The sequence below is a fragment of the Pleurodeles waltl genome, chromosome 5, assembly GCF_031143425.1.
Source record: "Pleurodeles waltl isolate 20211129_DDA chromosome 5, aPleWal1.hap1.20221129, whole genome shotgun sequence".
Classification (NCBI taxonomy): domain Eukaryota; kingdom Metazoa; phylum Chordata; class Amphibia; order Caudata; family Salamandridae; genus Pleurodeles; species Pleurodeles waltl.
This window is the reverse complement of record NC_090444.1, coordinates 9,069,799-9,141,887: the sequence shown is the minus strand read 5'-3', so window position 1 is coordinate 9,141,887 and position 72,089 is coordinate 9,069,799. Positions and strand designations below refer to the sequence as shown.

The window sequence follows — 72,089 nt, the reverse complement described above, 5'->3', positions numbered from 1 at the left end:
TACCATATACTAGGGAATTATAAGGGTGTTCCAGTATGCCAATGTAAATTGGTAAAATTGGTCACTAGCCTGTTAGTGACAATTTGGAAAGAAATGAGAGAGCATAACCACTGAGGTTCTGGATAGCAGAGCCTCAGTGAGACAGTTAGTCATAACACAGGTAACACATACAGGGCACACTTATGAGCACTGGGGCCCTGCCTGGCAGGGTCCCAGTGACACATACAATGAAAACAACATATGTACAGTGAAATACGGGGGTAACATGCCAGGCAAGATGGTACTTTCCTACAGTGACCATCTGCTGCTAGCAGCAGGCCTGGGGGTCGAATTTCAAAGGCAGTTAGCCCTTTGACGCCCGCTGCCAGGGCAGGTCACATTCCTGAGGGAGGGGGTGTTGGAACCTCCACCCAGGAAGGGCTTTGTTCCACAAACCAGAGAGATGGATCCTTCCCTCAAGCTTTGTAGATTGGGTGTCTGGAGGTGGCAGGCTGGAGTGAACCAGTCAGCAACCATGCCAGGGTAGTTAGCTTTTGCAGGGGCATCTCTAATGTGACCCCTGGCTACATATAGGGATACATCCAATACGTGCACCAGTTTGGATGTATCATTCTGAGTTGTTTGATACTAAACAACCCAAGGTTCAGAGTAGCCATTATGTAGCTGGGAAACTCAGATTGACCAGTGTCCAGCACATGTATTAAAATGGCTGCTCTGTGCCAGGTTTGTCAAGGACACAGTGGGGGTATATTGCTCATACAGCTATGCCCACACAGGCAGTGTGCCATGTCGAGTTTGTGTTTTAGGTTTGCACCAGGACAGCCAGCCTGCAATGGTAGTGCTGGGTGCATCTGGATGCATGGCCATAGAGGGTGGCACAATGAGTGCTGCTGCCCTTAAGGGCCAACCCCTAGTACCATATGACCGGGGTACCTAAGTACCTTTTACTAGGGACCTATAGTGGTAGCTAAAGGTGTAACCAATTGTGGTAATGCATCACAACAATTTTAGAGAAAGAGCTCTGGCCCAGGGATCCTGGTTAGCCGGGGCCCTGGGCAGTACAATTTCTAAGCTACATCATACATCAAACAAAAAGTGGCAGCTAACCATGTTGAAAAGAGGCCTTTTCTCACACATACATACACTGCCATACGAAACGTACACATATACACTGCCATATGAGAACTACAGACATACACTGCCATGCAAAAAGTACATATATACACTGCCATAAAAAAAGGTACACCCATACACTGCCATATGAAAAATGACACACAGGCATTCCCATACAACAAGTACACACATTCACTGCCATACGAAAAGTACACACATACACTGCCATATGAAAAAGTACACACATTCACTGCCATACGAAAAGTACACACATACACTGCCATACGAAAAAGTACACACATTCACTGACATACGAAAAGTACACACATTCACTGCCATACGAAAAAGTACACACAATCACTGTCATACGAAAAGTACACACATCCACTGCCATACGAAACATACACACGTATACTGCCATATGAAAAGTGCAGACCTACACTGCCATACGGAACATAAACACATATACTGCCATACAAAAAGTATAGACATACACTGCCATACGAAAAGTGCACATATCCACTGCCATAAGAAACATACACACATATACTGCCATATGAAAAGTACAGACATACACTGCCATAAGAAAAGTACACACATACACTGCCATACGAAAAAGTACACACTTCACTGACATACGAAAAGTACACACATTCACTGCCATACGAAAAGTACACACATCCACTGCCATACGAAACATACACACATATACTGCCATATGAAAAGTACAGACATACACTGCCATACGAAAAGTACAGACATACACTGCCATACGAAACATAAACACATATACTGCCATACGAAAAGTACAGACATACACTGCCATACGAAAAGTGCACATATCCACTGCCATACGAAACATAAACACATATACTGCCATACGAAAAGTACAGACATACACTGCCATACAAAAAGTACACACATACACTGCCATACGAAAAGTACACCCATACACTGCCATACGAAACATACACACATATACTGCCATACGAAAAGTACACACATACACTGCCATACGAAACGTATACACATATACTGCCATACGAAAAGTACAGACATACACTGCCATACGAAAAGTACACACATACACTGCCATACGAAACATATACACATATACTGCCATATGAAAAGTTCAGACATACACTGCCATATGAAAAGTACACACATACTCTGCCTGCCATACGAAAAAGTACACACATTCACTGACATATGAAAAGTACACACATTCACTGCCATACGAAAAAGTACACACAATCACTGACATACGAAAAGTACACACATTCACTGCCATACGAAAAGCACACATATCCACTGCCATACGAAACATACACACATATACTGCCATGTGAAAAGTGCAGACATACACTGCCATACGAAAAGTACAGACATACACTGCCATATGAAAAGTACAGACATACACTGCCATACGAAAAGTAAACACATCCACTGCCATACGAAACATAAACACATATACTGCCATATGAAAAGTACAGACATACACTGCTGTATGAAATATACACACATACACTGCCATACGAAAAGTAAATACATCCATTGCCATGCGAAACATAAACACATATACTGCCATATGAAAAGTACAGACATGCACTGCCATATGAAAAGTACACACACACACACACTGCCAAACGAAAAGCACACATTAGATCTTCGTCCCCTTCCCTGTCCCGATCATTACGAGATGAGGCATTCATGCCTCCACAGACACTTTCCGAAGCCCAAATTCCTGTAAAAAATGTACTTAACACAACCCCACCTCTCCCTCCTGGTACATATAGCTTTGGCTTACCTAGAAACAGCCTGTTCATTTTTGTCTTCAGAGGCCACTTGAGTGTGGGGCACAGGCTGCTGGGATTTATTCCTTGGTCCAGTAATCTCTGCAGTGCTTGGATTACTGTTGCAGGCGGAATATTTACTGCGAGGCCGAGGGAGCTGCCTGCATGTGAGGTGAGAAAGTGTTTTTAGGGTCGAGCCTGCGTTGCATGCGCTCGCGCATGCGTATCGCAGCGAGACGCTTTAGTGTTTAGAAAAGGGCTCGGAGCCCTGTCGACGTCACGTCAGTGTTTTTCATTGGTTCGTGGGCTTGCCTAATAAAATCTGCTTGCTTTCATTAGTCGAAGCCATGCATACGTCATGCCTTTTCCGGTGGCTAGCCCTCCTCGAGCGCATCGACCATGTACAGAAAACATGTGAGGCTCGCTGTTTTCTGTCCGGCTTGTGGACTACTTTTTCTCTATTTTACTAGCGCGATTTCGCTTGGCAGAAGTCGACCGCTTTACACAGTTAATTGCACTTTTTCGGGTTACGTACATAAATGCACTTTTGCCGATAGGTGAAAAGTCGGGTTAGGAGTTTACAACGCGATCAGCTCTAACATGAGTAAACGCGAGACCCGTTGGATTGCAAATGCTTATTTCTTTCAGTCCTCGGTCCTCTCACTGGGTATTTGCCTAAAAAGCTGTTTGTTTATGTTAGCAGCTGTTCATGGCTTCCCTGACAGTGCTCTGTGAATGACTGATGCCTCCTGCAGTCAGGAGGTCACTGCCGAGTCTGCAGCCGGGGGAGTCACTGTGAGTAAAACTGGCTCATGAAGTTTGTGTTTTACCTTTGTTTGCAGGATAAGTTTCCTTACTGTTTCACGCTTACTTTCTTTTTTGAGCTGCCTTTGGTGCCTTTCCGAAGAGAGTCTTCCGAGGCAGGCCTGGCTCTCGGGTCACTTGGTTCACTCAGCGAGTCTATTCTCTGGTGCAGGCGGTCCTTCTCTCATCCTCTTTTGCATGATGGAAAAAGGGGGCGGATGAGATGAGTCTGTTTTCAGGTTAAGCCACAGCAGCATTTTGTGCCCTTTCTTGTTGCTGCAGGGTGTGAGCCTCTTGAAGGGCAGCCATAAAAAATGTTAAAAAAAAGAGGGAAGAAATAAAAGAAGGGAAAATAAAAGTAGGACTTCAAGTGCTACAAGTGTTCTGATTGGGGTTCATCTGAAGCGTGTGTGCACCCCAAGTTTTTATTGGTCAATTACAGGGAGCACTGTGGGTATTTATATAGGTTTCATTTTTTCTGTTTCATTGGTTGTTTGTTCAACATGAATGGAAAGTGTGCATCAAAGAGAAGGCCTTGTTCTTCAGATTCCTCTTCTGCTGAGGAGGAGAGACGCCAATCCAGAAGTGGTTGCAGCCACCATGGCAAGAAGGCTCGCCAGGAGGAGTATTTGTCTCCAGCAGATGTCCAGTCCCTGATGAAAGAGGCAGTTTCTGCACCATGGAAAGAAGAAAGAGCCAAACATAAAGAGGGGTTAAGGACACTGGTTCTTGTACTGATTCTGATGCTGGTACTAGCACTGCAGCAAGTGGCAACTTTATCAGGAGAGAAGAGGTCTACCAAGTTCTGGAGCACGTTAGAAAAAACTTGGGTTTTCCTGAAGCTTCTCAGCCTGAAGTTGATGATGATCTGTTCCCGCAGTGCTCACAACGATCTTCACTGAGCATGCCGTTTCATCAGAAAATCAAATATCTGGTACTTCATGAATAGAAGGGTTGGAACATATTAATTTACCCAGATGTTTGCAGAAGATGTATGTTTTGGAGAATGCAGAGCAGGAACTTCCACTTAATATTAATATTGATGCCATGCTGGCGACTCTAATAGACCATGCATCTATCAATCCTGAGGACTGTTCACCAAAAGACCAGGTGGTCAAAAGGATTGAGAAAGCTCTAAATAGGTCATGTAAAGTGTGAGACCTGGCAGCCTTAAGGTGGTCATCACCCAACTTTTTGCCTGCCTCCCTGCACTTTTCTGATAGTGTTTTTGTTGGTTTTAGGACTCTGCGCCTACCTTACTGGGGACTTATATTTAGAAAAAGGGGAGTTTAAGGCTTGCCAAGAACTTTTAAATGCCGGTCAAAGTGGCAGGGAAACTGCAAACACAGGCCTTGCAATGGCAGGCCTGGGACATGGTTAAGGGGCTACTTCTGTGTGCGGCACAATCAGTGCTGCAGGCCACTAGTAGCATTTAATCTACAGGCCCTGGGCACATGTAGTGCGCTTCACTAGGGACTTACAAGTAAATCAGATAGGCCAATTGGGAAGGAACCAATGTTACCATGTTTATGGGAGAGGAAATATGCACTTTGTAGTGAATCCTAGTTCGTTTTAATGGGATAGCAGGAGTTAGCTTAGCCTCTGGCTTGTAGACTTGTGCCCCCGTCACCTAGTGACTTTTAACTTACTTAGCTTGCTCTGTCTTAGCCCATTTAATTATTTATTTCTTCTAAGATGGCTGCCTTGTTTATAGTTAGGCCACTTGTTATGAGTTACATCATCAGTGTCACCGCGGCAAGGCATCAAGATCAAGCACCAAAGACAAACAAGCAGTAGGTGTTCACACTTAGGGATTTTCCCTCTCTATACTTTCTAGGGATTGTTGATATTAATTGCTGTCCCAAGCATGCCTGTTATCTATTGTTTAGGAATACACTTACGTCAGGGGACCTTGTAGATCTGTATAAATACATCACACTTTAGACAGATAATCAGAGGGATTCCGACCAGAGGGCATCGCCACCATCGCTGATACCGATGCTGTAGTCGTCTTGACGCTGACCCAGTCTTCGTGTCCCTGCGGAGTCTGAGATAGAGACCTCATTCCAAGGTAACGAGGGTTGGGGGCTCCTCTCATGGACATGCCATTGGCAGATTAGGTTTAACAAACCCAGCTCTCCTTTAGGTAGGAGGTTAAGGCCTTCTTTATTAGGGTATTAGGACATCTTACATCTCATATATCTTTCCTATGTATTGCAAAATGGTGGGGGTCTTCGTAACAATGACTCTTGTCTTCACAATACTGTTACTTGCTATATTCATTATCCTAATCATTGCAGTCCATGCAACTTATCGCAAATTGCAGTTATGTTAAATAAAAAGCTATTATAACTTTACTGCATTTGTGTCATTGCCTGTGTTTGTATGAGACATAATATATCTGTGAGAAAAGGGTAATCTCCGTTAAACCACGGCACTCCCTGAGATATCTCATTTTCGATTCCATGCGTAAACAGCTGCCATAAATCACCTTTTACTATTGCATTTCTGGTGAGGTGCTACTAGTGAGCCGGTAAGGTTGGGACAACACTTGCGACTTGTTGTAGGAAAGACTCAGTCGCCTACAAACAGAAGTACTGTCATCCTTAAACCAGCAGTCTTGCCCAGAGCAAGAGTCCATACTACGACATGGCGCCACCAACGATGGTGTTTAAGCACTAATTTACGGATACCCTGACTATCACTGTCTCACAGACAACAGGTACCCTAAGTACCGTTATACGGAGACGTCCGTGGTCTTTGGGAGATTCCTCCTCAGCTGAACAGGTAACACCTAATTAGGCTGTAGGTTGTTCGAGCTCGAACTCATAAAAAGGAAACTACTTCCCCCATCTGGTGTTCCGTTTCTCTAAATAACTATGGCTAATACTATAGACATTCCTGCAAATGCTAGACATGCACTAACACAACATTTATTAGCGCATGGCCTTACAGACGAGGGCGGGGATGTTACTCTGATAATAGAAGCAACTGAAGCATACCAAACAGAAACGTTTTACTGTTGGGTCACCTTACCTGAGGTTGACCAAAGAACGCACACATTTCACACATATGAAGTCGCGAACGTTCCTGTACGGTACGAAGCATACCAGTATCATGAAATATCGCTCACATATCAAGAGCATCAGAACTGGTTTGAAGGCGCCCTACCACATGTACTACGAAGAGTGAGGTTAGGTCCCTTAAGTAATGAGGAACCTACCTGGCCTATGTTCGCCACATATACACCTCACCCAGGCATGCAGAATATGCCGATAGTGGATTTACGAGTTTTATATAATTAATTAGTGGCATTATACAGACGATTGGTTATGTTCGTAATGCGGACATTGAACACAACAGCAGCACGTCTAGCACCGCCAGTAGCTGGTGGTTATCAATTGGCTACTGGGATTCATCCACAAACAGTGCATACTATTATGGGTAAAGTGCCCACGGAACGGGAAAAAATACCGTTCTGGATAGCCCAGAAAACTAATCAGCTGGAAGCTGTGATTCCCCATACGGGACCACAGGAAAAACATAGATTGCTCACTATGTGCTTGCCGTTTGGGATGGTTCCCTCGGTGGATGACTGTGCCACATGGGGTACAGTCTTCGCTGCCGTTTATACTACCACACATGGTACCCCGACACTTGCCAATTTACCGGAAGTGTTAAAACAAATACAAAATGAGCATGCGGCTGCACCAGCCCTGGATCTGGGGATTAAATTAATGCGTAACTTTGACGCCGTCTCCTCAATAATACTGAGTAATATTAAAGGGGAAGCGGTAGCACTGGCAATTTGCCAGCATCTCCGGGAAACTCCAAATCAGGAACAGGAGAGACAGCTACCGAAAATAATTTCCGATACCTATACTAGTATAGGACGGGATAGTTTGGGAGCCAAACCTAAGAAATTGGAGTTACAAAGTACCACCCATAAGGAGGGTACGAAGCAGGCACAAGAGGGCTCTAAGAAGCGCTGGGACAAACAAAAAGATTTCAAAGAAAGAAGAAATAAGAGAGCTGATTCTCCACACCCGGAGAACTCCGAAAGGAGGTATAATCTCAGAAATAGGGAGCACAATAGAACTCCAGACAGATATACTGATTCATGTCCCTCTCGTTCCTTTCAGGATGCACCGGATAGACGTAGCAAGAGAGGGGGCCGTCAAGATCGACATCCGGAATACGTGAAAGAAAAGAAAGACTCACCACAGTCTTCCATTAAAAAAGAAGAAAAGACTCCTCAACAAAAGCCACAGTTTAAAAAGAAGAAGGTGGCAGCACTGACAGTTAAAAATGCCGGTAGTATTGAGAACTCTGTTGAGGAACAAGAGGTGGGCGGTGACTCTGTTGGACAGCGCAGCAGAGGTCACGATATGTCGCCGGAGTCTGAAAGATCATCTGGATGCGACAGCAACTAGCGATTACATCGCGGTTGAAACAGCGGTTGGCCGCGTTCTTCCCCCCGATAGGGTTTATGATTTATCAATTCAGATAGAGGGAGACGTGAAACGCACTATTAGCGTAATATTTTGGGATGAACTTACTAGTGATATCCTATTGGCCGAGAGAGACTGGCCACCTGAACACGTCCGCAAGCTCCCGCATGGGGAAGATGTCATTTTGCCTTCTTTCTCCGATCTTGTTCCGGAAGCAGCAAAAGAAGCCTATGCTGCTGAATGGGCTTTAGCGCAGGCACGTGCACTATACCGTAATCATGTAGGTTGGGACAAGGAGTCCCCTTGTCATATTATTCCCGTTAGGTCTATACCCCAACCGCAGCCACAATACCCTGTTAAACATGAAGCAAAAGCTCCGGTGAAGGAGATACTATCACAACTTGAGTACCAGGGAGTAATTGAGCCCTGTACGTCTGCGATGAATAATCCATTATTCCCCGTTGCAAAGCCAGATCATTCATATAGAATAGTAGTTGATTATAGACACTTAAAAAGTCATACACGCACATATGCTATACAAAACTCACACAGCACAGCACTGATAAACAATATAGTGCGTAAAAAATATAAAACTACAATGGATATATCTAATGGATTTTTCTGCCAGAATTTAGCACATGAAAGTAGGGGCCTAAGTGCATTTTCATTTTGCTCTCAGAAACGCTTTTGTCGTTTACCTCAAGGCTATAAAAATAGCCCAGGCCTGTTTTCGGCCCGTGTAGCATCAGTTTTGCACGAGATTGATTCCGATGCATTGTCCTATGTGGATGATACCTATCTCACTGACGACGCCCTTGACATTCATCTTGCGAGGGTCGATCGGATCATTTTGGGATTTGCAGACCTCGGTTATAAATTTAATTTTAAGAAAAGCAAGATAGCCTTTCTCAGTGTATTGTTCCTGGGATATGAGCTATCAAATGAAGGAAAGAGCCTGGCCCCGCACTTTCTAGAGAAGTGTGCTCAACTACAGCCTCCAAATACACTTAAGAAATTACAGTCATTACTGGGTTTCTTCAATTTTGGCAGAACATACATTCCAGATTATGCAGAACGCATCAAGCCACTTTATGACTTAGTTCAGCCCAATTTTTCTAGCAGACGATGGACGATTGAACACACACACATCCTTAGGGACATGCAACGGGACATGTTAGAAGCTAAACACTTACACACACGTGATAATAAAACAAATTTGGTCATCAGAATAATTGCTGGTGCCCTTGGATTTACATATGTCATCTTTAATGAGGATGACACAGTGCCAATAGCGTATAAATCACATTTATATTCAAATGCTGAACAACGTTTTGCACCTACAGAAAAGATTCTGACAGCAGTTCAGATGGCGGTCATAAAAGAGAGGCCACTTGCCCAGGGGAAACACATTATTGTTGTCTCCCCGGTGCCGGCCTTAGAGGCTGTAACTAAAGCGAGCGTTCCGAACGCTAAGGCATTACATCCACGCTGGATTCAATGGGCAACGTCTCTGACCGCCACTGATGTCGATTATGTATTCGATCCAAGACTTCAAACACAAGAATTTCTCCAGTATGAACAGGAGTACCCCGCTCCTCTAAATATCTTGCCACTAGACAGTTATAATACTATCATTTATACTGAAGGATCAGCACAACCGGCTGTAGGTACTAAACATCATTACTCAGCAGCTTGCGCAGCTGTGTGCGGAGTGATGGAAGATGGAGTTTTCCACCCTCACAATACCTACACGCAGACCTTAGGGGACCGAACAGCCCTGTTAGATGAGCTTAAAGCTCTTATTCTAGTGCTCGAACATACTGAGACAGGAAGCCAGACTTTGATAGTCTGTGATTCAAATTACTGCGTCCAGTCGTACAATGAATATCTCAATCATTGGAAGCTGAACGGGTTTAGGGATTCTAAAGGGAACACCATTAAACACAAAATATTGTGGGGAAGGGTGGCTGATCTTAAGGATAAGCTACCATGTATCCATGTAGTTCATACATTAGGACACCAACGTGTAGGAATACACGTTGCCGGTAATATATTGGCTGATGAAGCGGCCAAAGCATCAGTAGCTACGGCTTCTGTGGCTGCAGTGACTCGTTCTTGGACAAGATTGGATAATGAAATACTGATTGCCGTTAAAGCTTCGCCTGTAGGCAAGACCCTTCCGAAAGGATACCCTACAAACTATTCTTACCATATCAGTGCACAAAATGTTGCTCATACAACGATTCCTGGGGTTGGAGATCGAGTGATCCCCAATGAAGACCAGAGATTAGAGCTGATTACAGCCGCACATGAGGGTGTCGCTGCTGCACATGCTGGTATACAGGCCACAATAACAATTCTACAGCAACGATACTGGTGGCCTGGTCTATGCAGACGAACTAAGCAGTATGTCCTTTGCTGTGACATTTGCCAGCAGATTAAAGGCTCTAATATCAAACGCCGTCCGCAGACACCCCTCTTAGTGTCAGACAAGCCACTTCAGTGTGTGTACCTAGACCATTGTGGTCCTTAACAGCCTGATGGTGCATACAAATACATTTTAGTGGCTGTGGATTCCTGTTCTAGATTCCTGTGGGTATGGCCACAGCGGTCGGCTGACGCCCGGACTGTTATAAAAGATTTGCTGATCTTTATCGGTACATATGTGGTTGCAGCATTCCATTGGGACCAGGGCCCTGCATTTGCCTCTAAGGCATTCAGGGACACCATGGGGACGATGGGTGTTGAACTCCATTACTCCTCACCATACCATCCCGAGGGAAATTCGGTCATGGAGAGGTGGAATCGTGATCTAAAGCAGTCCTTAACAGCTTGAGTATTAGGTTCAGGCCGCAGTTGGTTACACCACCTATATGGGGTCCAGAGATCACTGAATAATCTGCCATGACGGTCCTTGGGGGGACGCTCTCCATATGAGGTTCTCTTTGGGATACCTATGTATGTCCCAGATCTTGATGCCCCTGGTATGGCGGCAGCAGAAACACCATTTGACATAAAAGAACGTCTCACTGTTTTACAGGAGCTTCAACAATTTTGTGATGATAAATCATCTGCAAGTGCTGCCACTTTAGGAATAAGGGAATTGTCGAAAACTTCGACTGGCTGGATTCTGGTTTGTGAGAAGATCGCTGTGAAAAAAGAGTTCGGTCCATCATACAGAACACCTGTACCAGTCTTGGGAATAAAAGGCACCAGGACTGTCATCTTACCACCACTGTCTGGTTCTAAATCAAACAGGTTTATCTCCATTGATGTCATCAAATTACACCATGTGGCCGATCCTTCACAGTAGACCAGGAGGTCCCTTGGGTGGTTCCCGATCCCCTCTCACTACCCAACAGGACATCCATCTACATAGTAGGATGAACATCACTACTACTGACTATGCAACTATGTCGACTGCTGTTCCAGACACTTCCTCGACCATGGGGAGGGCGGAAAATGAACTTTTGTTGGTTCCAGTCACATCTTCAGTGACCACCCCGCCTCAAGATTTGGCTGTATTTTACACAAACACTTCCACGACTAATGACGTTGTCTATCAAGAGCCTCCACGTGCGGTGGATCAGAATATACCGGCTCCTGTGTTTGCAGAGACTACCTCTGGCTATTTCGTTGACATTGATGATTTCTCTTCGGATTCATCCTCTATAGTGATTGAAAACATCTCAAAAAGTAGTAAGCTGTATCGATGGCTTAAAAAGAACTATTTGATATACCCATGGAACTATCTATGGTTCTGTTTGGCATTTATTGCATTATTTTTATGGATTGGTTTTGTGACTGTTTTCTTTTTGCTTATAAATGGTCACTATATTCCTGATCGCTCCTCAGTGGAGCCTGTTGATGAAATTTTGACACCACATCATTCTTCACATAAGGTCCGAAGAGATTTGTCCCCTGTCAATATTATAGCAATACCAATTACTGATGGGATTGTGTGGGACAAAGTTCCATTCGATATATACGGGCCTACAGAGATTATTCAAATACCATACGTGTTCAAAATTTCAATGTCTGATGTTATTACACCTAATGTTGTCTCTGATGATTGGGATGTCCAAACAGTTGATTCCATGCTAACTGAAATGAAGGACTATTCCGCTTTTGAAAGTGATGATGTATGGGGGTGTGGCCGGGCCACGAAACAAGATGGCCGCTTAGAGCGAGAGCTCCGTGCCGAGGCGGTCCCGGAGGGGCGACGGGGGCGAGAAGACAGCCAGACAACACACCGGGTTCGGTGCCCCTCCACCCTTACAACAGCGGCGACACGGAATCATGTCCGGGGACCCCGTAGGAGCGGGATGCAAGGCAGGAAACTCGCGACTCGCCCAAGGCCGATAAGGCCTGACAAAAGGGGCGGAGTCGCGTCTTCGGAAGACCGGGGACGGCGTGCCCGCAGCGGCAAGGAGCAAGCTGAACAGGCCGCAGGGACTGCGGGAGCCGTGACGACCCGCATCCATCCCCCTACAACGCCCGTGGACCTTCGACCCCCCACAGGGAGGCGGGGAGACGCAGCAAAGGGGTGCGGCCCTTTCGACAGCCGGGAGAGAAACCCGGTCAGAGAGGTAGGATCGAATCTCTCCAAACTAAGAACGGCATCGCTGGAGGCAGAGGCACGACTTCTCCCCTCTTTTCCATCACAGAGGGACAACAAACACCCTCCTGCTGGGATAATAAACTTTCGCCCCCCTCCCTCCAGACAACTAATACTGAGGAGGGCAGAGGGGCACGACGGGAGGCACGTGGAGGCGAGGAGACGAGAGGGGTGAGCGATTGGAGGGACATCGGAGATGAAGAGAGCCAGAGGGAGCCAAGAGAACAGAGATACAGGAGAAGGGAGAGGACTGGCACCAGCGTAAGCCACCGAACATCTATATCCTTATCGGAATCCACGGAGGGAATCTCGGGCCCCACGTGGCCAGACTCTGTGGACAATTGAGGCGATGCCCGGCAACAAACCGAACCATAAACCTGTCAGCAAGCCTGCACGACAACTATTATTCTCAGAAGCGCTACAACACAAACGCCTAACCCCCACAAAGATAAACCCTCAAACATCTCCACCTTTAAACGAGTCCACCACGATGTCTGATAAAGATCAATCCACAACTATGGACAGGATACTACAAGAGATCACCACCGTCAGCCGCCGCATAGAGGGGATGGACGCCTCTATAACTTCATTGACACTAGAAACCAAATCCATGCGATCTGACATTGCAGGCTTTCAATCTAGAGTGACAGGGCTAGAGCAACGCATGGGATCACTAGAGACGCAGATCAACACGTCTCAGGAGCGAGAACAAGACTTCATCTACCTCAGGAGCAAACTAACGGACATGGAGGACAGGAGCCGGAGAGACAATATCCGCGTACTTGGGATCCCGGAAAACGAAGAAGGCTCGGATATGCAGGCTTTTCTGACCTCCACTCTTCCAAAAATGATTTCATTGGACTTTGACCCGCCGTTGGAATTCCAACGGGCACACAGGATAGGCCCAAAACGCTCTGACAACTCCTCAAGGCCCCGCCCAATCATCGCATTCTTGCTGCGGCATAATCAAACCCGACAAATACTCCAAGTAGCACGCAACCATGGCCCTTTCCGAATAGACCAGCACGAGATCCGAATAACCGCAGATTACTCCAAGGAAACCAACGAACGTAGAAAGGCTTTCCTAGCCCTACGACCCCGGCTTCGCAAACTAGAGATGAAATACGGTCTCTTTGACCCTGCAAGAATGTGGGTTACTAAAAATGGAGTATCCAAGGACTTTTATAACCCCGACGAATTGAGACTCTTCCTTGACTCTTTCCAATTCCAGCCTATGGACTCTCTCAACACAGACAGTGAGCATGACATTGTAGGAGGCAGTGATAGGGCCGAAACCCACTCGGGAATAGAAAAGGTGAAGACGGCTCTACACGACACCGGAGCCAGTCATAGGGGTAGAGACATGGAGAGACTAACCAGATCATATGATGACAGGGGTCAGATTTTACACGCAGTAGTAACCCACACCCAACTATCGGAAAGAGACAAATCCCGCTCCCCTTTAAAACCTACAACTGGGTCTTCTTGAGAAGGTAACGCGACAAGACGACTTGTGGGACTATCGCTAGAGAGTCGAAAAAAACAACTATAGACTCTGCGGAAGGATGAGTACCTTTCCAGATCATATGTGTTTTACTATTGTAATTGTCTAAGACTGCTAGTATCAATGTTAAAACCAGATACATGAAAAACCTATGCTCTTTATGACTAGAGCCGAGGCCCTATAATGGAAAACTACCAGTAAATCATTATTTGCCCTCAGTACACAACAGATGATGATTATTAGAACAGGGATCAGACCCCACCAACTCCCTGTATGTTGAATAAGAGCCCGGTCCCGACCCTATAACCCTATAACAAGGTAACAAGGTAACAGGGGCATTAAACAGATAACAAAAATAAACACTAATTAACTATCATGGAACTTACCTTATATTCCACACACTACAAAATTCCTCATGGTAGTAAATAACAAAGTATGTGAAACCTCCCTAATACACACCACACTCGACCAGCGCTGACATTAGAACCGTTTAGCCCCCATTATCACCCCAACGGATGGGACTAGACCACGTAAAGATAAATTAATTCCAATACAGGGACACACAATATGATATAACCTGAGACATATCAAAGCTCCCATCACTTGACTTTACTTTATTCTACAATAAGAAACTAGGGGAAAAAAAAAAAAAAAATAGAACACGAGGACATAATACAACATAATACCGCATAACGAAGCGAAATAATATGACATTCTACACTGCCACTCCGCACCACATTATAACATCACAATGTAAATTATAAACTATTAGCTATTCCTTTCCCCAGAAGTTCGTATCTACCTCCATCCTAATCATTATTACTATCTTAACCTACCATCTACAATAGAACGACTATGATGGTGGCACATACCAAGTAAGACCTTAGTAGGTCAGTATTATGATGTAATAATACACGGCAAGGAGTTAGTAATAGGACGAGATATGCATTATCCTCGCGTAATCCGGGGCTCAGCTACACTCATTACCTATCCTACGATTAATAGAGAGACGCTTGGCATAATGGCTCATAACATGATAATGTGATAAGATACCAGGATATGCTATGTTGATCAACCTAATATGTCATTGAAAAGTTGTAAGGCGAGACGAGACGAGGCAGTGTTATAGTTGAATAGAAATGCTCAGGAAGTATTATATTATACTGTATATTGGTTTCTTTATGTACCCATGCATACGCGAGAACTGTAATACTCTGTTTGAGCTCTTTCCCCCCCCTCCTTCGCCCTGCTCCCCCCCCTCGCCAGCCAGTCTCGGTCTTTCTGTCTGCCCAGTCCCTACTTTAATTCACGACCCTATCTTATGAACTCTTAAACACCCTATGATACCATACAGCATCAAGTACTAGGCACAACATCCTAAACACCATACCCCATCAACACCCGACACCCCCCCCTCCTCTCCAGCGCCGCCCAGGTACTATAGTTATTAACCGACCATTACTTCTGCCAATATACACTTTAGTTATATAACTAATACACTAGCCACTAACCACTGATGAACAGACCCACTTCCCGATACATAAACATAAACATAAGCACTGATGTGTACCCCCCCACCCCTCCTTATCACCGACATATCGATAACTGGCTGTCTGTTATTTCCCCCCTCGCCCCCCCGATCGAGATCACCCAACGGCACGAGAGCTCCGAGAGAAATCGGTCCCGCCGTTTACAGACCTAACGAACGAAGGAGGTTGGACTCCTAACCTCCCTCATCCCTATCCTTCTCCACTTCTTCCCCCAAATTGTACGCTCTCTTGCTATACTCTTAATCTCAACTTTAGCACACACATCCATCCCTTCCCCCTCCTTCTCCCTCTTTTCTTCTCCCTCTTATTTCTCCTTGTCTTCTTTTCCCCTCATATTTCCCATCCATCTGGCTCTCATCCTACTTATATTGCCTCTCTCCCTTCACCCTCTCCTCTCTCTTCTCTTTCTTCTCCAGAGGACTCCCTTGGCCTCCACCAGCCGCTAACCCCCGTATAAAATAAAACTCCGTATCATATCGAAACACAACTCCCACTCTACTAACTAAGTCAATATCTCCCACCCTCCCTCCCCCCCCACCAACACCAACCCCGGAACGAGGGTGCTTACTCACAATTATCCAATATGTCGAAGTCCCACCCTCAAGCGACACGACCATTACGCATACTCTCTTGGAATGTACACGGCATGACGAGCTATGTTAAGCGGAAAAAGATACTGTCCTATCTTCAATCTAAAAAAACAGATATAGCTCTGATTCAAGAGACTCACCTTGACACTCTGGAATCCAGTAAACTTAAACGGGATTGGGTAGGGAGGGTTGCCTTCAGTTGCCGTCCGACGAGTCAGGAATCTGGAAGTAACGGACCCCGCAAATGTGGAGTGGCGATACTAGTACGTAAATCCCTCCCGGCCACTATCATTAAAACCTGGAATGATACGGAAGGAAGGTATATATTTGCTAAACTAAAACTAGGGGACACTGTTTTATGCGTGGGATCCATTTACGCACCAACCGGCCCAAAACGCCCATTCCTTCTACAGCTAAATCGCCTCCTGACAGAAATCGGAACTACTCGATACATAATCGGGGGAGACTGGAATCTCGTCCAAGACGCCATAATGGATAGGACAGGCCCTGTTGATATATGTAACAATCACGACAGAGCGCTTCTGACAGACCTGACCACCGACGTCGGTCTGGTGGACTGCTGGAGAATACAACACCCGAAAGATAAGGAATATACTTTCCTATCCACCGTCCACGGCACCCAATCGCGTCTGGATTATTTCTTAGTATCACACACTGTAATCCCTCATATACAAGACACCTGCATCCTAGATAGCGGGCTCTCAGATCACTCCCCAATACTAATCTGGATCCAGGTGGGACTCTCCTTCTCTGGTCGTAAACCATGGCGATTGGCTGTACACAGATATCGCTCTCCCCAAGGGAAGGAACAATTAAAAGCTCATGTAGCTACATACATGGCCGAGAATACAGGCACTGTATCCTCAAAAAGGATCCTATGGGCGGCAGCAAAAGCAACCCTAAGAGGGAATATGATGCGAGATGCAGCACTGGCCAACAAAGACAGAATAGCCCGCCAAACCACCTTAGAGACCACGATACAGGACCTCACTAAACAATATACCGCCCAACCATCCCCTAGGCTGCGACACGCCTTAGAACAGGCCCGCATGGCACACAATGAACTCTATACATCTCAGGCGGAATACGCACTGCAAAAATTGCGAGGCCCCCATTACGAACAAGGGGAAAAAGCAGGTCGCCTCCTAGCGGCGCAGCTCCGACAAAGAGAGGCAACCTCTGCCATTGCGGCCATAACATCTTCTTCAGGAGCAGTACTAACTCGCCCACAAGACATTGTAAACGAGTTCGCCAAGTACTACCGACATTTGTACACTCCTGAAACAACGACAGATCAAACACAAATGGAGACATTCCTTACCGCGGCCAATCTGCCCCGTCTGTCTGAGGCAGGCAGGGCCCTCTTGGACGGTAACATAAGCAAAGAAGAGATAACCCAAGTTATAAAAAGCCTCCCCTACCATAAATCACCAGGAGAGGACGGATTCCCTGCGGAATTCTATAAATGGGCTGGGGAAGAGGCAATAACCGCAGTACATGAAGCACTGACGGAAGCATGTCAAGAAGGCTCCCTGGGCGCTCTATCCAATAAAGCCACGATTGTCATCTTGCCTAAGCCAGGGAGAGACCCCCTTCTTTGCGGCAGTTACCGTCCTATCTCCCTTTTGAATGGGGATGTCAAACTCCTAGCCAGTGTTCTAGCAGCGCGGCTACGCAAGGTGATACCATCATTGATTCACAATACCCAAGTAGGATTTGTACCAGGCCGTACCTCCAGAAATCATATGCGAACTCTTTGCCATACACTGTTAGAATCCATACAATTACCTGACGAAGCCCTAGCCCTGTCCCTAGACGCGGAGAAAGCATTCGACCGCATTGAGTGGTCCTACCTATTCACAACCATGAAGCATTTTGGCCTGGGGGAACAATTTATCTCTAAAGTGCGTTTATTATATGACCATCCCACAGCACAGGTTAACTGTGGGGGCATCATGTCAGACCCATTCCCTATCGGAAGGGGCACACGCCAGGGATGCCCCTTGTCGCCACTTCTATTTTTATTGGCCATGGAACCCCTAGCTGCCACCATACGAAATTCTCACCAAATAAAAGGGATCCATATCACCGGGGGCGTATCCAAAATATATCTCTACGCAGACGACATTCTGTTAACAATGTCCGATCTAGAAACCTCGCTCCCAGCACTACTTTCCACTATAGAAGACTTCGCATCCCTATCCGGATATCGGGTAAACTGGGATAAAAGTGAGGCACTACCATTATCCCGCATAACGACGAGGGCAGCGATACATGGCCTCCAATTCAAATGGACCCCGACCCGCCTTAAATATTTAGGAACGTTCATTAACAGAGGTCTAGAACACATGGTCAGAGACAACATAGACCCCCTTATATCTAAAATGAAACAAGACTTTGCCAAATGGTCCCTACTAGGCCTGTCCATGTGGGGCAGGACACAGGCGGTCAGAATGGTCACCTTACCACGCTTCACATACGTGCTAGGCATGCTCCCCCTACAGATACCTCTTTCCTCACTCCGATTAATAGACGCATCCATAAGGGCCTTCGTCTGGGGCTCCTCACGCCCAAGACTGAAACCTGCAATAATACTGGCACGACGGCTCTACGGAGGATTAGGACTACCCTCGGTAGAACAATACTCTCTAGCCCTACAACTCTCACAGCTAATATATATACTTCCGGATATAGCCGATCCACCGCAATGGGTGATCACAGAGAAACTCCTATATGGACAGTATACGGAGATGGGAGGAACATACGCCAACCATGTTCCCTTAGCTAACCCCATCCTCAAGGCTACAAACACAGCGTGGTGCAGAGCCCATCGACTACTAGGAGTACACCCCTCCCTGCATACTCAGGCTCCCATAGCAGGGAATAAAAGCATTAAAATAGGAGGGAATATTCTCAGATGGCCCCAATGGTCCGAGGCAGGTATCCACAATATATCTCACATAATAGATGGAGATAGCTTCCGCACATTCGCCTCCCTCCAGGAAGAATTCGGCATCCAAAGTAACCAGGAGTGGCGATATCTACAGCTCAAACACTGTATGCGGAGAACATTAGGAACCCCCCGTGGATGCTCAAAACCTCACCCATCGTCACCTATATTCAGAAATGGGGCCGACAAAAAGGCGTTATGGCTGGCCTCTATGCCGAATTAACTAACCACCTTTATTCTCAGCCTTTACTTGAACGACTACGCTTAAAGTGGCAGGATATACTAGAGATAACCTACACGGACGAAGAATGGCCAGACATTCTAGAAGCCCTCGACAGGGGCGTACGTGAAGCACGCCTGAAATTTTGCCTATTTAAAATCCTTCAGGGGTGATACTGGACCCCCGTTAAACTCTTCAGGGCAGGGCTGATACCTCACGCGAACTGTTGGAGATGCACAGAGCCATATTGTGACCAACTTCATATTCTATGCCACTGTCCAACGGTACAGTCACTATGGGACCCGGTACGCCTCGCCTTATCGGACTTCATACAGATACCAAAACCGACCCCACCAGCATTTATCATTCTACATGACATTCGTCCGTATCCCTCTCTATCGTGGACACATAAACGATTAATCCACACGGCACTTGCCACGGCCAAAATATGCATACTCCGGCACTGGAGATCTAGCATTGCCCCCACACCCACAGAATGGATGACGGCCATGTATCAAACGGCTACCCATGAACGAGTGATTTATAACCTACAGGACCAAGCAGAACAATTTGAGGAGGTCTGGCGCCCATTCTTGAAGAGACCATGAAGCGGCTGGTGGATGACCAACGGATGATCAATGTTCAATGATCAATGATTAGGGAATATCAATTACCAATCACCCTCTGAGAATCCTAGACTCCGGAAACACATTTAGGCCCTGATTCTAAGCTTGGCGGGCGGCGGTAGCCGCCCGCCAAGCGGGAACCGCCAGAAGACCGTACCGCGGTCAAAAGACCGCGGCGGTCATTCTGGGTTTCCCACTGGGCTGGCGGGCGACCGCCGAAAGTCCGCCCGCCAGCCCAGCGGGAAACACCCTTCCCACGAGGACGCCGGCTCAGAATGGAGCCGGCGGAGTGGGAAGGTGCGACGGGTGCAGTTGCACCAGGGCAGACACTGAAATTCTTTGTGGGGCCCTCTTACGGGGGCCCCTGAAGTGCCCATGCCATTGGCATGGGCACTGCAGGGGCCCCCAGGGGCCCCACGGCACCCCATACCGCCATCCTGTTCCTGGCGGGCGAACCGCCAGTAACAGGATGGCGGTATGGGGTGTCAGAATCCCCATGGCGGCGCAGCAAGCTGCGCCGCCATGGCGGATTCCCATGGGCAGCGGAAAGTCGGCGGTACACCGCCGGCTTTTCGCTTCTGGCCGCGGCTGTACCGCCGCGGTCAGAATTCCCGACGGAGCACCGCCAGCCTGTTGGCGGTGCTACCGCCAACCTCCACCCTGGCGCTATTTACCGCCAGGGTCAGAATGACCCCCTTAATCTCCTACTGTCCCTTCTCTCTCTCCCTAGCTACGCTATCCTCTCCCCTTTCTCTCTTTTTTCTCTCTCTCTATCAATCCAAAGGCCTCTAATTTTGTCATATGCACGAGACCCTGAACTACCCAACATAGTAATACAAGTCGCTTCCTAACACAAACAAGGACTGAGAAATCAACTCATATAAGACGTAGACACTCTCTAACCGACCTTACCATATCTAACATACATACTATCTACCCCTAGATAATACCTTGCTACAGACGGAGCAGTACAGAACGATCTACTCTTAGGCCTGAACAAGCTAGTCTCAGGATACAAAGACCCCCTGCCTACCTCGAGTCTCTTCATTCTACATTCCCCCGCGATTACCCTTCCTCTTTCTTCCTCTTTCTTCCCCTTCTCTCCCCCTCCTCATTTCATATGACTATTTCGTCTCTCCCCTATACCAAGATCAACCCCTCCCACACAACCCTTTCCTCGCTCCCCCTCCCTTTACCACCCCCCCCCCCCCACATGTTCTCCACTTTTCTTCAAAATAAGGGTACAAAACTCAACTATGCAACTGGGAATTTTTACTTACCTGACAGTATATGCATATATGCTCACAATGGAAATAATTGTGGTAAAAGAACAAAAACAATGTTTTGAAAGCTAAACAGTTTGTTTATATGCTGTATGTATCGCCTTATATATTCTTAATAAAACTTTTGAAACTTAAAAAAAAAAAAAAAAGAAAGTGATGATGTATATGATTATACAATGAATTATGGGGATATGTTCTGCTATAACAATTGGGGACATCACTACCTACACCGTGCCACTAGATATAGGCCTCTCTTGAACTACACACAGTGGGAACACTGTTCGACACCACAGGTGGGGAGTCCAAAGTATTATAGCGATAAATGTACATACTTTTCTGGGCATGATACAAGAAAATCAGAGTCGTATTATTTTAAAATACCTCCGGCACAAATTAGGAAAATTTTGCTAACAGATACAAAACTGATTTATTCAGATCCCTTTGTTTCCCGGCTCTCGATTGAGGGTTACGAATATTGGAAGAGCACTATTGACTTGAAAAGTGTCTGGGGAACACAAGATTGGCAGATACAGGGTAGGGAGGCTTTGTTTCGAGCATGCCTGATTCCTGTGCAAATGATTTTCTTAAATGACACTATTGAGCAGACATCCTGTCTGGGGTTAGCAAAAATTAAAGATCTAAATACGCCCAGTATCCCTACTCCGGCAAAATTTAAAGATTGGCAACACTTCCTTAATATCACAGAGGACAGGCTAGATGCAATGGTTAAGGCTGGTACCTATAATTCTTCACTTTCCAGTCCCGGCGGGTGGTTGGTAAGGCCCACCGACACTAATGAGTGTCAAAGGCGTTTCTTGAACTCTTCAGGGTTTTTTTCAATTAACAGACCTGACCCTCGCTTTATATCAGGTCAACATACAGGTATAGTTACAACATACAGTGTGGGTAAGCTGTGCCAGCAATGGGTGCAAACGAACACGTTAACAGCAGTTAAGAAACACCTGAACACTCTTTCTGACAGTATAGACTTGCAGGATTTTCTGCTGGGTCCTAGAAAACAGCGCTCGAAAAGGTTTTTATATGCTATGTACAATGAAATTTGGAAACTTTCCCAGATTGGGGCTTCTGCGCATTTGAGGCAACTAGATAAAGAAAATTTGGAAAAAACATTAGCTGTTGTCGACAATGGCATGAATACACTGTCCAACAGGATTTATTCACTATCAAATATAGTGTCGTCTGCTATTGATATCACTCAGACAGACTTGTTCCAGTTATATCATGGGCAAACACAGCTACGTTCCATCATGCAGATAGGTTGGACATTACAGACACTGAAAAGTGGCTGCATTCCATGGAAGTATATTAATGGGAGTGAATTCTTCACTGCTTTTAATTTTTCCAGGGAACAAGAGACAATGGCTAAAAGGGAGGCTAGTTTCACCCTGCTTCAAGTAGAGAAATTAGATAAGTTGCCCTTCACGGTAGCAGAAAGTCCTTCAACTATCTGGCTCTTACACAGCATTATTAATTTACCGATTTCGACCTTTCATTTCTGGAGCTTCCTGAAACATCTTGCAGTGGGACGATATGAGCAGCTAGGAGATAGCTTTATTAAGGAAGAGTGGGAGTTGCACTTTGACTATAGATGTCTGAACGGTGAAAGGGAGGTCTTTCTTAGCGGAAGCGACTGTGAGACTGCTGTTCGTCATTCTATGATATGCAAACAGGTGTCTCTTCACGGTCTTTGCAATGCGGGGGTCGCGAATTTGGCCTGTTTTCTGAAGGGTACTCCCATCCCCTTGATTCGTCCAGTGTTTCATGTACTTTCCAATGGAAGTTATGTGGTACTGAACGATCAAAGCTGTTGCGGCTTGCGACCTGGAATTGCCTACGCAATCTCGGTCACGAAGGTCGTTACGTGTTGTGGACATGTTTTGTTTCCCCCCACACGAGAGATAAAGGTATCTGACATGTGGCCCCACATAGATACTATTAATGTGAACTATGACAAGCTGAGTAGGCTAAAGGCGCTATTGTTTCAGAGACAGGTCGCCTTGACATCCGCAAAAGAGACGTATGCTCTCCAGATTGCGAGATCATCAGCCGAGATACAATCCCTTTTAAATACCAATTTCCCCAAACACTTTGGAGAGCTGGTATCCAGAATATTCAATGCTTCAAGCACCACTGGGATTGTTCATTTCTTTAAGGCTGTCGGGTCTGGTTTCATGTCCATCTTCCAGACTGTCTTCGGAGTCATCCCATCAGCCATCCATTCTCTCTTTTCAAGTGTGTTTGGTGGCTTTCCAATTATTTTGGCTTTAATTGGCGGACTACTACTGCTATTTCTTCTGATTTGCAGTGGTTGTTTCTTTCCAGCAACACAGAGCAATGGAGCCGCTCCCGCCAACTCCACTGTGCGGTGAGCGCATGGTTCGGATCTTCGGTGCACCTTTGCTGCTGGAACTGGAGCTTGACTGGTCGTTGTCATATCGGCCACTTCTCTGGTGTGTACAACCAGTCTTCCACTGCATATGGTGTCTCTTTGAACATCTGCCTATGGTCTGTCTTGCTGTTGCACCGACATCTCCTGTGGACCACGAACTGCTGATGTCGCCGATGAGGGTTCATACACGGTCATGCCCTTTGAGACTGAGGTTGCTCCACGAGGCCACCTCTGAGCCTTCCGTTGTGAGATCTACCATGGATGAGGACACTGCAACGAGTAACGATACACCAGGAAATACGGCTCACTTCTGCTCTGTGGATCCGTTTGTCCGCCCAGCACTAGACTTAACTTCGGACGATGTTGACTCATTTTGAGATCCTTGACTGGTGACTTCGATGACATTCTTCAAGATCATGCGTATAACACATAATTTGATGAATTGACTTGCCATTCCCGATTCCAAATTATGCAATTAAATTGACATTTGCTGTTGCACGCTGTACTTGTCATAGTTGACATTAACATCTCTGTATGTATTTTTAAACAGATTTGTTTTCACATATTTTTAACAAATGCAAATGCTTTTTTGGCTTGTTTTAGCTTTTAGCTTTTAGTTCAGGAGCAATGTTTTAGCATTTGGGTTCCTGTACCTTCATCATCCCTGTTACGGCAATGGGGAGGGTGTAGTGAATCCTAGTTCGTTTTAATGGGATAGCAGGAGTTAGCTTAGCCTCTGGCTTGCAGACTCGTGCCCCCGTCACCTAGTGACTTTTAACCTACTTAGCTTGCTCTGTCTTAGCCCATTTAATTATTTATTTCTTCTAAGATGGCTGCCTTGTTTATAGTTAGGCCACTTGTTATGAGTTACATTATCAGTGTCACCGCGGCAAGGCGTCAAGATCAAGCACCAAAGACAAACAAACAGTAGGTGTTCACACTTAGGGATTTTCCCTCTCTATACTTTCGAGGGATTGTTGATATTAATTGCCCTCCCAAGCATGCCTGTTATCTATTGTTTAGGAATACACTTACGTCAGGGGACCTTGTAGATCTGTATAAATATATCACACTTTAGATAGATAATCAGAGGGATTCCGACCAGAGGGCATCACCACCATCGCTGATACCAATGCTGTAGTCGTCTTGACGCTGACCTAGTCTTCGTGTCCATGCGGAGTCTGAGATAGAGACCTCATTCCAAGGTAACGAGGGCTGGGGGCTCCACCCAGGGACACGGCATTGGCAGATTAGGTTTAACAAACCCAGCTCTCCTTTAGGTAGGAGGTTAGGCCTTCTTTATTAGGGTATTAGGACATCTTACATCTCATATATCTTTCCTATGTATTGCAAAATGGTGGGGGTCTTCGTAACAATGACTCTTGTGTTCACAATACTGTTACTTGCTATATTCATTATCCTAATCATTGCAGTCCATGCAATTTATCGCAAATTGCAGTTATGTTAAATAAAAAGCTATTGTAACTTTACTGCATCTGTGTCATTGCCTGTGTTTGTATGAGACATAATATATCTGTGAGAAAAGGGTAATCTCCGTTTAACCAAGACACTCCCTGAGATATCTCATTTTCGAGTCCATGCGTAAACGGCTGCCATAAATCACCTTTTACTATTGCGTTTCTGGTGAGGTGCTGCTAGTGAGCCGGTAAGGTTGGGATAACAGTTGCAACTTGTTATAGGAAAGACGCAGTCACCTACAAACAGAAGTACTGTCATCCTTAAACCAGCAGTCTTGCCCAGAGAAAGAGTCCAAACTACGACAACTTTAGCACTGGTTACTAGTGGTAAAGTGCGCAGAGTCCTAAAACCAACAAAAACAGTGTCAGAAAAGTGCAGGGAGGCAGGCAAAAAGTTGGGTGATAACCACCTTAAGGCTGCCATGTCTAACACTGTATATGACCTCTTTAGAGCTTTCTCAATCTTTTTGACCACCTGGTCTTTTGGCATCGATTTTCCACTCAGGGAATCGGCTGTGTCATTCCGGTTCAGCTATGCGTCGATCCGGGAGGGCTGTGCGTCAAATTTTATGTCACAAGGCAGTTGCTGCATTGAATCTTCACTCAGGAATTTGGGCTGTGTCGTTATGGTTTGGCTGTGCAGCAATTTCTCAGTCACAAAATGGCTGTGCATCGTTTCTGGCAGGCTGTGCATTGATTTTTGGCGCACAAGGCTGGATGGGGAGTGCGGATGGACAAAATTTCAGTTCAACACAAATGGACAGCTCTAGAGATGAGGAGGTCATCCAATTGGAGGGAAATTGAGGCAGTCCATCAAGCCCTACTTCACTTTGCTCCAATGTTGGGTGGCAAAGAGGTTCTAATCATGTCCACAAAAGCTTATTTGAACAGACAAGGGGGCACAAGTTCAACATCTCTGATGGGCTGTGCAACTCTGATTTTTCTGTGGGCAGAGTTACATCTACAGAGTCTGTCTGCTATTCATATTCAAGGGATTTCAAATCAGAGAGCAGACAACTTAAGCAGGATGTATCCATCATCTCGGGACTATCATCTGGATCCTCTGGTTTTTGCGGAAATTTGCAAGAAATGGAGGACTCTGGTGAAAGATCTTTTTGCCAGCCAGGACAATTCCCTTCTGTCGGTGTTTTATTCCAGGGTCTGGGAGAAGGGCTCTTGGAATGTAGATGCTCTTTCCTGTCAATGGCCTAAGGGGATGTTGTATGCCTTTCCCCCATTCCCTTTGATAGCGAGGTTTCTCATGAGGGTGAAGACAGACAAAGCATCAATGGTTCTGATTGCTCCAGCTTGGAGCCGCTCATCCTGGTTTCCTCTGATAGTGAGCATGAACGAGGGTCAGGAGTGGGCACTTCCTCTGATTCCACCTCACACAGTATTTCCGCCATTGTCCCTGAGGTCTCTTCAACGTCTTCCACTGACGGCTTGGAAATTGAGAGGTTAGGTTTGAAAAGGTTAGGTGTTCCAGGCGGGCTGGCTAAAACAATTCAGGCATCTAGGAAGGGGTCAACTCTGAAATCTTACAATCATCATCGGTCTTCATTCCAGAAGTGGTGTGAGATTAAGCAGCTAGGGACTAGGGGCCAGATGTAGGTAAGTATGGTTTTGCGAGTTGCAATTTGCGAGTCATAGAGACTCGCAAATTGCAACTCGCAAAACCACATGCAGAAAGGTGTCTCAGACACCTTCTGCGAGTCGGTATGGGGTCGCAATGACCCACCTCATTAATATTAATGAGGTGGGTCGCAAATTGCGGCCCCATACCGACTATGGGCACTCGCAAACATGGAGGCCTGCTGTCGTCAGCAGACCTCCATGTTTGCGACTGCTTTTCAATAAAGCAGGTTTTTTTTTTCAAAGTGCAACCCGTTTTCCTTAAAGGAAAACGAGCTGCACTTTGAAAAATAAACCGAAACCTTTTGTTTCGGTATTTTTCAGGGCATGTAGTGGTCCATTGGACCACTGTCTGCTCTGAAAAATTATTTTTGTGATCATTCACAAAGGGGAAGGGGTCCCATGGGGACCCCTTCCCGTTTGCGAATGAGTTACCATCCACTTCAAGTGGATGGTAACTGCGAGTTGATTTGTGACCGCTTTTGCGGTCACAAATCAACTTACATCGCGGTACGAGTTGCAAATAGGAAGGGAACACCCCTTCCTATTTGCAAGTCGGAAACACATTTTGCGAGTCGGTTCCGACTCGCAAAATGTGTTTCTGCATCGCGCACAGGCAGTAGCGCCTCGCAAACGGCGTTTTTCGCCATTTGCGAGGCGCTAATGCCTTGCTACATCTGGCCCTAGATGTATCACACTCCCGGTTTGCCTTTCTTAAATAGCGAATTTAAAAAAATTGCTATTTAAGAAATGCAAAATGGGATGTATGAAAATTGCGATTCGGTAATAGTGATTTCTTAGAAATCGCAATTGCTATTAGCGAATGGCAATTAGGGAATGGTACTCCATTCATCCCTATGGGCCTGTAGGCCCATAGGTGTGGGGTTTTGCCTTTCCAAATTTGCAAATTCATGTTAGGAATTTGCAAATTAGGTAATGCAAATCCCAGGGTGCTGGGGGCCCAAGGCCCCCTTTGATGCAGCCAAAAAAAATATTTGCGGACTTACATAGCGCACACATGCCCTAGGGCATGTGTGCACTACATTTCATTTTTAAAAATGCATTTTTAATGTATTTTTAAAAATTGCACATGCCTACCACCAAACTTCAATTTGTGGTAATCGCATTTCCTAGGAGTCTGACTGGAAATGGAGTCTGGTGTGGCTGCAGCGTGGGAAGCAGAAACCTCTAGTCTGTTCAAAGGTATCTTTTAAAAAAACAAATGACTTGGAGCTGCGACAGTCAGTGAAAGCGAGTTCCATCAGGAGAGCTGCAGGCGCTTCCTTTTTCATAGCGCTACTCTTTCTCTGTTGGGATCGCAAGGTGGGGATTCCTATAAGCGTTTTCTTTATTTGATGGATCTTGTGGTTGCATTTTCCAGCAGAACCCCTTTCCTCACCCAAATGACAACTTGTGAGCGACTGGACATGAGAGCGTAACTGTTGCTACTTTTAGAATGCAGCAGACTTCTGCAAAGAGTCCCTTCATCCCTCCAGCCCTTTAACATCTGATAGCTATAATGAATCCTGGGATGCGCGTCCCTGGGGGGGCAGGATGGGCTTTCTAGCGCCTTGATAATGAGGCTGTTGGGCAGACATGCTCTGGCCAGAGCACAGTGCACTGGTGCAGGAGGCCACTCTGAGAGCGGATTTTGCATTTATGTTTATGTGTGTCCATTAATGATATAAAGAGCCTCCCCTGCACATGCGCACTGCTAATATTCTACCCGGAGTTGCAAGGTTAGCTGTGTGCATAGGCTGTGTGGGGCTGTCAGTGAGCTGTGCTCTCAATAGAGCTGTCCCAGAGCTGCACACTTCGCTCGTATAGATGTATAAGAGGCTGTCACTAAGCTTTCACTTAGTTTGATATTAAAGCTGTGGTTGTAATGTGAATTGCTTTTTTTTTTTGCTGTACTGTGACTTCCAGTGACATGTTTAATGTGTTTGCCATCCCCGTAACAGGTTCTATCCTGCAGGACGCCCCCATTGACGGCAGACACATACCGAAAGTGTTTATGTACATTGAATTGCAGAAGAAACAAGGGCATTTTTTAACATACTCGGCTTTAACAATAACATAGGTTTCCAGAAACAAGACACTTCTAAAGAAAATGCACCACACCACATACATCCAATCCACACCACAGAATTCCACATCATGCCACAAAATGTAACAGAGCACCACAGAATTACACCTACTACACACCACTCCAGAACACAAAATACCATTCCACAGAATTACACTCCATCCCATTCCCCAAAATTCCAATACACGCAATATCACATTATTACTGACCACATAATTCCACGCCACACAATTCCACAACTAACAATTCCAATCCACATAATTCCACTCCACATCACATACATCCACTCTACTTCATAACACATAAGTAAAAGACATTGGCATTTACAATAGCAATCGTTCTAACTCTCACAAAGCGAGACCTATTGGCTTTGCCAATGCTTGTTTTTATCTGCGGCTGAGTTAGTTTGCTCACAATATCCACATAGATCTGGTATTAAATAAATGCAGTGCATTGTGCAGTGTGCTCTGGGGTTGGAGGCCACATACTCCCCTCTGCCCCCCCCCCCCCCCCCCGTCTCTTGCGTCCAAGGGAGCCCCCACCCACCACTAATCACTCCCCTTCTTCAGTCAGCCTTCGCTGCTCGTAGGTCTTCAAAAATACACGCACAACACTGTATGATTTGTAATGCACCCTTTCTATTAAAAGTTGCATTCTGGGACTTGTAGTTTCATCTACCATTCGTCTATGTACTTACAAATGGCAGAAACGGAGTTCCAAGAGACGCCCCATGCAGACACGGGTAGCCAGGCCTTAGTGGGGGCTCCTGCCCCCCTCCCAGGCCCTCTAGATGGCCCCTCCCACAGCAGAGCGCTGCGAAGCACTACATGTGAAGAGAGGAGCCCCTGGAGAACGATAACTATGACAGCCCCCAACTGAAGGATTTGTGGAGGGGGCAGGAGGGTGAGTCCGTAGGGGGCACGAATGGGGGCGGTCAGGAGAGTTACAGGGATTTTTTATTTATTCATTTATGCACAATCATATAGCGCTAACATTACCGAAAGGTGCTGAAGCGCTTTACAAGAGGAATATTTCTTCAGAGGAGGAGGGTTTACATGGCCGTGGGGCGAGGCTGTGTCAGGTTTGGGAGTGACGAGGTCCAGATTCTGGACTGTGTTTAGAGGGAGGGAGGGAGGGGGAGAAAAGAATAACAGCCCCTCCCGCAGGAATTTGTGGGAGGGGGAGGAGTCTGCAGGGAGGGGGCAGGAAAGAGGCGTTGGGAGAAGGGAAGGGCCCAGGGTTGGTGGGAAGAGTTGTACTGTAGTCTAAGGGGTGCAGCCAGGACAGGGGTGTAAGCACCAGCAGTGTGGGAGGTAGTTCACTCCTCTCTACAGGAGGCTGCACCACAGATCTCACGGGGGTCACATTTATCGTGTGAGGAGGGAGAGAGAGGATAGCGCCCCATATTCCTCCCTCCTGCATCCTTTCACCATCCCTCGGGTGGGGGTGCTGACCCCCCCCCATGATGTACTTTGTCGACACTGGTAATGGCAGAGGTGGGGGCGACCACACAAGCCCTGGATGGACACAGACAGTGAATTATTATCACCCAGAAGAGCTGTGTGAAGGGAGCGCGCCGTGTGATCTGCTGCAGGTGAGTTGACGCCGTGTGATCGGGTGAGTTGTCGCCGTGTGATCTGCTGCGGGTGAGTGAGTTGTGGTCGAGTGATCTGCTGCAGGTGAGTGAGTTGTCGCCGTGTGATCTGCTGCAGGTGAGTTGTGGCCGTGTGATCTGCTGCAGGTGTGTTGTCGCCGTGTGATCTGCTGCAGGTGAGTGAGTTGTCGCCGTGTGATCTGTTGCAGGTGAGCTGTCGCCGTGTGATCTGCTGCAGGTGAGTGAGTTGTCGCCGTGTGATCTGCTGCAGGTGAGTGACTTGTCGCTGTGTGATCTGCTGCGGGTGAGTGACTTGTCGGTGTGTGATCTGCTGCGTGTGAGTGAGTTGGTGAGTGAGGTGTCGCCGTGTGATCTGTTGCGGGTGAGTGAGGTGTCGCCGTGTGATCTGCGGGTGAGTTGTGCCCGTGTGATCTGCTGCAGGTGAGTGAGTTGCTGCAGTGTGATCTGCTGCAGGTGAGTGAGTTGTCGCTGTGTGATCTGCTGCGGGTGAGTGACTTGTCGGCGTGTGATCTGCTGCGGGTGAGTGAGTTGGTGAGTGAGGTGTCGCCGTGTGATCTGTTGCGGGTGAGTGAGGTGTCGCCGCGTGATCTGTTGCGGGTGAGTGAGGTGTCGCCATGTGATCTGCTGCGGGTGAGTTGTCCCCGTATGATCTTCTGCAGGTGAGTGAGTTGTCCCCGTGTGATGTGCTGCAGGTGAGTTGTGGCCGTGTGATCTGCTGCGGGTGAGTGCGTTGTGGGCGTGTGATCTGCTGCGGGTGAGTGAGTTGTCGCCGTGAGATCTGCTGCAGGTGAGTGAGTTGTCGCCGTGTGATCTGCTGCGGGTGAGTTGTCGCCGTGTGATCTGCTGCAGGTGAGTGAGGTGTCGCCGTGTGATCTGTTGCGGGTGAGTGAGGTGTCGCCATGTGATCTGCTGCGGGTGAGTTGTCCCCGTATGATCTGCTGCAGGTGAGTGAGTTGTCGCCGTGTGATCTGTTGCAGGTGTGTGAGTTGTGGCCGTGTGATGTGCTGCGGGTGAGTTGTCACCGTGTGATCTGCTGCGGGTGAGTGAGTTGTGGCCGTGTGATCTGCTGCAGGTGAGTGAGTTGTCGCCGTGTGATCTGCTGCAGGTGAGTTGTCGCTGTGTGATCTGCTGCAGGTGAGTGAGTTGTCGCCGTGTGATCTGCTGCAGGTAAATGAGTTGTCGCCGTGTGATCTGCTGCAGGTGTGTTGTCGCCGTGTGATCTGCTGCGGTTGAGTGAGTTGTCGCCGTGTGATCTGCTGCAGGTGAGTGAGTTGTCGCCGTGTGATCTGCTGCGGGTGAGTTGTCACCGTGTGATCTGCTGCAGGTGAGTGAGTTGTCGTGGTGTGATCCGCTGCAGGTGAGTTGTGACCGTGTGATCAGCTGCAGGTGAGTTGTCCCCGTGTGATCTGCTGCGGGTGAGTGAGTTGTCGCCGTGTGATTGCTGCGGGTGAGTGAGTTGTCGCCGTGTGATCTTCTGCGGGTGAGTGAGTTGTGGCCGTGTGATCTGCTGCAGGTGAGTGAGTTGTCGCCGTGTGAAGTGCTGCAGGTGAGTGAGTTGTCGCCGTGTGATCTGCTGCAGGTGAGTGAGTTGTCGCCGTGTGATCTGCTGCAGGTGAGTTGTCACTGTGTGATCTGCTGCAGGTGAGTGAGTTGTCGCCGTGTGATCTGCTGCAGGTAAATGAGTTGTCGCCGTGTGATCTGCTGCAGGTGGGTTGTCGCCGTGTGATCTGCTGCGGGTGAGTGAGTTGTCGCCGTGTGATCTGCTGCAGGTGAGTGAGTTGTCGCCGTGTGATCTGCTGCGGGTGAGTGAGTTGTCGCCGTGTGATCTGCTGCGGGTGAGTGAGTTGTCGCCGTGTGATCTGCTGCGGGTGAGTTATCGGGGTGGGAGGGTTGGAGCCGGGAAGTCACTGAGTGAGGGGGTTTGCTCCCTCATCCTGTTTACAGTGTAATTAGTGGAATAAAAACGGTGAATGGTTTCCTTCTCCCCGACCCCTCCCACTCCCGGGGGTCTCAGGCCGGTGACCCCTGACACTGGTCTATATTGGTATAAAAGTGACCTCTGTCCTGGGAAGGGGCCAGGTTGGTCCACATCACGCACAGTTGGGCCACATTTTTCCCGGTGTTGAGGATTGGTAAATATTGGTCTGTTTTATAAATGACTTTCTGCTATTTTTAGCATATTGGGCTGGAATTTAGAAATGTGTGTGGGTTACAGGATCAGTCTTTTGTGGGTTGTACCCCTGAGCTCGGAGCCCCTGCAAGGTGAGAAGTGAAGAAACTTTAGAAGTGCAGCGGAGTCACCTGCATTTCAGCAGCCCCCCCCGCACCCCCCCCCCCCCCACACATCTGCACTTCCAGAAGCTTCCCTGAACAATGGGAGTTTCACAACATAAACCTTTATTATACAGAGCGGCAGATAGCGCCTCGACGCCATTTAAATCCACTTTGTGGGCGCGGGACCCTGTGATTTGCCAGCATGAAAGCCCTGCTTGTTTAATCCACAGTTTGTTGGACAGTTTCCCAGGTGGGAGGAAGGTAACCGAGTCCATGGAAAGAAATCTCAGCTCCTCACATTAACAATCTCCTTTGACAACTTTGCTTAAAATTCGCCAGAGCTGCTGACTTAGAACTGGGGAGTCAGGATCCAGTCTCGGCGCTGGCTCAACATCCTGTGATCCTGGGCAGATCACTTAATTGCCCTGTGCATAAAATAAATGAATAATGTGTCCTTGTGTAATGTAACTAGTGTCAAGTAAAGCCCCCAGTACCCCCAGGTCGAGCTTCAGCTCCCTGAAAATGCCCCCCATGAGGACTCAGAGAGAAAGTAAGCAGTTAGCAGGAGCAGACATTCTGCGCCCACCCCCTCTGCGGAAGGGTCCGGGCACAAATCTCCATTTACTGCCTGCTTGACTCCGCCCCTGCCCCTCCTTCCTAGGAGTAGCAGCATTGGGCTACAGAGGAGCTACTGTGTGGTTGGCTTTGGGCTGGAGAGTGCTTTAAAAATCTCCCCTTCCTCTCCCTCTCTGTCCCCTCTCTCTCCCCTCTGCCTCCCACTCCTCTGTCTCTCTCCCTCCCCTCTGCCCCCTCCCCTCCCCATTGCACTCTTTCTACCCTTCTCTCCCCTCTGCCCCTCTCTGCCTCCTCTCTGCCTCTCCCTCTATCCCCTCTTCCTCCCTCTATACCCTCTGCCCTCTTCTCTTCCCTCTGCCCTCTCCTCTGCCTCCCTTTCCACTGTCTCCCTCCTCTGTCCCACCCACTCCGCTCTGCCCCGTCCCTCTGCTTCCCACTCTCCCCTCTATCTCGCTCTCTCCCTCTCTCCTCTGCCTCCCTGTATCTCCCTCTCTCCTCCTCTCTCCCCTCTGTCTCCCCTCTCCTCCTATCTCCCCTCTGTCTCCCCTCTCTCCTCTGCCTCCCTTTAGCTCCCTCTCGCTCCCCTCTGCCCCCTCTCCCCTCCTCTGCCTCCCTCTTTCCCCTCTGTCTCCCCTCTGCCCCCTCTCCCCTCCTCTGCCTCCCTCTTTCCCCTCTGTCTCCCCTCTGCCCCCTCTCCCCCACACACTTCCCCTCTCTCTCCATTTCAGTGTTTACTTTGCATGTTTATATTGCATGTGCAGCACTAATCGCACAAGAATTGGAGCTGAGGGCGGGCTGTGGGGGATCATACAAGTGTCAGGGTGGACTGTAGTGGAAAAGGTAGAATCATTCTTCAAACCTCCCCCAGTGTTGAGGTCTGTGAGTTGTACACAAAGAGCCCGAGAAGCTGTCAATGAACAGGTGAGTGGAGCCCTTGCCATGAACTGTCACCTGCAGGTTCCACAGTCCAGTGCCCCTGAGAGGTAGGAAGTCCAGTGCCTGCTGGGGTGGTCTGTAGATAACAAGCAGGTCACTTGTGCTAAAGCCAGTAGGATAGCCTGGTTGGTTTATGCACCCGCTGAGCATGTGTATGAGGGAGTCTGGTTGAAATCACACTATGAAAATTACTTTACCTTACAAAAATGTACAATTTTGTGTACCTGGAACTGCACCATCTCGCCCACAATCACATGATGAAATGAGGCCACCTCCACTATTTTCAGCACAGGGAGTGCCAGAAACAAACATTTAAAATGTGAAAGGTTCTGGGTATCAGTGGGTTACAGACCCAACAGGTCTCAATCACTGCTGGGGCATCAGTTCTTGAGGTGGGGGTGGTGCCTGATGCTGCCTACGCACTGCACCCCTAGGTGTTCTGACAGACCTCTAAATCACTGTGACAGAACAGCTGTAGTGAACAAGGCAACATTCACAGCCCCCCTAACATCAGGGTGCAAGAACTCACTTTAAAAAACTCATTTTCCAAATACAGGACTTGAAACCTAAGCAGGACAATGTGGCTGAAAGGGACACTTATCCCAAGTAATAGACACAGGGATGTAGACAGTGAATGTAAGAGAAATGCAGTGAACAGAACCCCTGGGTGTAAGAGATGGGGACAGGAGAGAGGTGTGGTTGTGAGATGTGGACACGAGAGAGGTGTGGATGCAAACAATTTGGACAAGAGAGGTATGGGTGTAAGATGGCGACAGGAGAGAGGTGTGGGTGTGAGATGGGGACACGAGAGAGGTGTGGGTGCAAGAGATCGGGACACGAGAGAGGTGTGAGAGCAAGAGATGGGGACACGAGAGGTGTGGGTGTGAGATGTGGACACGAGAGCGGTGTGGTTGTAAGATGTGGACACGAGAGAGGTGTGGATGCAAACAATGTGGACACAAGAGTTGTGGGTGCAAGAGACGGGGACACCAGAGAGGTGTGGGTGCAAGAGACGGGGACACCAGAGAGGTGTGGGTGCAAGAGATGGGGACACGAGAGAGGTGTGGGTGCAAGAGATGGGGACACGAGAGGTGTTAGAGAAAGAGATGGGGACATGAAAGAGGTAGGTGTGAGATGGGGATACGAGAGAGGTGTGAGAGCAAGAGATGGGGACACGAGAGAGGTGTGGGTGCAAGAGATGGGGACACGAGAGGTGTTAGAGAAAGAGATGGGGACATGAAAGAGGTAGGTGTGAGATGGGGATACGAGAGAGGTGTGAGAGCAAGAGATGGGGACATGAGAGAGGTGTGGGTGTGAGCTGCGGGACACACTAGAGGTGTGGGTATAAGGTGTGGACATCAGACAGGTAGGTGTGAGATGCAGACATGAGAGAAGTGTGGGTGCAACAGATGGGGACACAAGAGAGGTGGGAGTGCAAGAGATGGGAACATGAGAGAGGTGTGTGTGAGAAAGTAGCCTCTTTCTAGCCTTGTTACCCCCACTTTTGGCCTGTTTGTGAGTGTATGTCAGGGTGTTTTCACTGTCTCACTGGGATCCTGCTAGCCAGGGCCCAGTGCTCATAGTGAAAACCCTATGTTTTCAGTATGTTTGTTATGTGTCACTGGGACCCTGCTAGTCAGGACCCCAGTGCTCATACGTTTGTGGCCTATATGTATGTGTTACCTGTGTTATGACTAACTGTCTCACTGAGGCTCTGCTAATCAGAACCTCAGTGGTTATGCTCTCCTATTTCTTTCCAAATTGTCACTAACAGGCTAGTGACCATTTTCACCAATTTACATTGGCATACTGGAACACCCTTATAATTCCCTAGTATATGGTACTGAGGTACCCAGGGTATTGGGGTTCCAGGAGATCCCTATGGGCTGCAGCATTTCTTTTGCCACCCATAGGGAGCTCTGACAATTCTTACACAGGCCTGCCACTGCAGCCTGAGTGAAATAATGCACACATTATTTCACAGCCATTTTCACTGCACTTAAGTAACTTATAAGTCACCTATATGTCTAACCTTTATTTAGTAAAGGCTGGGTGCTAAGTTACTTAGTGTGTGGGCACCCTGGCACTAGCCAAGGTGCCCCCACATTGTTCAGGGCAAATTCCCCGGACTTTGTGAGTGCGGGGACACCATTACACGCGTGCACTACACATAGGTCACTACCTATGTGTAGCTTCACAATGGTAACTCCGAATATGGCCATGTAACATGTCTAAGATCATGGAATTGCCCCCTCTATGCCATCCTGGCATTGTTGGCACAATCCCATGATCCCACGGGTCTGTAGCACAGACCCTGGTACTGCCAAACTGCCTTTTCAGGGGTTTCACTGCAGCTGCTGCTGCTGCCAACCCCTCAGACAGGTTTCTGCCCTCCTGGGGTCCAGCCTGGCTTGGCCCAGGAAGGCAGAACAAAGGACTTCCTCAGAGAGAGGGTGTTACACCCTCTCCCTTTGGAAAAAGGTGTTAAGGCAGGGGAGGAGTAGCCTCCCCCCAGCCTCTGGAAATGCTTTCATGGGCACAGATGGTGCCCATTTTTGCATAAGCCAGTCTACACCGGTTCAGGGACCCCTCAGCCCTGCTCTGGCGTGAAACTGGACAAAGGAAAGGGGAGTGACCACTCCCCTGACCTGCACCTCCCCTGGGAGGTGCCCAGAGCTCCTCCAGTGTGCTCCAGGCCTCTGCCATCTTGGAAACAGAGGTGCTGCTGGCACACTGGACTGCTCTGAGTGGCCAGGGCCAGCAGGTGACGTCAGAGACTCCTTCTGATAGGCTCCTTCAGGTGTTGCTAGCCTATCCTCTCTCCTAAGTAGCCAAACCCTCTTTTCTGGCTATTTAGGGTCTCTGCTTTGGGGAATTCTTTAGATAACGAATGCAAGAGCTCATCAGAGTTCCTCTGCATCTCTCTCTTCACCTTCTGCCAAGGAATCGACTGCTGACCGCGCTGGAAGCCTGCAAAACTGCAACAAAGTAGCAAAGACGACTACTGCAACTCTGTAACGCTGATCCTGCCGCCTTCTCGACTGTTTTCCTGGTGGTGCATGCTGTGGGGGTAGTCTGCCTCCTCTCTGCACTAGAAGCTCCGAAGAAATCTCCTGTGGGTCGACGGAATCTTCCCCCTGCAACCGCAGGCACCAAAGAACTGCATTACCGGTCCTCTGGGTCTCCTCTCAGCACGATGAGCGAGGTCCCTTGAATCCAGCAACTCTGTCCAAGTGACTCCCACAGTCCAGTGACTCTTCAGTCCAAGTTTGGTGGAGGTAAGTCCTTGCCTCCCCACGCCAGACTGCATTGCTGGGAACCGCGTCTTTTGAAGCTACTCCGGCCTCTGTGCACTTCCGGCAGAAATTCTTTGTGCACAGCCAAGCCTGGGTCCACGGCACTCTAACCTGCATTGCACGACTTTCTAAGTTGTCCTCCGGCGGCGTGGGACTCCTTTGTGCAACTTCGGGTGAGCACTGTTTCACTCCTCGTCATAGTGCCTGTTCCAGCACTTCTGCGGGTGCTGCCTGCTTCTGAGAGGGCTCCTTGTCTTGCTGGGCGCCCCCTCTGTCCCCTGATGCAATTGGCGACATCCTGGTCCCTCCTGGGCCACAGCAGCATCCAAAAACTCTAACCGCACGATTTGCAGCTAGCAAGGCTTGTTGGTGGTCTTTCGGCGGGAAAATACTTCTGCACGACTCTCCGCGGCGTGGGGGATCCAGCCTCCAAAAGGGAAGTCTCTAGCCCTTGTCGTTCCTGCAGAATCCTCAGCTTCTACTGCCTATTAGCAGCTTCTTTGCACCCACAGCTGGCATTTCCTGGGCATCTGCCCATCTCCGACTTGCTTGTGACTTTTGGACTTGGTCCCCTTGTTCCACAGGTACCCTTGTTTGGAAATCCATCGTTGTTGCATTGCTGGTTTGTGTCTTTCCTGCAGAATTCCCCTATCACGACTTCTATGTCCTTTGGGGATCTTTAGTGCACTTTGCACTCACTTTTCAGGGTCTTGGGGTGGGCTATTTTTCTAACCCTCACTGTTTTCTTACAGTCCCAGCGACCCTCTACAAGGTCACATAGGTTTGGGGTCCTTTCGTGGTTCGCATTCCACTTTTGGAGTATATGGTTTGTGTTGCCCCTATCCCTATGTGTCCCCATTGCATCCTATTGTAACTATACATTGTTTGCATTGTTTTCTAAGACTATACTGCATATTTTTGGTATTGTGTACATATATCTTGTGTATATTTGCTATCCTCATACTGAGGGTACTCACTGAGATACGTTGGCATATTGTCATAAAAATAAAGTACCTTTATTTTTAGTATATCTGTGTATTGTGTTTTTTTATGATATTGTGCAAGTGACACCAGTGGTACTGTAGGAGCTTCACTCGTCTCCTAGTTCAGCCTAAGCTGCTCTGCTAAGCTACCATTATCTATCAGCCTAAGCTGCTAGACACCCTATACACTAATAAGGGATACCTGGGCCTGGTGCAAGGTGTAAGTATCCCTTGGTACTCACTACAAGCCAGTCCAGCCTCCTACAGTGTGGGTGTAAAATGTAGACATGAGAGAGATGTGGGTGTAATATGTGGACATGAGAGAGGTGTGGGTGTAATATGTGGACATGAGAGAGGTGTGGGTGTAAGATGTGGACATGAGAGAGGTGTGGGTGTAAGATGTGGACATGAGAGAGGTGTGGGTGTAATATGTGGACATGGGAGAGATGTGGGTGTAATATGTGGACATGGGAGAGGTGTGGGTGTAAGATGGGGACAAGAGACAGGTGGGTGTGAGATGGGGAACGAGAGAGATGTGAGTGCAAGAGATGGGAACATGAGAGAGGTGTGGGTGTAAGATGGGGACACGAGAGAGGGGTAGTTGTGAGAGACGAGGACACGAAAGAGGTGTAGTTGCGAGAGACGAGGACACGAGAGGTGTGGGTGCGAGCGATGGAGGCACAAGAGAGGTGTAGGTGTAAGAGATGGGGGCACGACAGAGGTGTGGGTGTAAGATATGGTGACACGAGAGAGGCGCTAGACAGAAGCCATGTGCACCTCTGAGGGTCCCTTGTACTCTGCTGTGACTCTCTCTAACAGACCTGTGGTCACTCCACCTTAAGAAGCATTTAGGACACACCTATTATACACTGCATTTAACAAGAAGCTGCTGTGAATCCACAGCTACAAAGAGTCTTGTTCTCACACTTGTGTCAAATTCTCAGGAGAAAAATACCACAATTGGTGGCAACATAGCAAATTATATTAAATGGCACTTCACTCCTACTGTCATTAAATAAAAGCACAGTTCAGCTGCTGAACCTATCACCATCCTTGAAATGACAAAATAAGGCCTGTAATTTGCAGTTAGAGTAGTTAATTTTACTTGGTGACTCAGAATTTTGGATATAGCGACAGTCAGCTTAACGCCAATCAATTTATTGCTCACGCCCACTTTACTCATCCATTACTAATAATGCTGAGATGACTCTGTGTTTTTGATAATCGATGTCTTGATTAATCTCATTCCTGATGCCATTTAAAGTCACTCAGTTCATGAGAACACCCAGTCCATATAGTATTGATAGCACCTAGACACTGCCATAGCTCTTCTAATTATAGCCACCCTAACATCATTACACTCTCCCTGTTCGGAATTCTTCCCAGACTCAATCTGCTGGAGGTAGCGCCTAGACCCACTGTGTTCTTCGTAGCCCCTGCACTTGCTCTGCTATAGGTAGAGCCTAGACCCACTGTGTTCTTCGTAGCCCCTGCACTTGCTCTGTTATAGGTAGCGCCTAGACCCACTGTGTTCTTCATAGCCCCTGCACTTGCTGTACTACAGGTAGTGCCTAGATCGACTGCCCTGGATAGCATCTACATCTGTTCTGGTCATACCTTATTGTATCCTTAATATTCCTACATTCACTCTGCTGAAGATAGCGCCTAGACCCACTGTGCTGTGCATAGCACTTCCACTTGCTGTGCTAAGGATTATCAGCCAACCTTCTGCTCTGGATAGTATCTACACCTGCTCTGGGTCCTACCTTATTTTTCACTTAATATACCTGTTGTCTCTCTGCTGTAGATAGCGCCTAAATAGAAAAGATTATAGACAGACGAGTATATCAACACACATGGGAAGATAGATAGGATTGCAAAGATGCATAGATGGCACAGTGCAGATTCAATTAGTGATATAATAGTTAAATATCTATGTAAGCCTGACAAGAACACTGAAAGCAAACTAGAGAGACATACAAGCAGGACATACAGACGAAGTTGGTTTACCAACATAGTTGTAATCCTCAATTAAAATACATACAGGAGTGCAGTTATAAATGTATTTCACTGCGTGCATTCTGAAAAGTGTCTTACTTTATAAAGAATAGATGCAAATGGACAGCTCCAAAAGGACTTTACAACAGCATTAGCAGGAGTCAGGAACTGATAAAGCTGGAATGTGCCCTGTGCTGTGAAGAGTTGTTAGAAAGCGTCCTGCTGTCACATGAGGCTCTAAACACACAGGCAACACTAACGTAATTATTAAGTACAAACAGAAACGCTGGCACTGAAGGAAACTACTGTAGGAGGCTGGCCTGGTGTGTGGTGGGTACCTATGGTACTTCCACCTTATACCAGGTCCAGGTATCCCTTATTAGTGTAGTGTAGTCAGTGTCTAGAAGCCAGGCTCCCTAGAGGTAGCTGTGGATGAGCAACCAAGGCTTATCTAGGAGACATGCAAAGCTCATGCAATACCACTGTAGTCACACAGTACTCACACACATGAAAGAAAATACTCACTGTTACAAAAATAAAGGTACTTTATTTTGGAGACACATATACCAAAATTACCATAGAGGCTATACTCCATTAGGAGGTAAGTAATACACACATTATATACACTAGTATGCAGAAACAGTACAATTAGGGAAAATCACAAATAGAGAAATAGGCCTAGAGGGAACACAAACCATATACTAAGAAAGTGGAATACGAAAGTCGGTCCCCCACCTAGGTAAGTGTAGTTTGTAGATGGGAGCTGGGAGTACTTAGAAAGCCCAAAGGTGAGTACCTCAACCCACCCCAATGACCAGGAAAGCAGGAGTAAATCACAGTAAGTTTCCTAGAACACACAGAGAAGAACAGAAGAATATTGCAAAACCCAGAAGAGACTACAAGACACCAACAGTGGATTCCTGGAACAGAGGACCTGTGAAAAGAGGGGACCAAGTCCAAGAAGCACAGAAGAGTCCAGGAAGGGTAGGAGCCCCAACCCACCAGGATGAAGGTGCAAGAAGTGAACCACCGTTGAGGAAGAAGAGTCAGCACTGCACCCAAGAGGACAAAGTCAGGTTTCTGGAGGGTGCAGGTGATGTCCCACGCCGGCAAGAGGATTGCAGGTAGGTTTGCTTCGTCGTAGTCTGCCAACAAGCCTTAGCCCAAGCAAAGCTCACAGTTAGAGGACAATGGCGCTGCCGGGGACCAGGAAGGACCAGGCGGACTTTACCCAGGAGGGGAAGTCCGAGGGGGCACTAAGCAGCACAGAGAGCCCACAGAAGACGTGGCAGCACCCACAGGAGTCCTACAGGATGGGGACAGGAGAGTCGCAGAAGAGGCCCACACAGCACTATGAGAAAGGCTCCCATGCCGCCGGAGGGCCACTCAGGGAGCTGTGCGTCGCAGGAAGGAGTGATGGGGGCTGGATCTGCAAGATGCACAAAGATCTTGGAGGAAGGATGCCAACAAGCCTTGGCTGCTGCAAATAGCGCGGTGCCAGGGGGTACTGTCCTGCAGGGCAGGCAAGGGCTTACCTTCACCCAAGGTGGACAGTTGGAAGAGAGGACAGTCGGGAACACTTCAGTCCACCACCCATGATGCAGGATCCACGCAGCTCAGCAGCAGAGGGGATCCACGCAGCCGGTCGTCGTTGTAGTTCGTGCCTGCAGAAACAGGGGAGTGACTCCTTCACCCCAAGGGAGATTCCTTCTTCCTTCTGATGCAGGCTGAAGATGGGCTGTCCTCAGAGGATGCAGGACCGGGGAAATGTTGCAGCTGCTGGAAGGAACCGGAGATACAATGTTGCAGAAGGCGTCTTGCTTCTTTGTTGCAGCTTTTAGGGTCCTGAAGAGTCCAGGTGTAGTTTCTTCAGTCAGAAGTCAAAGTGGAGGGTGCAGCGGATTCCTGCTGGAGTCTTGCAATCTGAATCTTGGGAACCACCCAAGGGAGAGACCCTAAATAGCCCTGAAACTGGGATTGGTCACCTAGCTGGGTGACCACCTATCAGGAGGGTGCTCTGACGTCACCTGCTGGCACTGCCCACTCAGATGCTTCCAGAGTTCCCTGCCAACCTGGAATCCAAGATGGCAAAACCCAGGGACCCTCTGGAGGAGCTCTGAGCATCACCCCTGGGGTGGTGATGGACATGGGAGTAGTCACTCCCCTTTCCTTTGTCCAGTTTTGTGCCGAAGCAGGGACTGTAGGTCCCTGAACCGGTGTAGACTAGTTTATGCAACGAGGGCACCAAATGAGCCCTACAAAGCATTGCCAGTGGCTCGGGGGAGGCTACCCCTCCCATGCCTGTAATGCCTATTTCCAAAGGGAGATGGTGTAAAAACCCTCTCCCAAAGGAAAACCTTTGTTCTGCCTTCCTGGGCTTGAGCTTCTCAAGCAACAGGAGGGCAGAAACTAGTCTGGGAGGTGACAGCAGCTTGGGCTACCTGGAAACCCTCAGAAGGCTGAAATGGCAATACTGGGGGTCCTCTAAGGAGCCCCCAGAGTGAATGGAATCATACAACCAATGCTTGCAAAAGCCTTGGGATATGATTCCAACATGTTTGATACCAAACATGCCTATGCTCAGAGTTACCATTATGTAGCTGGACGTAGATAGTAACTTATGTCCAGTACTCACATAAAATGGTCTCCCCGCATTCACAAAGTCTGGTAAAATGGGCCTGAAGTGCGTGGGGGCACCTCTGCTGGTGCAGGGGTGCCCTCACTTACAGGTACTTTGCACCCTGCCCTCTGGGCTAGAAGACCTACCTTAGGGGTGACTTAAAAGTGACCTGGTGTAGCGAAACATGGCAGTGAAAGGGTGCTTGCACCTTTTCACACAGGCTGCAATGGCAGTCCTGAAAAAGTGTTTGCATGGGCTCCCTATGGGTGGCAAAATATGTGCTGTAGCTCATAGGGATCCCCTGGAACCCCAATGGCCTGGGCACCTAGGTACCATATACTAGGTGTTAGACTTGGCATCCTTGGCGTGGTCTCCCCTAACTTTTGGCTCTGTTTCCCAGGTTGTTGATGTGTGCTGGACTCTATTTTTGATACTCTGTGCACTTTACCGCTGTTATCCAGTGCTAAAGTGCAAGTGCTCCTATGTAAAATGTATGTGTAATTAGCTTTCCATGATTGCCATATTTGATTTATTAGTAAATCCCTAGTACAGTGTACTAGAGGTGCCCAGGGCCTGTAAATTAAATAATACTAGTGGGCCTGCAGCACTGGTTCTGCCACCCACATTAGTAGCCCTGTAAACAAGGCTCAGATCTGCCACTGCATTGTCTGTGTGTGCAGTCTTAAAATGCCAATTCGACTTCGCAAGTGTACCCACTTGCTAGGCCTAAACCATCCCTTTTTATACATGTAAGGCACCCCTAAGGTTGGACCTAGGTAGCCCCATGGGCAGGGTGCAGTGTATGCTAAAGGTGGGACATGTACTGATGTGTTTTACATGTCCTGACAGTGGGATACTGCCAAATTCATTTTTCACTGTTGCAAGGCCTAGCTCTGTCATAGCTTAACATGGGGGCTGCCTTTGAATATTATTAAAGTGCAGATTCCCTTTGGGAGCAGATCAACAAGTGGAGTTTGGGGTCTCTGTACTCACAACTTAAAAATACATCTTTTATTGAAGTTGGTTTTTAGATTGTGTGTTTAAAAATGCCACTTTTAGAAAGTAGGCATTTTCTTGCTTAAACCATTCTGTGACTCTGTTTGTTTGTGGATTCCCTGTCTGAGTCAGTTTGACAGTTCGGCTGTTTACACCTCTCTCTAGACAGTGACAGGAAGGGAGCTGGTGTGTAGCCTGCATTTCCTGATGAGCCATCTGTGCTGGGAGGGGAGGAGTGGTCACTTACACCTGAAAGGGCTGTGCCTGCCCTCACACAATGCAGTCTCCAACCCCCTGGTGCGTGTCTTGGGCCTGGCCAAACAGGATCTTGAAAACAACAGAGACTTCTCTTTGAAGTAGGCCTTCTTCAAAGGCAGAAAGGAGTATAAGAAGAGAACCCAAAACCCCTGAAAATACGATCACTTCTGGAATCAAGAGGAACCTCTGCCAAGGAGAAGAGCTAAGGAGAAGAGCTGAGGAGAAGTGCTGCCCCTGCCTGTGACTGTGCTTTGTTGGGCTATCCTGCAGTTGCTGCTTCTGCCTGTGAAAGGGGACAAAGACTAGACTTTGTTGTGCATTCCTGCTTGAGAAGAATCTCCAAGGGCTTGAACTGAGCTTGCCTGCTGTTGTTGAAGTCTCAGGACCATCAAAGACTTCCCCTGCCAACACCTGGACTCTCTGCTGAGACTCCTGCCCTTCCAAGTGGTGCCCTATCCAGTTCCTGGGCCCTTGAAAGGTGAAGTTGGCAGACAAGGACTGAAAATGCACGCACAGACCTCCGTGCGGGGACATTTTTCGGTGCACCTTCCGTTACGCAGCTGATGAATGACACGCCGCCTGCTTCTTGGCTGAAGTCAATGCTCCACCTGCATCGCGGCTGGAAGATTAATGCAATGCATCTGGAGAAACGAAGAGCAAAACCCGCTAACTGAGGCGGATAATGATGCATACCCCACGCAGCGTGGTTTTGGGAGACCGTGCAACCAGATTTTCAACGCAATATCGCTGGGTGCGGAAAATCAACGCAAAGCCTGCCTGGACCTGAGGTGCCTGTCTGGATTGATGCATCGCTCTCTTGCGGGAGAGAAGAAACAACGCACGCTGACCTGACAGGAGGAGGAACGACGCACGGTCTGGCTTGCGAGTGAGAAATCAACGCATCGCTGGCCTTTTTCAAAGCACACTTGCCCGTGCTGCTTTATTTTGACGCCACCCAGGTACTTTTGTGAAATAACAGCATTCTCACTGTTCTCTAAGGATCAGGGTCCATATGTACAAACACATTTTCCCATAGACACAGAATGGGTAAAACCCTTTGGTACATCTGGCCCTAAGACTCTTATTCTTTAAAAATACATACCTTGACTTGTATGTTCGATTGTTGTTGTTTTGGTCTTGTTTTGTGTAGATAAATATTACATATTTTTCTAAACCTGTGTTGTGTCATTTTTTTGTTTTTACTGAGTTACTAAGTGTGTTGGTGCAAATACTTTCCACATTGCTTCTGAAGTTAAGCCTGCCTGCTCGTGCCAAGCTACCAAGGAGGAGAGTGGGGTTAACTGAGTGTGATTCTCCTTTACCTTGACTAGAGTGAGGGTCCTTGCTTGGACAGGGGGTAACTGCCACCCAAAGACCCCATTTCTAACACTCAGGACTTATAAGGGGGCACCAGTGTGCCAATTGTGGGTGAAATACAGACTTTTAGGAGAGAGAGCATAATCACTGGGGTCCGAGTTAGCAGGCTTCTAGTGAACATAATCAAACACGCTGACATCATGCAAAAAAGGGGGTAACCATGCCAAGAAAGAGGGTACTTTCCTACAGAACCCCCACCCCTACCCCCTAAAAGCGGGACAAAAAGGCTAACCTTGCCCAGATGAGTCTTCTGTGTCAAAGCGGAAATATCTGAAGAGTCCATCTGCATTGGAGTGGTTACTCCCAGGTCTATGTTCCACTGTAAAGTCTATACCCTGTAGGGAAATGGACCACCTCAACAATTTTGGGTTTTCTCTTTTCATCTGTTTGAGTCATAAGAGGTTTGTGGCCTGTCTGAACAATGAAGTGAAAACCAAAGAAGTATGGTCTTAACTTGGAGCCATAGTTCTTAATTAACCTCCTGTAATACCCAGTGAGACCTAAGAAGACTCTGACCTGGGTTTGTGTGGTAGGGGGAGTCTAATCCAAAATGGTTTGAATCTTCCCCTGTAGTGGCTGAATCTGTTCTCCTTTTACTAGGTGTCCCAGATACACCACCTTCCCCTGCACTATCTGGCACTTTGACGCCTTGATAGTAAGTCCTGCTTTCTGCAGAGTCTCTGAAACTTTCCAAAGGTGGACCAGGTGATTATCCCAGGTGGAGCTAAAGACAGCTATATCATCTAGCTATGCTGCAATGAAGGCTTCCAGACCTTGGAGGACTGTGTTCACCAACCAATGAAAAGTGTCAGGTGCATTCTTCAGACCAGAGGGCATTACTGTGAATTGGTAGTGCCCTCCAATGGTTGAAAATGCTGTCTTGGGTTTAGCACCTTCTGACAGCTTGCAGTAAGGTCAAAAGTGGTAAAATACTTGGCCGATGTCAGTATATCAATGAGCTCCTCTGCCCTAGGGATAGGATGAGCATCTGTTTTGGTTACTGTATTGAGCCCTCTATAGTCAACAAAAAGCCTCATCTCTCTTTTCCCATTTTGAGAGTGTGGCTTTGGGACTAGTACCACTGGGCTAGCTCATGGGCTATCTGAGTGCTCAATTACTCCCAGGTCAAGCATCTTTTGCACCTCTGCTTTGATGCAATTCATTACATCAGCAGGTTGTCTGTATATTTTACTCTTGACAGGCAGACTGTCCCCTGTATCAATGGTGTGTTCACACCATGTGGTTTGACCAGGTATAAGGGAAAACAGATCTGAGGACTGTCCCAGAAGAGTTCTGCAGTCTTCGTTTTGAGACTGAGAAAGGCAATCTGCTAAGACTACCCCCTCAACTGAACCATCAGCTGCAGAATTTGAAAAGAGGTCAGGAAGAGGGTCACTTGCATCTTCCTGTCCCCCATCAGTGGCCATGAGCAGGATTACATCAGCCCTGTCATAATAGGGCTTTAGGCAGTTCACATGAAGTACCCTAAGGGGACTTCCTGGAGTGCCAAGGTCAACCAAATAAGTGACCTCACCCTTTTTTTCCACAATGATGTGTGGTCAACTCCATTTGCCTTGGAGTGCTCTTAGTACCACTGGCTCCACGACCCACACTTTCTTCCATGGTTGGTACACAGTCAGGACAGCCTTCTGGTCATGCCATTGCTTTTGTAATTCTTGGCTTGCTGGCCTTCTTCATCTACTCAGCCATACTTGATCTGAGGCCAAGTACATAATCCACTATATCTTGTTTAGGGGGCTTCAGGGGTTGTTCCCAACCCTCCTTCATAAGTGCTAGTGGACCTCTAACAGGGTGACCAAAGAAGAGTTCAAAGAGGCTGTAGCCCACTTCTTTTTGGGTTACCTATCCGTAGGCAAAGAGGAAGCATGGTAAGGGACATCCCATCTCCTCCTGAGTTTTTCAGAGAGTCCCATTATCATACCTTTGAGTGTTTTATTAAAACGCTCAACCAACCCATTTGTTTGGGGATGGTAAGGTGTATATTACACCACACTCGTTCCACATTGCTTTTAAGTATGCAGACACAAAGTTGCTACCTCTGATACAACCTCTTTTGGGAAACCCACCCTGAAAAATATTCTCAGGAGTGCCTTAGTCACTGTAGGAGCTGTAGTGGTTCTAAGAGGTATGGCTTCTGGATACCTGGTGGCATGGTCCAACACCACCTGAATAAATCTGTTTCCAGAAGCTGTGGGAGGGTCAAGGGGGCCAACAATATAAACCCCTACCCTTTCAAAGGGTAGCCCAACCACTGGCAGTGTGATTAAGGGGGCCTTTGGGGTGCTACCTGTCTTGCCACTGGTGTGACAGGTGACACAGGAGTGACAAAACTCCTTTGTGTCTTCTGACATGTGAGGCCAGTGAAAGTGAGAGACCAGTCTATGCTAAGTTTTACTTTGCCCCAGGTGACCAGCAAGGGTATTGACCTATGTCCAGTACATGTGTAAAATGGCATCCCGCACTCACAAAGTCCGGGAAAATGGGCCTGGACTTTGTGGGAGCAATATCACAAAATAAAATGATGGGCGGAGTGTTGACACTTTTCAGACACTTACCTCCAGTCACAGATCTGGGTTTAATCCATGGTTATTTTGCTTGCCATGTCACTCCAGTTCAGACCCAGCCATAGGAATATCAGTCTTGACCCTGCTCCCTATGGGAGCAGTCCAGCCCGAACCGCCAAGCCAGGTCCTCCCTGGACAGGATTCAAGCATCCTGGGAAGCTAGTGCAGTGGTGCCTTCACATACAGGTACTTTGTACCCTGCCCTCTGGGCTAGAATGCCTACCTCAGGGTTGACTTATAAGTGACTTGGGGCCATATGTACAAACACATTTTCCCATAGACACAGAATGAGCAAAACTGCTTGCTACATCTGGCCCTTGGTGTAGTGAAAAATTGGAGTGAACGGGTGCTTGCACCTTTTCACACAGACTGCAATGGCATGCCTGCAGAAGAGTTTGGCATGGGCTCCTGATAGGTGGCAAAATATATGCAGCAGCCCATAGGGATCCCTTGGAACCCCAATACCCTGGGTACCCTATATATATATCGGGACTTATAAGGGGGCACCAGTGTGCCAATTGTGGGTGAAATACAGACTTTTGGGAGAGAGAGCATAATCACTGGGGTCCTGGCTAGCAGGATCCCAGTGAACACAGTTAAACACACTAACATCCGGCAGAAAAATGGGGTAACCAAGAAAGAGCGTATTTTCCTACTACTACCTCCTTGTGAAAGAGTGGAATGCTGTCACTCAGAGTGAAGTTCGACAGCAAAATAGGCTGACCCACTGCCCTGTGCTGTATTCTGTAGTGGGCAGAAGCAAAATTCAAATGGTAGAACAACAGACCAATGAATGGAGAGCTGAAAGCCCCTTTAAGTAAGTATATTACATATGTAACTTTACTAAAATAAATGGTCTTGGCTAAATACCAAACCAAAAATGGAAAATGGCGCGCTTTTCAATCTATAGGTGTTCACATTTGTGGAGCATAGCAGCAGAATGATGCAACATTAGCTGCGTCATTGCACCTTTTATTTTTTTTCCTTAAGTTGTGCACCATTGGGAAAGCCTGTACTTCTGAAAGGTGAGACTTAATGACTTAGCCAATGTGTGTTTCAAATAGTTGTAAACCTCCTGTTCTTTGTGTGGTTCTGGTCAGAACCTCGGATCTCTGAAATTACCCTATGTGGAAGTTGCTCAGATTACCTATCTGGGTCCTATCCTAGGCTCTCTGATAGTACAAAGGACTCCTTGCAGCATTTGCTTAGGTTTCAAGTCGTTATTGTGATGTCCTGTGTTGCATGGTCCATTCACTGGCAAAGGCTCCATCTTGTATTACTTGTTGGGCTGTGTGATAATAGGAAGCATTCCCTGGATAAGAAAGGAGACATCTTGTCGCTATGGATTTAACATTGTAGTGTGTTGTGGGGAGAGGGTCTCACTCACTGAACAAGGAACCTTCTCTGGTGTCTTGATGACTCCTTGAGTCCATTCTTCTCAATAGGAGGAGATCATGGAAGGATAGTATGTCCTTACTCTGCTTATTGTTTCTTTACATTGAAAGTGTGATCAAGAATTTCTTCAGTGCACTTGTCTCACTAAATGCCAACAGATCTTTGTGAGGGGCTCTGCATTGCAGCTTATTCTGTTTCTTTTTCTTAATCTAACAGGTGAAATAAATAAATTAATAAGCGAAAAAGGTAAAGGCATTAAACATCACTTCTGTAGGAAGTGATGTAAAAACAGTATGCCTCAGAATATTTTCACTTGAAGCTTAATGCTTCGCCAAACTCTACAGCAGAAAACCCAAACTGCCTAGTGTGATCTGTACTTGGCTCTTATGCATCAGATGATATACATTGAAGATGTAACACACTGACATACTGAAGCAAGTCGGATGAGGTATTCATTATGAAGGAAGAGCTAATCTGTTGTCGGAAAGAACACATAGGAGAGAAACTGTATGAATATCTAGAATGAGAATCACATTTATTAGGCGGAGAAAAAGCAAGTGTGACATCAGAAACTTCATTCTGGAGAAAAACTGTTTTGGTCTACTGACTGTGGAAAGGTGTTCTTTGCAATGAAAGACCTAATGCAGCATCAGCGTCTCCACGTAGAAGAGAAACCATATAAATGTACATAATGTAATAAAGTGTTTGGAAGGAAGAAGAATCTAAAGCGGAATCAAAAATCCACACTGGTGAGAAACCATATAAATGTACAGAATGCAACATGGCATTTATTACCAATGGGCGCCTAGCGCAACATCAGAAATTCCACACTGTGGAGAAACTTTATTGGTGCAATGAATGTGACATAGCATTTATAACAAACGGAGAGCTAAAACAACATCAGAAAATCCTTACTGGGAAGAAACCATATGAATGTACAGAATGTGACAAGGCATTTATTACCTGTGGAGACCTATTGAAACATCAGAAAGTCCTCACCAGGGAAAAATCATATGAATGTACAGAATGTAATAAAGTGTTCAGATGGAAGAACAATCTAAAGCAGCATCATAAAATCTACACTGGGGAGAAACCATATGAATGTACAGATTGTGACAAGGCATTTAATACCAATGGACAACTAATGCAGCATCAGAAAGTCCACACCGCCGAGAAACCTTATGAGTGTACAGAATGCGACAAAGCATTTAATACCAAAGGACAACTAATGCAACATCAGAAAGTCCACACTGGGGAAAAACCATATGAATGTACAGAATGCAACAAAGCATTTATAATAAAGGGAGGGCTAAAACGACATCAGAAAATCCACACTGGGGAGAAATCGTATGAATGTACAGAATGCAACAAAACATTTATAACAAGTGATGCACTAAAACGACATCAGAAAATCCACACTGGCGAGAAACCGTATAAATGTACAGAATGCAAGAAGGCATTTATAACATACGGACACCTAACGCGACATCACAAAGTCCATACTAGGGAGAAACCGTATAAATGTAATGAGTGCGACAAGGCATTTATAACCAATGGAGAACTAATGCAACATCAGAACATCCACACTGGGGAGAAACCCTATGTATGTACAGAATGTAACAAAACATTTATTAGAAAGTCATATCTAAAGGTACATCAAAGAGCCCACACTGGGGAGAAACCATATAAATGTACAGAATGTGACAAAGCATTTAATGGAAAGTCAAAACTAAGGGTACATCAAAGAGCCCACACTGGGGAGAAACCTTATGAATGTACAGAATGTGACAAAGCATTTGGTGGAAAGTCAAAACTAAGGGTACATCAAAGACTCCACACTGGGGAGAAACCTTATGAATGTACAGAATGTGACAAGACATTTATTTCAAAGTTTTATCTGATGAATCACCAAAAAGTCCACACTGGGGAGAGACCCTATGAATGTACAGAATGCAAGAAAGCATTTATGAGAAACGGAGAGCTAAAACAACATCAGAAAATCCACACTGGGGAGAAGCCATATCAATGTACAGAATGTGACAAGGGATTTATATCAAATGGAAAGTTAATGCAACATCAGAAAATCCACACTGGGGAGAAGCCATATCAATGTACAGAATGTGACAAGGGATTTATAATAAATGGAGTGCTAAAACGACATCAGAAAATCCACACTGGGGAGAAACCTTATGATTGTACAGAATGTGGCAAGGCATTTTCAACAAATGAAAATCTAAAGCGACATCATTTAGTCCACACTGGGGAGAAACCATATCAATGTACAGAATGTGGCAAAGCATTTATAACAAGTGGAAACCTAGTGCGACATCAGAAAATCCACACTAGGGACAAAACCACATCGATGTGCTGAAAGTGACAAAGCATTTATAACAATTGGAAAGCTGAAGTGACATCAAATAGTCCACACTAGGGAGAGACCATTCAACATCACTGAATGTGAGAAGACATATATTAGAAATTGACATCAGAAAGTCCACACTGGGGAGAAACCCTATGAATGTACTCAATGTGACAAAGCATTCATTGTAAAGCACAGTTAAATGCAACATTGGAGGGTTCACACAGGAGAGAAAGCATATCAATGTACAGAGGGTAGTAAGTGTTCTAAAGGAAGTCCAATCTAAAGCAGCGTCAACAAATCAACCCAGGGAGAAGCCGAATAGATGTACTGAATGTGGCAGTTCATTTATTGCACAGCAGATACAATAACAGTAAGTCAATATAGAGGAGAAAGTAATGATGATGAAGAATGCATATCACTGCAGTCAATGTGGCAAGGCATCCTTTACAAAGACAAAGCTAATGCAACATCAGAACGTCATTACTAGTGGGACACCTGTCCTCCACACCAGAGCGACACCATAGCAGGCTTCAAACTCTACTTGCTCACTCGCTATGGCGTGTCAGACTTTACCAGGTTGGGCATGAAGGCTGGGTGCGAGTGAACTTAAGGTGGAAAGGAACAGGTGTTCTGTTCATTCAGAAAGTAAATGAGCTAAAGAGATGCCTTTAAATCTTGTTTTTATCTTGACAGATTTTCTGTCTGTTCAAGGATATAGGTCAAAGGTCAGGTTGTCTTTTTACTAACAGCTGCTTATCATGGAAAATGCTTTCTCTTACTACAGTTAGTTTTTTGTCAAGTGAGCTGTCTAGCAATCGTGAAACAAATGGCTGTATGATGTCAGTTTTTTTCTAACAACATTTAAATAGCTTACAAATGAATAGTACAAATATTCAAAATGTCAGAAATTATTAAAGCACTTTAAAAAAAAAAAAGTTAGAAGTGTGATGCAAAATATATCAGAACTCTTTACTTGGTGATGTGCAAATGACAAGTATTTGCAAAAAATCAATTTCCAAACACTATTGTTTCTAAACTCTATAGTTGTATCAGTAAAACCCCGTGTCAGTGGGAAATGTTGTGGTCATTTCAATGGAAAATCTGCTGACTGCAAATAACAGCATGCTACCACTTCATGCTTTAGTTATGTATTTATTAAAAGTGATGGTTTTGAAATATGATTTGAGAAACATTCCTGCCCTGCCCTGATGACAATGCTGTTAATGAGCAAAGAGGCAAGTCAGGGATCAGGTGTATCCTGTATGTGGTTAGATTTGTATTCTATGTGTAGCAAAGGTTTAGTTTATTAAATCAAACAAAATATTTTTTTTTATACAGCAGGTACGCTGAACTCATGTATTTGAAGCTGCTCTCATATATGACAATGAAGAAATCGGTGGCTCAGTGAATTAAAATACTTGCCACATAATTTAAAGCAGTTTATGGGTCAAGGGCATTACAATTAGGTCGAGTAGATTATTTAAGTCAACAGACCTGCAGGTCTAGTAACATTTTAATGATTTTTTGAGGCCTCCATACAAAAATACTGAATGTGACAAAGCCATCATTTCAAAGGAACTATTAATGCAGCACCTGAAAATCCACACTGTGAATTAATAAAATCAACAAATGTGACCAGATGCTGATCAGAGAGTCCATATTGGCAGAAACAACTTTTTCTTGCAAAGTGTTTTTTCACAGAAGGAACCTAATGTGTCTACATGCATTCCAGGGAGAAACTGCATCTGTCTTCCGTGTGACGAGGTATTCATTACAAAGGAATAGGTAATGCTTAATCAGAAATTATACACTGGGGACTATTCATGCAGCATCTGAAAATCCACACTGTGACTCAATAGAAGCAATAAATGTGACCAAGATACTCCATATTGGCAGGAACAACTTTTTCTTGCAAAATGGTTTTTCCCAGGAGGAACCTAATGTGTCAACAAGCATTCCAGGGTGAAACTGAACTAACTCTTGACCAGAAATGATAAACTTGGGAGAAGTCATTGAATATTATAAACATGAAAGAGCATTTCCCACCAAACCCTCTCTGATGAGACATCAAAAAGGTCACCCGGGATTAAAATGTACTGATTGTGAAGTCTTCCATTTAAAAGAGTCGTCAGTTGCTATGTCGAAAAACATCCACACCTGCTCACTGATATAAGGGGTCCCAGTGAAGTTACCCCTTTCCCACAGAGGTGACTGTGCAAACTCCAAAGAGTATCAAACTTTGACAGAATGCAAATGTTACACAAAGCAACAACCAGATTTCTTTCCCTGTTCCCAGCCTAATGTGTTCGAGGAAGTAGCCTCTTCCCAGCATGGTTACCCCCATGTTTGGCCTGTTTGTCAGTGTGTTTGACTATGTCCACTTCCCTGTCCCATCACCACCCACAGGGATGGTGCTCAGAGCTCCTCCAGAGGGTCCCTGGGTTTTGCCATCTTGGATTCCAAGGTGGTAGGGAACTCTGGGAGCATCTGAGTTGCCAGTGCCAGCAGGTGATATCGGAGCCCTCCTCTGACAGGTGCTTACCTGTGTAGCTGACCAGCCCCCCTTAAAGGGTTATTTAGGGTCTCTCCTCTAGGTGTTTCTTCAGATTTGGATTGCAAGACTCCAGCAGGAATCCTCTGCGTCCTTTACTTCATCTTCTACCGATGAACTTTGCTACTGGGCCTCCAGGGACTCTACAACACTACAAAGAAGCAAGAAGCCTTCTGCAACATTGTATCTTCTGCTCCTGCCAGCAACTGCAACTATTTCACTGGTCTTGCATCCTCCAGGACAGCCATCTTCAGCCTGCACCAGAAGTCTCAAAGGAATCTCCCTTGGAGTGAAGAAGTCCCTTCCCTGCTTCAGCAGGCCCCTCTTCGCAGCAACAACCAGTGGTGTGGGTCCCCTCTCCTGATGAAGTGTGTGGATCCAGCATCACAGGTGGTGGACTGAAGTGGTCCCGACGGTCCTGTCGTCCTACTGTCCAACTTTGGTGAAGGTAAGAGTCTGCCTCCCCATGCAAGACAGTACCCCATGCACTGTGGTTTTGCAGTTGCAGGTTTGTTTTAATCTTCCTGCGAAGTTCTTCATGCACCATGCAGCTCCAGCACTCCTTCCTGTGCAGCCTCCTGCGTGGTTCTCCGGTGGTGTGGGATCCTTTTTGTAGTGCTGCGTGGGCCTCCTTTTGTACCTCCTTTGTCCCTGTGCTGTGGGACACCTGTGGTGTCTGCCTGGTCTTCTGAGGGCTCTCTCAGATGCTGAGAGCCCCCTCTGACTCCTGGGTAGAGTCCGCCAGATCGCTTCTGGTCCCGGGAAACACCATTTTCCTCCAACCACGAGCTTTGCATTTGCCAAGGCTTGTTAGTGGAATCCAGCAACGCAAACCAGACTGCAGTCATCCATCTGGCGTGGGACATCTTCTGCACCAACCAGGAACCTGCATCCGTCTTCTTGGGTGCATAACGGCCCTTGATGGGGGAAAGGCTGCACACCACAACCCACCCCGCCACCGTCAAGGAGACAAATCCACACCCTCCAAATAATGATGCACAAGTCACCACAGCGGATAGTGGATATTGAACAACCATTGGGGGTACGGACCGCCACAGCCAGAAAGTGGACCCAACAGCAAGAAATGCACACATTGGCAAATTTGAAACCCACACACCTGACACCCATCCACAACACTACAATACCCTCACATACACATCCCACAATCCTTTGCATCTCCAATAGGACAACTGAGAGTGACAACACAACACGTATACACTGAACGCAACATCACACAAGTCACACACCCAACCACACAACAGCACTCTCACCAATAATCATACAACACACCACCCACCACCCACAACACACACCATGGCCCCCCTAAGCACCCCCGCTTCACAGATAGGGAGCTAAGAACAATGGTTGACGAAATACTGAAGGTCGAGCCACAGATCTTTGGGGCACAGGTCCAGCACACACCCATCACCAGGAAGATGGAGTTATGGCAGACCATAGGAAACAAGGTCAACACAATGGGAAACCATCCACGCACGAGGGACGACATCCGCAAGAGATGGACAACCTGCGCGGGAAGGTGAGGTCGATGGCATCCAGGCACAACATTGCAGTCCAGAAGACTGGGGTAGGACCCCCACCTACACCCCCCCCAACTACACCGACTGGGAGGAAAAGGTACTGGCCATCCTGCACCCTGAAGGCCTCACTAGACTCACTGGAGGACTGACTCGGGTAAGTCATCTACAATTACTTCATATCCACCACACCTGTAATGCATGTACCACCCCACCCCTCCAACTACCACCAGGACCACTACCCCACCCAGGCCACAATAACTACATCCAGTCACCCTGCATGCCCACCAACCCACCAACAGACCCACATCCCTCCCCCTGTGCACAGCCACGTACCCCTGCAAGGAATCACAATGGCACTACTGCACCCTCAATGCACCTCCACATCCCATGCAAAATGTAAGGACAACCCCACAATAGGTCCCTGCATGGCCCAACCGGGGAATAAACAGCACAAAATAGGGCAGAGCTGTGCATCCTTATTCGAATTAGTATATGTAACATACATGTCCATTTCCCCCCTCCCCCCACAGGCACCACAACCCATGCCACCCTGACAGAAAGGCACCCCACATGGAGACAGAGGCCCCACTCAGGAGACTGCAGAGAGAAGTGTGGGCAGTGAGGAATACCCTGGCCCGTCACACAGTCCTGGACTGTCACCCTCTAGCAGCCCCACTCAGGATACCACTGACACCCCTACCATCCAGCCACCAACATCAGCTCTGGCCAAACGACCCCACACCAGTGTCTCCAGGCCACAGACTGGTGGACCACAAGTACAGAGGCCAGAGTCTCCATCCTACCAACAGGCAGGATGACGATGGCCCCAGTGCAAGTGGGACTGCCAGACCTGTGCAGGGGGCACAGGCACAGGGGGCTAGGCCCAGTGGGGGGGCATCAGTGGCCTGAGGAGAGGCCAAAGAATGGATACTGCAGCCCATGAGGTGATCTCTGAGGTCCTTGGAGCATACCACCATACACAAGACAGGATGGACCAGATCCTGGCCACCCTGGAACAGAGTCAAAGGCTGCAGATAGCCCAACATCAAGAAACCATGGAGCAGTGGAAACAACTCAGTGCCACCATGGCCACTATTGCAGGGGTGCTGCAGCACCACTACCCAACCCATGCTGAGACCCCCACAAACCTGGAAGCCCCTACCACTGCCCAGGACACAGACCAGCCCTCTACATCAGCAGCAGCAACTGGACTGGTGGCACTGGCAGAGGACACACACAAGACCAGCAACCCTACCCGTGCAGCCCATCACCAGACCCTCAAACAGTCCCTCAGACCCAGATATGGCACAGGGACACCTGCCAAGACCAAGGCCCCGACAAAGAAGTGACTTTGACATGAACTGTCTCCCAAGTGTGTCACTGTGTCGCATGGGCTCTCATTATCCTAAATGAGACTACTGGATTTCTAGGTAGCAGGATCGTTCCTGGTGTGGGGGACTGAGTCTGACCCACTTAGAAGGACCTCTGTCACCCTAAATCCGGTTTTGCTCCGGCTAACTAGCAGTGCCTCATCTCTCCCATGGGGAAGGGATGATTGGGCAGCCGAGCGCATGACATCTTGGGAACTTCTCAGGGAAGTCGTGGTCACTCAGATCCAAACCAGCTCTCTCATTTACAGTATGATCTCATATACAAATGACAAAGGCAGTTTGAGTTTTATAGATTGTTTTAATAAAAAAACTTTATTTTAGATATTAAGGCGTGAGCCGCAATAACCAGAACCATACAACACAGTAGGATTGAAATAGTCACGAGGAGAGTGAAACATAAGAATAATGCTATCATGGTGTTAATAAATTCTACTCTCTCTCAGTTAGTTCTATTTCGAGCACAGCATGTTAAGCTTCTAACTTGCCTTTTAGATTCCCTGGGAAGCCATCAACCCTCATACCTGAGAAAAGGCCTGTGATCTGGTTCAGCATCTGCAACAAGGCAGTCAGCGTCTAGTTGTGGTTCCCTGGTCGGAATCTCCCTCTTCCTTGTATTAGGACAAGGAAGTGTTTTTATAACTAACATGTCAGTGTGATCACAAAATGTCCCTACGTGAGAATGCCAAAGACTAAACTCCTACCACGTCTATCGGCAAAGTACCAGACTGTATCCTTGACTGAAGCACAGAGTGAACAAGAATGTGTTATTGAAAACTCCAGTGCTAAAATAGGCTAAACAGTGTGATATAAAAAATAAAACAAGACCGTAGAACTGGCTATTTGAAAAATAACAGTATGAAGCTGAATAAAACGCATTTAGAGCAAAGTGCACAGAGGCTCTATGCTGCGAGCAAAGGAATAAAACACATCCAGGGCAAAGTGCACAAAGGCCTAACGCCTGAAGCTAACGCGCAAAGGATACATAAAACTGACCACACTACACCCTCCCCTTGTCGGTAGCAAGTGGTTCTAATCAAAAACGAAAATAAAAAATGCCCCATATACAAAAATATAGAGAATATATTTCGACAAGTCCAGAGGACATCAAAGCATAAAACTAAATTTAAATTTGTAAGCATGTGATGGTAAAGCCAAATCGGTACAATGTCAAGTACAAAAAATCCAAGTCTTAAACGGAAGCCACGGAAAGCAGGAGATCCTCCACTTCGACAGATGTCAACACTGGAAAATCCACGCCAAAAACTATCATGGAGCAGGTGTGTTCCAAAGCCCCAGAACCATCCACGGCGGCACCCCGTGCAGGGCCTATGAATGAGACAATACCATCTTCCTCCAGGAAGGGAATCTCATAAACTGCCTCACGAAGCAAACGCAACCGCAGTGCACAAGTCTGGGAATGAGCCCTAATCGGGAACATCAACAGATTAGTATCAACCACTGGCGGGCGCTGCAGTGAGAGACAGAGAGCCAGTGCATGTTCAAACGAGCACCAAAGGCACCGAAACACGGGCTGCACACAATCCAAATCTGGTCAGAATGACAGAGACCAGTCACACTCCAACTGTCCTAGGAGTGTTGCTCCAAAATGCTGCATCATGCGTTCACGACACAGCTGCGCTGACGGGAGCGCCAATATTGGATCTCGTTGCGGTGGAACAGCCATTGCGGAAGAGCAACAGCAAAACACCAGCTAACAAAGCCAACGTAATCAGAAATCCCCCAAAAATGCTTCCGAAAATAGAATGAATAGCCGAAGGTATCAAACCGAATATGGAAGAGAAGGTATGAGCAAAACCAACACCAACGGCTTTGAAAAAGTGTGCAATTCCAGCAGTGCTGGATGCATTAAATATACGTCCCACGAGTTCACCAAAGTGGCTCGGAAAGTTAGTATTTAATAGGGACTGTATTTCTGTTGATGACCTCGCCACCTGAAGTGCGTAGGTCTCGCGTGCAGATGTAAGGGCCACATGCTTTTGAAACAATAGAGCCTTTAGTCGACTCAACTTGTCTAAATTCACCTTGGAAGTAGCAATGCGAGGCCAGATGTCCGCAAACTCCCTAAATTGAGTGGGGGGAAACAACACATTCCTGCAGCACGTAACGGCCTTGGTGACAACGACTACGTAAACTATTCCGGCACGCATGCCACAACAGGCTTCACTGTTAAGAAGGACGTAGCTGCCGTTTGAAAGCACCTGGAAAGTGTTTTTAATTACTGGGACTGGAACTCCCTTAAGATAGCAAGCCAAGTTCGCAACCGAGGCATTACATGCCCCATGCAAAGACAGCTGCTTACAAACCATCGAATGGCTGACAGAAGTTTCGCATTCGCTTCCGCTAAGAAAAACCTCCCTCATACCATTAAGACATCTGTATAAAAAGGGAAGCTCCCACACCTCATGTATGTAACTGTCTCCCAATTTCTCATATCTACCCGCCGGAATATGCTTCAAACAAGAAGTGAATTGCAGAGTGGAAATAGGCAAATTTATAACCCCGTGAATCAACCACTCAGCAGACGGAATCTCAGCCACAGTAAAAGGCAACTTCTCCAACTTTTCAATATGTAACATAACATACATCGCTTCCTTTTTAGCCATCAGCTGTGGTTGATGTGTCAAATTAAAGGAAAAAAATATCTCCCTTGCTCGGATGTGCTGCCACGGAACGCGACCTGCCTTTAATGTCTGTAGAGTCCAACCCAACTGCATGATGGACCGCGTTTGACTCTGCCCATGATATAAAGAAGACATATCTGATTTAATAATGTCTATAGCAGAGGAAACAATGTTATCAATCGTATATACACGGTCGGATAGGGTATGCATTCCATTATCCACAACAGACAATGCTTGTTTTAAATTCTCCTGATCTATCTGACAGTAACGTGAGATGTGACTTAACTGCATCTAGCGTGGATGACTTTAACCATTGTTGACAAAGTTTCCCCACGCTATATGTAGTAATGATATCAGCATGTTCTGGTGATATGTAGCGAGGGTCTGCCCTACTAGTCCTGAACCCCCCCAAAGAGGTGACAAAACGTTGATGACACCCATTAGTGTCTATGGGCCACAATAACCACCCGCCCGGACGTGTCAATGAAGTGTTAAGCGTACCATTCTGGACCCAGTCTGTAAGCTCATTAAACGTGGCATTCATATATTGCTGCCAATTCTTCAATTTGGAAGGGACAGGTATGCTAGGCAAATTCAAATCTCTAATTGTTGCTAAGCCCAAACAGTTAGTCTGTTGTACAGTGTCATTTAAGAAAATCATTTGGACAGGAATAATACACGCCCTAAACAAAGTGTCCTCACCCCGCATTTGCCAATTTTTCGTTCCCCAGACACTTTTCAAATCAACAGTTTTGGACCAGTATTCATACCCCTCAACTGAAAGTTTGGATACAAACACATTTGAATAAGGTAATTTAGAATCAGTCAACAACATTTGCTTATTAGTATACAGAGTAACCTTAAAATTGTAAGACTTAGCACTCTGCTGATTATGTCCAGAAAAATATGCTAATTTATCATAATAAGTTTTAGAACTCCCCTGAGGAGGGGTCGGGCAATGTTCCCATTGCATATACTCAAATATTGATTTAGGGCTACTGGCTTTATGAATAAAGTGGTGTCCATAATAATTGTAGCAAAACATGTCACCATAATTATCTCTAAATTGGTAAACATCTTCATTTTCATAGACAGTATAATATTGCAATTCAGTCAGCATAGAATCTACTGTCTTCACATCCCAATCATCAGATACAATGCCTGGTATAACAAAATCATTCATTGACAATTTGAGAACATACGGTATTTGAATTATTTCAGTGGGATCATATATATCAAACAATACTCTATCCCACACAATCCCATCTGGAATCGGTACAGCAGAAATGTTCACAAAGGACAAGTCTCTTCTAACCATATGTGATGATAAATGCGGTTTCAACACCTTCTCCACATGCTCAATCTCAGATCGTTCAGGAAGAAAATGACCATGTATCACTAGAAAAAAAGTAACAACAAACCCCAGCCACAGGAAAAAAAGTCATTACAGCCATGAAAAGCCACAGATAGTTCCATGGAACAACAAAATATGTATGTTTGAGCCAACACAGCATCTTACGTGGACCCAGGGCTGATGTCGAAGAGGAGGAAGAGTCCGACATGGTATCGTCAGTGGTGTTGAAGCAGCCGGAGGCAGTTCTCGCAAAAGGTGCAACCGTAAACAAAGGAACAGATTGTGGCTCCTGCCTTGGTACGCTGTAGACTATACTTTCAGTAACATCAGTAGTACTCACAGCAACTTGATCAAAAGTTTCCAAATTATTCGCCATTAGTGGAACAATCGTAAGATCAGCTTCCACCCTCCCCAAGCTTGGAGAGGAAATATCGTCGGTACAAATCACCTGCAGCGGAACTTCATCCCCAGTAGTGAGAGGGATTCTGGAACTACTGGGCGTCCCTCTTGGTCTCCTGTGCAGAATCGGCCACATGTTGTAACTTGACATTATCAATGGAAACAAAGCGATTTCCTTTGGCCCCTTGCAGCGGTGGCAAAATCACAGTTCTTGTGCCGTGAATCCCTAGCACAGGGACTGGCACTCGATATGAAGGGCCAAATTATTTTCTCACTGCGACCTTTTCACGCACAAGATCCCCAATTCTGGGAATCCAACCAGTAGGCATTACTGGTTCATCCTTAATTCCTGTGGAGGCAGCACTGGCAGAAGAGTTATCTTCACGGAATTGTTGTAAATCCTGTAAAACAGTGACACGATCATTTATGTCAAAGGGCGTATCTGCCGACTCCACACCAGGACCATCTAGATCAGGAACATACATTCGTGTTCCAAACAGGCACTCATATGAAGTACGACCCCCCCAGGGACCTTCTAGGCAAGTTATTAAGTGCTCTCTGTACTCCATACAGGTGGGCTAGCCAACTACGACCCGTACCTATAACTCTGGCTGTTAAGGATTGCTTTAAATCACGATTTAAACGCTCCACAACAGAATTTCCCTCGGGATGAAATGGAGACGAGAACTGGAGCTGGACCCCCAACGAAGCCATGGTGTCCCTGAATGCCTTAGAGGCAAAATCAGGGCCCTGGTCCGAATGAAAAGCCTCAACTGCATATGTATCGACAAAGATGCGCAAATCTTTAATAACAGTTCGAGCGTCAGCCGAGCGCTGTGGCCAGACCCACACAAATCTGGAGCACGAATCTACAGCTACCAATATATATTTGTATGCACTATCTGGTGTCAGCGGACCACAATGATCCAAGTACACACACTGTAAAGGTTTATTTGATATCAGAAGGGGCGTCTGCTGCGGGTGTTTAGCCGTCGAAACTTTAATTTGTTGGCAGATATCACAACAAAGGACATACTGCTTTGCCTCCTTATAGAGACCAGGCCACCAATAACGAGCCTATAAGAGTGAAATGGTGGCAGCCATGCATGCATGTGCAGAAGCCGTCCCCTCATGTGCTGCAGTAATTAATTGAGGTCGCTCAATTTTATTGAGCATTTCACGTACACCAACGCCTGGAATTTTAACTACAGCGTTCAGCATACCACCCATGCAGTAACTATATTTAGAAGGGAATCCTTTAGAAAATGGTGTGCCATCAGCCGTAGCCTTTATGGCAGCCAAAATCTCTGTGTCTGGTTTGGAACTCGAACGAGTCACTGCGGCCACAGTGGCAACTGCCACTGCCGATTTCGCGGCTTCATCAGCCAAAGTATTCCCAGCAACGTGTATTCCAACGCGCTGGTGTCCAAGTGTATGCACAACATGGACTTTAGGAAGCGTTTCCTTCAGATCCGCAACCTTCCCCCACAGCAATTTGTGTTTAATGGTGTTACCTTTGGAATCTCTGAACCCATTCAACCTCCAGTAGTGTAAATATTCATTGAAAGACTGAACACAGTAATAGGAATCACAAACCAGCAGTGTATCTATCGCCGGTTCCGCATGTCCCAATGCTAACAACAGAGCTTTCAGCTCAGCCAACTGTGCCGTACAGTCTCCCAATGTCTGTGTATAAGTATGTTGGGGGCAGAACTTTTCCCCCTCCATATAGCCGCTCACCACCGCACATGCAGCAGAATACTGTTGTTTAGTCCCAACCGCTGGTTGCGCAGAGCCATCAGTGTACATGACCACCTGATATTGATCAATAGGCAATGTGCCAGCGGTAACTAGGTACTCTATTTCATATTGAAGAAATTCTTGAGTCTGCAGTTTAGGGTCAAATATGTAATCTACATCAGTGGCTGTTAAAGACGTTGCCCATTGTATCCATCGCAGGTGTAGAGTTTTCGAATTAGGAACACTCGCTTTTGTAACAGCCTCTAAGGCTGGAACAGGGGAAACGACAATGATGCGTAAGGCTGGAACAGGGGAAACGACAATGATGCGTTGGCCCTGGGCAAGAGGTCGTTCTTTAATCACAGCCATCTGTACTGCAGTGAGAATTTTCTCAGTCTGTGCAAAACGTTGTTCTGCAGCAGAATACAAGTGGGACTTGTATGCTATCGGGACCGTCTCACCCTCATTAAAGGTGACATACGTAAACCCAACGGCCCCAGGTATAACCCTGATGACCAGATGCGTTTTATTGTCCCGAGTGTGTAAATGCTTTACTGCTAAGAGATCAGTTTGCAAATCGTAAAGAATATGTGTATGTTCATTCGCCCAAAATCTACTCGAGAAATTCGGGCGAATCAACTCGTATAATGGTTTTATATGTGTAGCGTAATCTGGAATGTAAGTTCTGCCAAAATTTAGAAACCCCAATAACGACTGGAGTTTCCGAATCGTATTAGGAGGTTGCAACTGTGCACAAAGCCTCAACTGCATATGTATCGACAAAGATGCGCAAATCTTTAATAACAGTTCGAGAGTCAGCCGATCGCTGTGGCCAGACCCACACAAATCTGGAGCACGAATCTACAGCTACCAATATATATTTGTATGCACTATCTGGTGTCAGCGGACCACAATGATCCAAGTACACACACTGTAAAGGTTTATTTGATATCAGAAGGGGCGTCTGCTGCGGGTGTTTAGCCGTCGAAACTTTAATTTGTTGGCAGATATCACAACAAAGGACATACTGCTTTGCCTCCTTATAGAGACCAGGCCACCAATAACGAGCCTGTAAGAGTGAAATGGTGGCAGCCATGCCTGCATGTGCAGAAGCCGTCCCCTCATGTGCTGCAGTAATTAATTGAGGTCGCTCAATTTTATTGGGCATTTCACGTACACCAACGCCTGGAATTTTAACTACAGCGTTCAGCATACCACCCATGCAGTAACTATATTTAGAAGGGAATCCTTTAGAAAATGGTGTGCCATCAGCCGTAGCATTTATGGCAGCCAAAATCTCTGTGTCTGGTTTGGAACTCGAACGAGTCACTGCGGCCACAGTGGCAACTGCCACTGCCGATTTCGCGGCTTCATCAGCCAAAGTATTCCCAGCAACGTGTATTCCAATGCGCTGGTGTCCAAGTGTATGCACAACATGGACTTTAGGAAGCGTTTCCTTCAGATCCGCAACCTTCCCCCACAGCAATTTGTGTTTAATGGTGTTACCTTTGGAATCTCTGAACCCATTCAACCTCCAGTAGTGTAAATATTCATTGAAAGACTGAACACAGTAATAGGAATCACAAACCAGCAGTGTATCTATCGCCAGTTCCGCATGTCCCAATGCTAACAACAGAGCTTTCAGCTCAGCCAACTGTGCCGTACAGTCTCCCAATGTCTGTGTATAAGTATGTTGGGGGCAGAACTTTTCCCCCTCCATATAGCCGCTCACCACCGCACATGCAGCAGAATACTGTTGTTTAGTCCCAACCGCTGGTTGCGCAGAGCCATCAGTGTACATGACCACCTGATATTGATCAATAGGCAATGTGCCAGCGGTAACTGGGTACTCTATTTCATATTGAAGAAATTCTTGAGTCTGCAGTTTAGGGTCAAATATGTAATCTACATCAGTGGCTGTTAAAGACGTTGCCCATTGTATCCATCGCGGGTGTAGAGTTTTCGAATTAGGAACACTCGCTTTTGTAACAGCCTCTAAGGCTGGAACAGGGGAAACGACAATGATGCGTAAGGCTGGAACAGGGGAAACGACAATGATGCGTTGGCCCTGGGCAAGAGGTCGTTCTTTAATCACAGCCATCTGTACTGCAGTGAGAATTTTCTCAGTCTGTGCAAAACGTTGTTCTGCAGCAGAATACAAGTGGGACTTGTATGCTATCGGGACCGTCTCACCCTCATTAAAGGTGACATACGTAAACCCAACGGCCCCAGGTATAACCCTGATGACCAGATGCGTTTTATTGTCCCGAGTGTGTAAATGCTTTACTGCTAAGAGATCAGTTTGCAAATCGTAAAGAATATGTGTATGTTCATTCGCCCAAAATCTACTCGAGAAATTCGGGCGAATCAACTCGTATAATGGTTTTATATGTGTAGCGTAATCTGGAATGTAAGTTCTGCCAAAATTTAGAAACCCCAATAACGACTGGAGTTTCCGAATCGTATTAGGAGGTTGCAACTGTGCACATTTTTCCAAAAAGTGTGGCGCTAAGCTCTTGCCCTCATTCAACAACTCATATCCCAGGAAAATGACGCTGAGAAAGGCAATTTTTGATTTTTTAAAGTTAAATTTGTAGCCAATTTCAGCAAATTCCACAACAATGCGCGCTACCCGCCTTAAATGTTGTAGTAACTCATCGTCTGTCAGATATATATCATCAACATATGACAAAGCTTCAGGGTCCAACTCGTGCAGAATTTCAGTTACACGAGCCGAAAATAGTCCTGGGCTATTGTTATACCCCTGAGGCAAACGACAAAACTTTTTCTGAGAGCCAAACGCACTAAAGCTCGTATAGTCCCTACTTTCGGGTGCTATATTCTGGCAGAAGAATCCATTCGAGATATCTAAAGTTGTTTTGTATTTCTTACGCACAATATTATTCATGAGCGCAGCGCTGTTTGAATTTTGTATTGCATATGTGCGTGTATGTCCATTTAAATGTCTGTAATCTACCACTATCCTATAAGAATGGTCCGGATTAGCTACAGGAAATAAGGGATTATTCATCGGCGAGACACAGGGTTCAATAACTCCCTGGTACTCCAATTGAGTAAGTATTTTCCTCACTGATGCCCTTGCCTCAAATTTTATAGGATATTGCGGTTGCGGCTGAGGTTCACCCTTTATCGGAATTACATGATAAGGTGAATCCCTATCCCACCCCACATGATTTCTATATAAGGCGGGTGCTTGTGCCAGAGCCCATGTATTACTATAGGACTCTGCTAGTTCTCCCGGAACAAGTGGTGAGAATGAAGGTGTAATAACCTCCTCCCCAACTGGACAGTCGCGAACAAAGTCTGGGGGCCAATCCTGTTCGGCCAGCAGAATGTCATACAATTTGACCACACGGTCCCAAAAGATGGCATTTATAGTGCACTCAATGTCCCCTTCTAATTGTAAAGTTATTGTATAAACTCTATCGGGATCAGAGACGCGCATATCTGCTGTTTCGACTTGTTTGAAGTCATCAGTTGCTTTCACCTCCAGATGCTCTAGAAGATTCCGGCGAACTATTGTGATCTCTGCCGCGCTGTCTAACAGTGCTAACGCCCACGTCTTGTTCTTCAAGATAACTCTCTTCTTGTGTGGCATGTCTAACTGAGACTGCCGCCACCTTCTTCTTTTTAAATTGCTGCTTTTGTTGGATCGGTTTCTCTTCTTTCTTGACAGAAACCTCAGTTGAGCGTTGTGATTCCTGTCTCGGTTTCACGTACTCTGTTCTCCGCTCTGACCGCCCACCTCTCTCATTTCTCTTTTCCGATGAGTCCTGAAAGGAACGAGATTGGCGTGTATCAGTATATTGATATCTATCAGGCGTCTTCAAATTATCCCTATTCCTGAGATTATACCTATTCTGTGGAGTCTCCGGTTGCGGAGACTGTCCTCTGTCTTTTTTAGGTGTTTGCTGTTTTTTCTCCCAGCGCTTTTTAGTACCCTCAGGTTGCTGTTGTCTAGTAGTATCCTTACTACTTTTACCCTGCAACTGTGGTTTCTGCGGTCTAGCCCCTAGGCTATCACGACCGATACTCGAATATGTTTCCGCTATTATTCTCGGCAGCTCCTGCTCTTGATTAAGCTGCGGGACGTCTCGAAGACGCATATGCACCGCTAGTGCCACTGCCTCCCCCTTGAGATTACTCAATATAATAGATGAAACTGCGGCAAAATTGACCATCAGCTGCATCCCTAAATCTAAGGCTGGGGCTGCCCCATATTCATCTTGAATTTGTTTTAGCACTTCCGGTAGATTAGCCAATGTTGGTGTACCGTGTGCTGTAGTGTTGAGCGCGGCAAACACCGTGCCCCAGGTATTACAATGGTCCACAATAGGGACAATTCCATACGGCAAACACATCGTCAATATTCTATGTTTATCCTGAGGTCCCGTATGGGGAAACACTGCTTCCAGCGTATTAATTTTTTGCGCCAGCCAAAATGGAGTTTCCTCTCGTTTTGCCAGTACTTTACCCATAACTGAGTGTACAGTGGCCGGATTGATACCCGGAACCACCGCATGTGGTTGCGTCGGAGCAGCACGCGCTGCGTTTTTATTTAGTGTCTGCATTACAAACTGAACTAATCTTCTATATGTAGTCGCTAAGTCTATATATAAACGACGAACTTCAGCTACCGCCAAGTTAGCAACCGCAGGATATGGTGTGTATGTAGCCAATAAAGGCCAGGTAGGACCATCATTACTCAGTGGACCTAACCTAACTTGTGCTACTGTGTGTGGGAGGGCACCATCAAGCCAATTATGGTGTTCTTGATAAGATAAAGGTATCTCTAAGTATGCATACGCCCTGTATTGTCCAGGGACATTCGCAATAGTGTAATCATGAAAAGTGTGTGTACCCCCATCAACTGCTGGAAATACGACCCAAGAATAAAAAAGCTCTGTTCTATAGGCTGCATGGGCATCCACCACAAACGTGACTGGACCCCCCTGGTTCGTTAGACCATGTGCTAGCAGATGTACCGTGAGCGGGTGTCTCATATTAAGCGCTATATTCACTACTTGAGGATTCGCCATTATAAAAACAGCACTAGGTCAGAGAAGGCACACCAATATCGGGGTTTTCCTTTCAGAGTTCAAGCTTGAACAACCGACCACAAAACAATAGGATGTACCTATATTGTGGTGGCGGAAATCCTCAGCGCCACGGACGTCTCCGTTAACGGAACCGAGGAGTCAATATATATATGAGACCGAGAGAGTCAGCTGGACCCGAAAATTAGAGCCAGACCAATCGTTGTCGGCGCCATGTCGCGTGGGCTCTCATTATCCTAAATGAGACTACTGGATTTCTAGGTAGCAGGATCGTTCCTGGTGTGGGGGACTGAGTCTGACCCACTTAGAAGGACCTCTGTCACCCTAAATCCGGTATTTGCTCCGGTTAACTAGCAGTGCCTCATCTCTCCCATGGGGAAGGGATGATTGGGCAGCCGAGCGCATGACATCTTGGGAACTTCTCAGGGAAGTCGTGGTCACTCAGATCCAAACCAGCTCTCTCATTTACAGTATGATCTCATATACAAATGACAAAGGCAGTTTGAGTTTTATAGATTGTTTTAATAAAACGACTGTATTTTAGATATTAAGGCGTGAGCCGCAATAACCAGAACCATACAACACAGTAGGATTGAAATAGTCACAAGGAGAGTGAAACATAAGAATAACGCTATCATGGTGTTAATATAGTCTACTCTCTCTCAGTTAGTTCTATTTCGAGCACAGCATGTTATGCTTCTAACTTGCCTTTTAGATTCCCTGGGAAGCCATCAACCCTCCTACCTGAGCAAAGGCCTGTGATCTGGTTCAGCATCTGCAACGAGGCAGTCAGCGTCTAGTTGTGGTTCCCTGGTCGGAATCTCCCTCTTCCTTGTATTAGGACAAGGAAGTGTTTTTATAACTAACATGTCAGTGTGATCACAAAATGTCCCTTCGTGAGAATGCCAAAGACTAAACTCCTACCACGTCTATCTGCAATGTACCAGACTGTATCCTTGACTGAAGAACAGAGTGAACAAGAATGTGTTATTGAAAACTCCAGTGCTGAAGTAGGCTAAACAGTGTGATATAAAAAATAAAACAAGACTGTAGAACTGGCTATTTGAAAAATAACAGTATGAAGCTGAATAAAACGCATTTAGAGCAAAGTGCACAGAGGCTCTATGCTGCGAGCAAAGGAATAAAACACATCCAGGGCAAAGTGCACAAAGGCCTAACGCCTGAAGCTAACGCGCAAAGGATACATAAAACTGACCACACTACAACTGTGCTACCATCCTCACCCGCCAATAGCAACTTAACAACTTGTAAGGGACATATGGACTTATACCCACTGCCACCAATCGCTGAGCCCATGTACCTAGTATGGACATCCACCATTAGCCCACTCCCTATCACTGTACAGCGCATCAATGCATTTGTGACACCAAATAAAACACATGTACACTAATTCGGATGTTCCCTGTCATTATGTAGAATCATTTGCCACATTATGCCAATTTCATAATCAGACCTTTATTGCAGGAATGGTACCCCATGCACAACATTGTCTGGAGTAAGCCAAAATGTACACATGTACACCATGTTTGTTTCCATGGCACATGCCACCTAATTTTACAGCTAACAGTGTTAATGACTACAGACCCCACATCCCCAAACAAATGAGTCAGACAAACATTATGCAGTGCAGACAACATCATCAGTGAACAGTACCTCATAGTCACTGCAAGTATAGTTGGATCAGCTGGTTCCTGGAGTAGACATCTTCTCCCTCTTCATCCTCACCATCACTCTCGTCCCCTCTCAGAGGAAGCAGGTCTGGATGTACAGCACCCTCTTCCTCCACTAGGGGGATAGCTCTCCTCACAGCCACGTTGAGCAGCATGCAGCAGGCCACCACTATTTTACACACCTTCTCAGGGCCATAGCACAGGGAACCCCCAGAGAGATGGAGGCAACAAAATCTAGCCTTCAGGAGATCTATAGTACGCTCAATCACCCTCCTAGTATGTCCATGGGCCTCATTATAATTCCTCTCTGCATCTGTCCTGGGATTTCTCACAGGTGTCAGGAGCCATTGCATGTTGGGGTAGCCAGAATCACCTGCAAAAGTGGTTGAAACAGGGCTGTAACAAACTGCCATTACTTGCAGACAGCCTGGCTGTCAGCTATGTACTGATCCAGTGTCACACACACTTACCTATGAGCCATCCCCTGTCCCTCTGTAGTTGTTGCATCAAGTGTGGGACACTGCTGTTCCTCAGGCCAAAGGAATCATGAACTGATCCTGGAAACATGGCATTTACATGTGAAATGTAGTGGTAAGCAGTGCACACCAATTGTATGTTCATTGAGTGGAAGTTCTTCCTGTTCCTGAACACCTGTTCCAGTAATCCAGTAAAGCACACAGGTCATAGATTGTTGTAGATTGAGTCTGTAGGTGACAATGATGTGATGTTCCACCATGGTCTCCAAATCAACAAGAGGTCTGTACACAGATGGGGCCCTTCCTCGCCACATGGGTCTATACCTATGGGGAGGAGAGAACACATATGAGGGACACACATGCACATGCAAAACATGTGTGAGTATAACTGCTGTACAATACGTAGGTTACACACACAAGCGATGTATGATGTACAACTTTAGGGACATGCATGCAGTGATACATCTGGACTGATGTGAGGAACAGACACTCATGCGGGCAGGCGACTAAGGGCTGGGATTTGTAGTCCTGAATGGGGCCCCTGAGCAGGAAATATGTACGTGGTGCTAGCAAAATGGCAGACTCCTGCAAACCAGATATGAAGGAGTGGAAGTGACCTTATTCCGCTAGTGGTTGTTGTCATGGTGTAAGGCGGTGTTCACCGCCGTCCACCCATTCATTGGTTTATATGGTTGTCAATGGGGAACCTGGGCCTATCACAGGCGGCGGTGACGGTGAACACCGCAGCGGAGCGTACTTCATGTCGTCACCCTAATTTCACTTGACTCCTGGATCCCGTGCATGCAAGTACTCCACTGAGTGTGCTGCT

General features: G+C 46.7%; 1 protein-coding gene across 1 annotated transcript; it reads left to right on the top strand.

Annotated features, from left to right (window-relative positions):
* The first annotated feature begins 30,367 nt into the window (after positions 1–30,367).
* On the top strand, positions 30,368–54,032 carry LOC138295245 (zinc finger protein 420-like). Its single transcript, XM_069233439.1, has 2 exons — positions 30,368–30,723; positions 50,255–54,032. Exon 2 carries the CDS (start codon positions 50,820–50,822, stop codon positions 52,407–52,409), a length of 1,590 nt encoding a protein of 529 aa, XP_069089540.1. The 5' UTR covers positions 30,368–30,723; positions 50,255–50,819; the 3' UTR covers positions 52,410–54,032.
* Positions 54,033–72,089: the final 18,057 nt, after the last annotated feature.

Coding starts and splice junctions, on each gene's coding strand:
- LOC138295245 (XM_069233439.1), top strand. CDS start 50,820: ATGGCATTTATTACCAATGGGCGCCTAGCGCAACATCAGAAATTCCAC.